Here is a 72,089-nt window from a genome sequence, read left to right on the forward strand (position 1 = left end):
GGGCCGGCGAGGATATGGCCGTGAGCATTTTTTTGCTCGATCTCCTGAAGATCGACGTGTCACCACTTCCTCTGTATGTGCAGTGCTATCAATGCTTGGCAAGCTTTATCACTGCAACGTGAGGTCACTTCCTTTATGGCCTTGATGTTTTTAAATGAAGTTTTCTACAACCCCATTTTTATCGGAATCCCATCCTCTCGACCTTTTGTGCAACATTTTGTGGGATCCAATATATTTATTCTGTACAATGTGCTGCATTTTTCAAAAGAAAGATGGAAATCTGGTCATGAAATCTCCACCATCACTGGGTTTAAATCAATTCAGATAATTGGTAAGCTTTTTTCTGTTATCTTAAAGGCATTAAGGAGTTATGGAGAGGGGTTTCAGGAGTCTTTTTGATATTGTGCATTTGCCCAATGAATATGCCTTCCCTGTTTTGCTTTTGGACTGGGATGGCAAATCTGTACCTTCAAATTTCATTGAGAAGGGGAACCTGTATTCAGTATATTTTGCTGATTCAGTTAAAAGTCCTTTCGGGACTCAATTGAAAGAACATTTGCCAACTTCTACCCCTCTTGTATCTGCATGGAGAGGTTTATATACCCCCCCAATTTCTAAACATTCAGGCAACCTGCAATAGAGATTAGTGCATTGCATCCTCACTTGTAATATATTATTGCACAAGTTTTCCAATGAGATCCTGGAATTGTGCCCATTTTGTGATAACAATGAAAAGCTGTCATGCATATATAGATGGCATAAGACTTGTCCCTCTTTTTCAGTTTTTGCATGATATTATTTCAAAGATGGGTCTTTCTTTTTCCTTGGTGAAATTTATTTATGGTTTCCTTATTTCCTGGAATTTCAAATCTGAGACTGGTTTGGCAAGGTTTTTGGTTGCTTAAGCAAAAATGGCAATTTATAAGGCAAGGAAAAAGAAGGTGGAATTTGCAGATGCTTGTTCTTGTGTTTCATAAACTTTGAGTTGATTTTTTTCTGTTGAAAGTCTGGGAGAATGCAGGATTTTGTTGACAAATGGTGTGTAAAAAATGTTTTTTGCTCTGTTGCAAATGAATCACATGAGTTTCCTTTCTGATTTCAAATGTATGAATCAACTTAAAATGTTTTTTTTTTTAACAATTGGTTGTTCATATGTTTTGGTAAAATATTTTTTTTCCACCTTTATAATAAAAGCATGAAGTCTCTGTCTGTGTGTGTGTGTGTGTGTGTGTGTGTGTGTGTGTGTGTGTGTGTGTCGCAGTCTGTCTCTGTCTGTGTGTGTGTGTCGCAGTCTGTCTGTGTGTGTGTGTGTGTCGCAGTCTGTCTGTCTGTCTGTGTGTGTGTGTGTGTCGCAGTCTGTCTGTCTGTCTGTCTGTGTGTGTGTGTGTCGCAGTCTGTCTGTCTGTCTGTGTGTGTGTGTGTCGCAGTCTGTCTGTCTGTGTGTGTGTGTGTGTCGCAGTCTGTCTGTCTGTGTGTGTGTGTTTGTCGCAGTCTGTCTGTCTGTGTGTGTGTGTGTGTGTGTCGCAGTCTGTCTGTCTGTGTGTGTGTGTGTGTGTGTCGCAGTCTGTCTGTCTGTCTGTCTGTGTGTGTGTGTGTGTGTGTCGCAGTCTGTCTGTCTGTCTGTCTGTGTGTGTGTGTGTGTGTGTGTGTGTGTGTGTCGCAGTCTGTCTGTGTGTGTGTGTGTGTGTGTGTGTGTGTGTCGCAGTCTGTCTGTGTGTGTGTGTGTGTGTGTGTGTCGCAGTCTGTCTGTCTGTGTGTGTCGCAGTCTGTCTGTGTGTGTGTGTCGCAGTCTGTCTGTCTGTCTGTGTGTGTCGCAGTCTGTCTGTGTGTGTGTCGCAGTCTGTCTGTGTGTGTGTGTGTGTGTGTGTGTCGCAGTCTGTCTGTCTGTCTGTGTGTGTCGCAGTCTGTCTGTCTGTGTGTGTGTGTGTCGCAGTCTGTCTGTCTGTGTGTGTGTGTGTCGCAGTCTGTCTGTCTGTGTGTGTGTGTGTGTGTCTCTGTCTGTCTGTGTGTGTGTGTGTGTGTGTCGCAGTCTGTGTGTGTGTGTGTGTGTCGCAGTCTGTCTGTGTGTGTGTGTGTGTGTCGCAGTCTGTCTGTGTGTGTGTGTGTGTGTGTCGCAGTCTGTCTGTGTGTGTGTGTGTGTGTCGCAGTCTGTCTGTCTGTGTGTGTGTGTGTGTGTCGCAGTCTGTCTGTCTGTGTGTGTGTGTGTGTCGCAGTCTGTGTGTGTGTGTGTGTGTGTGTCGCAGTCTGTGTGTGTGTGTGTGTGTCGCAGTCTGTCTGTGTGTGTGTGTCGCAGTCTGTCTGTGTGTGTGTGTGTCGCAGTCTGTGTGTGTGTGTGTCGCAGTCTGTCTGTGTGTGTGTGTGTCGCAGTCTGTCTGTCTGTGTGTGTGTGTGTGTCGCAGTCTGTCTGTCTGTGTGTGTGTGTGTGTGTGTGTCGCAGTCTGTCTGTCTGTGTGTGTGTGTGTGTCGCAGTCTGTCTGTCTGTGTGTGTGTGTGTCGCAGTCTGTCTGTCTGTGTGTGTGTGTGTGTCGCAGTCTGTCTGTCTGTGTGTGTGTGTGTGTCGCAGTCTGTCTGTCTGTGTGTGTGTGTGTCGCAGTCTGTCTGTCTGTGTGTGTGTGTGTCGCAGTCTGTCTGTCTGTGTGTGTGTGTCGCAGTCTGTCTGTCTGTGTGTGTGTGTGTGTCGCAGTCTGTCTGTCTGTGTGTGTGTGTGTCGCAGTCTGTCTGTCTGTGTGTGTGTGTGTGTCGCAGTCTGTCTGTCTGTGTGTGTGTGTGTCGCAGTCTGTCTGTCTGTGTGTGTGTGTCGCAGTCTGTCTGTCTGTGTGTGTGTGTGTCGCAGTCTGTCTGTCTGTGTGTGTGTGTGTGTCGCAGTCTGTCTGTCTGTGTGTGTGTGTGTGTCCCAGTCTGTCTGTGTGTGTGTGTGTGTGTGTGTGTGTGTGTGTGTGTCGCAGTCTGTCTGTCTGTCTGTGTGTGTGTGTGTGTCGCAGTCTGTCTGTCTGTCTGTGTGTGTGTGTGTCGCAGTCTGTCTGTGTGTGTGTGTGTGTGTCGCAGTCTGTCTGTCTGTGTGTGTGTGTGTGTGTGTCGCAGTCTGTCTGTCTGTGTGTGTGTGTGTGTCGCAGTCTGTCTGTCTGTGTGTGTGTGTGTGTGTGTGTGTGTGTGTGTGTGTGTGTCGCAGTCTGTCTGTCTGTGTGTGTGTGTGTGTGTCGCAGTCTGTCTGTGTGTGTGTGTGTGTGTGTGTGTGTCGCAGTCTGTCTGTGTGTGTGTGTGTCGCAGTCTGTCTGTGTGTGTGTGTGTGTCGCAGTCTGTCTGTGTGTGTGTGTGTCGCAGTCTGTCTGTGTGTGTGTGTGTGTGTGTGTGTCGCAGTCTGTCTGTCTGTGTGTGTGTGTGTCGCAGTCTGTCTGTGTGTGTGTGTGTCGCAGTCTGTCTGTGTGTGTGTGTGTCGCAGTCTGTCTGTGTGTGTGTGTGTGTCGCAGTCTGTCTGTGTGTGTGTGTGTGTGTGTCGCAGTCTGTCTGTGTGTGTGTGTGTGTGTCGCAGTCTGTCTGTCTGTGTGTGTGTGTGTGTGTCGCAGTCTGTCTGTCTGTGTGTGTGTGTGTGTCGCAGTCTGTCTGTCTGTGTGTGTGTGTGTGTCGCAGTCTGTGTGTGTGTGTGTGTGTGTGTCGCAGTCTGTCTGTGTGTGTGTGTGTGTGTCGCAGTCTGTCTGTGTGTGTGTGTGTGTCGCAGTCTGTCTGTGTGTGTGTGTGTGTGTGTGTGTGTGTCGCAGTCTGTCTGTGTGTGTGTGTGTGTCGCAGTCTGTCTGTGTGTGTGTGTGTGTCGCAGTCTGTCTGTGTGTGTGTGTGTGTCGCAGACTGTCTGTGTGTGTGTGTGTGTGTCGCAGCCTGTGTGTGTGTGTGTGTGTGTGTCGCAGTCTGTGTGTGTGTGTGTGTGTGTGTCGCAGTCTGTGTGTGTGTGTGTGTCGCAGTCTGTCTGTGTGTGTGTGTGTCGCAGTCTGTGTGTGTGTGTGTGTGTGTGTCGCAGTCTGTGTGTGTGTGTGTGTGTGTGTGTCGCAGTCTGTGTGTGTGTGTGTGTGTCGCAGTCTGTGTGTGTGTGTGTGTGTGTGTGTGTCGCAGTCTGTGTGTGTGTGTGTGTGTCGCAGTCTGTCTGTCTGTGTGTGTGTGTGTCGCAGTCTGTCTGTCTGTGTGTGTGTGTGTGTCGCAGTCTGTCTGTCTGTGTGTGTGTGTGTGTGTCCCAGTCTGTCTGTGTGTGTGTGTGTGTCGCAGTCTGTCTGTGTGTGTGTGTGTGTGTGTGTGTGTGTGTGTGTGTGTGTGTGTGTCGGAGTCTGTCTGTGTGTGTGTGTGTGTGTCGCAGTCTGTCTGTCTGTGTGTGTGTGTCGCAGTCTGTCTGTCTGTGTGTGTGTGTCGCAGTCTGTCTGTCTGTGTGTGTGTGTCGCAGTCTGTCTGTCTGTGTGTGTGTGTCGCAGTCTGTCTGTCTGTGTGTGTGTCGCAGTCTGTCTGTCTGTGTGTGTGTCGCAGTCTGTCTGTCTGTGTGTGTGTCGCAGTCTGTCTGTCTGTGTGTGTGTCGCAGTCTGTCTGTCTGTGTGTGTGTCGCAGTCTGTCTGTCTGTGTGTGTGTCGCAGTCTGTCTGTCTGTGTGTGTGTCGCAGTCTGTCTGTCTGTGTGTGTGTGTGTGTGTGTGTCGCTGTCTGTGTGTGTGTGTGTGTGTGTCGCAGTCTGTCTGTGTGTGTGTGTGTGTGTGTGTGTCGCAGTCTGTCTGTCTGTGTGTGTGTGTGTGTGTCGCAGTCTGTGTGTGTGTGTGTGTGTCGCAGTCTGTCTGTGTGTGTGTGTGTCGCAGTCTGTCTGTCTGTGTGTGTGTGTGTCGCAGTCTGTCTGTCTGTGTGTGTGTGTGTCGCAGTCTGTCTGTCTGTGTGTGTGTGTCGCAGTCTGTCTGTGTGTGTGTGTGTGTCGCAGTCTGTCTGTCTGTGTGTGTGTGTGTCGCAGTCTGTCTGTGTGTGTGTGTGTGTGTGTGTGTGTCGCAGTCTGTCTGTGTGTGTGTGTGTGTCGCAGTCTGTCTGTGTGTGTGTGTGTGTGTGTGTCGCAGTCTGTCTGTGTGTGTGTGTGTGTCGCAGTCTGTCTGTCTGTGTGTGTGTGTGTCGCAGTCTGTCTGTGTGTGTGTGTGTGTCGCAGTCTGTCTGTGTGTGTGTGTGTGTGTCGCAGTCTGTCTGTGTGTGTGTGTGTGTGTCGCAGTCTGTCTGTCTGTGTGTGTGTGTGTCGCAGTCTGTCTGTGTGTGTGTGTGTCGCAGTCTGTCTGTCTGTGTGTGTGTGTCGCAGTCTGTCTGTGTGTGTGTGTGTGTCGCAGTCTGTCTGTGTGTGTGTGTGTGTCGCAGTCTGTCTGTGTGTGTGTGTGTGTCGCAGTCTGTCTGTGTGTGTGTGTGTGTGTCGCAGTCTGTCTGTGTGTGTGTGTGTGTCGCAGTCTGTCTGTGTGTGTGTGTGTGTGTCGCAGTCTGTCTGTGTGTGTGTGTGTGTCGCAGTCTGTCTGTGTGTGTGTGTGTGTCGCAGTCTGTCTGTGTGTGTGTGTCGCAGTCTGTCTGTGTGTGTGTGTCGCAGTCTGTCTGTGTGTGTGTGTCGCAGTCTGTCTGTGTGTGTGTGTCGCAGTCTGTCTGTGTGTGTGTGTCGCAGTCTGTCTGTGTGTGTGTGTGTGTGTGTGTGTGTCGCAGTCTGTCTGTCTGTGTGTGTGTGTGTCGCAGTCTGTCTGTCTGTGTGTGTGTCTCTGTCTGTCTGTCTGTGTGTGTGTGTGTCTCTGTCTGTCTGTGTGTGTGTGTGTCGCAGTCTGTCTGTGTGTGTGTGTGTGTGTGTCGCAGTCTGTCTGTGTGTGTGTGTGTGTGTGTGTCGCAGTCTGTCTGTCTGTGTGTGTGTGTGTGTGTCGCAGTCTGTCTGTCTGTGTGTGTGTGTGTCGCAGTCTGTCTGTCTGTGTGTGTGTGTGTCGCAGTCTGTCTGTGTGTGTGTGTGTCGCAGTCTGTCTGTGTGTGTGTGTGTCGCAGTCTGTCTGTGTGTGTGTGTGTGTCGCAGTCTGTCTGTGTGTGTGTGTGTGTGTGTCGCAGTCTGTCTGTGTGTGTGTGTGTGTGTCGCAGTCTGTCTGTCTGTGTGTGTGTGTGTGTCGCAGTCTGTCTGTGTGTGTGTGTGTGTGTCGCAGTCTGTCTGTGTGTGTGTGTGTGTGTCGCAGTCTGTCTGTGTGTGTGTGTGTGTGTGTCGCAGTCTGTCTGTGTGTGTGTGTGTGTCGCAGTCTGTCTGTGTGTGTGTGTGTGTGTCGCAGTCTGTCTGTGTGTGTGTGTGTGTCGCAGTCTGTCTGTCTGTGTGTGTGTGTGTCGCAGTCTGTCTGTGTGTGTGTGTGTGTCGCAGTCTGTCTGTGTGTGTGTGTGTGTCGCAGTCTGTCTGTGTGTGTGTGTCGCAGTCTGTCTGTGTGTGTGTGTGTGTGTGTGTCGCAGTCTGTCTGTGTGTGTGTGTGTGTCGCAGTCTGTCTGTGTGTGTGTGTGTGTGTGTCGCAGTCTGTCTGTGTGTGTGTGTCGCAGTCTGTGTGTGTGTGTCGCAGTCTGTCTGTGTGTGTCGCAGTCTGTCTGTGTGTGTGTCGCAGTCTGTCTGTGTGTGTGTCGCAGTCTGTCTGTGTGTGTGTCGCAGTCTGTCTGTGTGTGTGTCGCAGTCTGTCTGTGTGTGTGTCGCAGTCTGTCTGTGTGTGTGTGTGTGTCGCAGTCTGTCTGTGTGTGTGTGTGTGTCGCAGTCTGTCTGTGTGTGTGTGTGTGTCGCAGTCTGTCTGTGTGTGTGTCGCAGTCTGTGTGTGTGTGTGTGTGTGTGTGTCGCAGTCTGTCTGTGTGTGTGTGTGTGTGTGTCGCAGTCTGTCTGTGTGTGTGTGTGTGTGTGTGTGTCGCAGTCTGTCTGTGTGTGTGTGTGTCGCAGTCTGTCTGTGTGTGTGTGTGTGTCGCAGTCTGTCTGTCTGTGTGTGTGTCGCAGTCTGTCTGTCTGTGTGTGTGTCGCAGTCTGTCTGTCTGTGTGTGTGTCGCAGTCTGTCTGTCTGTGTGTGTGTCGCAGTCTGTCTGTCTGTGTGTGTGTGTGTGTGTGTCTGTCTGTGTGTGTGTGTCTGTCTGTCTGTGTGTGTGTGTGTCGCAGTCTGTCTGTCTGTGTGTGTGTGTGTCGCAGTCTGTCTGTGTGTGTGTGTCGCAGTCTGTCTGTCTGTCTGTGTGTGTGTGTGTCGCAGTCTGTCTGTCTGTCTGTGTGTGTGTGTCGCAGTCTGTCTGTCTGTCTGTGTGTGTGTGTCGCAGTCTGTCTGTCTGTCTGTGTGTGTGTGTCGCAGTCTGTCTGTCTGTCTGTGTGTGTGTGTGTGTCGCAGTCTGTCTGTCTGTCTGTGTGTGTGTGTCGCAGTCTGTCTGTCTGTCTGTGTGTGTGTCGCAGTCTGTCTGTCTGTCTGTGTGTGTGTGTGTCGCAGTCTGTCTGTCTGTGTGTGTGTGTGTTGCAGTCTGTCTGTCTGTCTGTGTGTGTGTCGCAGTCTGTCTGTCTGTCGCAGTTTTCTGTTCTCAAAGTTTTGTGCCGAGGGTTCTCTTCAGGATAGTTACTGAGCCCGACAACTTCCAACTGTAGTTCATTTGTCGTAATATTCCCAGCGATGGTTTTTGATATCTCTTTGAGGTTCTTTCTTATCATTCCCAGAGCTCCAACGATAACTGGAACAACTTTGTCATTTTTCAGCTTCCAGGATCTTTTCACTTCATTCTTGAGGTCTTGGTATTTGGTCATTTTCTTGATTTCTGCATTGTTTCGTCCAATATGGCTGCCAAATCACGTGACCAATGTCATGATTTTTTTCTTTGGTCCATTTTATCCCCAGACGACCCTCAAAAATTTCCATACTGATTGCACATTATGACGTCATAACGAGGGCACCTATGACATCATGAAAAAAAAATCACTTATTCCCCTTGAGGAGTACTTGCCACATGCCAAGTTTCAAAATTTTCCTTGGTGCGGTTTGAGATAGAGGTCCAAATTTTTTTCCATTTTTCCAATATGGCTGCCACACCACATGACCTATGACGTCATAATTATCATTAAAACATTCGACATGAGCAGTCGCACCGATGGCGAAAATTTTATATAAATCCGACAAGCAGTTCTGGAGAAAAACACGAAAGTTCTGTGCAGACAAACAAACACAGACAAACGGTCCCAAATGCAATACCCTCTCGGAATCCTTCGGCGAGGGTAATACAACTACAACAGCCACTCAGTGGAGCGCAGACCTCCACCAGGCTGAACAGTTTCCATTTGTATGCCACTGATGGGTCGGGTCTGAATCCGAATCTTGACCAAAATCGAATCGGCTTGTTCTTGTCACCTGGTCCACCTCGTTTCGTCATTACTTGTCCACAACTTTTTGAGATGAATGTTTGAAAGTGAGAGAAAGTATATCCAAAAGATGCTTTCAGCTCGCTGCTGAGCGCTTGATTCAATGGCCAGGATCTGGATCGGGGGCAGCATCCATCATCGCGAGGTTTGAAACCTTCAATCCTGGAGCGAGTGTGCATGCATGTGCGGTGTACGTACACCTTATGCAAGAAGTTAAGTCGGAAGATCAGTGTTTGAGATAAATCGCAGATTGGATGGCAAGCAGGTCATTGCTCGGTTTTGAAAGTCTTGTTGAACTTTGTACATCTCGAAAGACGATGACTATTCGTGACCTTTGATACAACTTATCACAAAGAGAAGGTACGCAATGATATCGATTTGAAAACATGAGAATAAAGTGGTTGCAGTTATCCACCATAAAGGACAACAACGTGCTGGCATTTTGGGCTTTACCCTTTACCTTACAATGATATTAATTTGCTTTCGTGAGCTATGCACTGATGATGTGAACAAGAATAAATATTATGTCTGAGCTCCAGGAAACTTTGGACACTTACAGATAAAGGCACTGGTTGCAGATAAAAGCACAAGTCCATCTTTAAAGGTTCGAGTCTGAAGCAATGGTAATACTAAATTGGTAATTCCTTAATCATCTTGGAATTAAATAATCAAGGTTTATAAATATTTTGGGTGGAAATCTTAGCCTTGATGAGTTTCAACGAAGGAGGTAAAAAAGCCAATGTTCTCTGCGCTCAGAACTGGAACCGGAAAAGATGAGACTGGAGGAGAATGGGCATTACCAGGTTCAAACACACAAGAGGAGTTAGAAATCAAACAGAGGGTGGGGGAGAGTGGAGGATAGGTGATGGAGGAGGGGAGGATATACTTCAATTTAAATAAATTAATGCTTTTAAAGATCATAAAATAGCCTCATACATAACATCTAACATGCCCGAATACTGATAAACTTGAGGTTCTTGGAAATCACAAGAAGGCAATTTGTGTTCTCCAGTGTTCAAGTATGCGATTCAATTTAAATAAAATAAAGATTTCAAAAGTCTTGTGTGTGTGTGTGTTGTTAATTGGTATATATATATATATATATATATATATATATATATATATATATATATATATATATATATATATATATATATATAGGTTTCAGAATGTGGAAATCGAGTCCTTCCAGAGGGCAGGCTCAAAGTATCCACCTTCGTTTTGGTAAGGGGTCACGGTTCATGGACCAACCTGTGAAGTTTTCTGTTCTCAAAGTTTTGTGCCGAGGGTTCTCTTCAGGATAGTTACTGAGCCCGACAACTTCCAACTGTAGTTCATTTGTAGTAATATTCCCAGCGATGGTTTTTGATATCTCTTTGAGGTTCTTTCTCATCATTCCCAGAGCTCCAACGATCACTGGAACAACTTTGTCATTTTTCAGCTTCCAGGATCTTTTCACTTCATTCTTGAGGTCTTGGTATTTGGTCATTTTCTTGATTTCTGCATTGTTTAGTCCAAAATCACTGATATCAACACCTCAATTAGCAATGTCTTCTTCTCTTTTTTGTACCCAAGTGTGATATCTGGTCACAATGCTTTGTTTTCAATGTTCACGCTCGGGACCATGACGTTGTACGTGAGCGGTCCTTACATATTTTCAGTGATTGCTTTTGGTTCATGCTCCCACAAATTCTCTGGAACTGGGATAAAGTTTTTGCAGATGTTCCATTGGATTACTTTCCAAATTCTGTTGTGTCGTTGTGTGCACAGCTTTTCTGAGATGAGTTTTTTTTTATTGCTCTTATTATTATTATTTTTTGTGTTCGGTCATTTAGCGTCATGTGTCATTCTCTTTGCTAAACCCACCCTTACCCGTCATCTTTCTATATATTTTTCCTCACCCCCCCCCCCCCTTCACTCTCATTGTCTCTGTTGTCTGTCTGTCTCTCTCTCCTCTCTCACACCCCTTCCTCATACCTCTCCTTCCTGCAGTCTGCAGTGTAAAGCAACATTCGGTGATGTTGCTTTTCACTTCAAAAGTTTTTTTTTCACTTTCCTCACTCGTATTATCCAATGGCTGATCATACCTCTGAATCAATGGATATATTGCAATGCTTAAAACACCCAGAGAAACCATCGTTCATGGATTGATTTAATTTCCACACATGCCATAACCTTGACAATCTCTAAAACGAAGAAGAATGACAAAATTTAAGCTCCAGAATTAAACTTAGCAGCAGTTCCCACTCCTAAAAAAATGCGTTCATTTGTCCAATTCGGACATATTTGACATTTCGGGCGCTGGGAGGTGTATGTTTAATATATTGGTTGGTGATTGCAAGCGCTTGCCAACTGGACCATCCCCCAGGCAAATGCCTGGCCCACCCCCATCTCCCTGAGATGCTGATCAACCTGCTGCAACAATGAGGCACGTGGTCGGCCCATTGTCCTCCACTCAGAAGGCTCCCTCGCTGAGAGAATCTGGTGAGCAGGATCAGCATCAGGAAAATGAGTCAAATGTCCATGCAGCCGCAGCTGACGCTCACGGACTATGCAGGTAACAAATCTCATCCAAGTCTCTCTCAGCAACCGCTTATTGGGCACAAAGTCCGACTAGCGATAGCCAAGGATTCTCTGAAGAGACCTGGTACCAAAGGAATTAAGTCTCTGTCTCAGATCCCTGATCAGAGTCCAAGTCTCGCATCCATAGAGCAAGACTGGAAGCACGAAGGAACTGAAGACTTGGACTTTGCTCCTCCCATACAGGTACTGGCAGTGCCACACCCCATGAACCAGTGAATCCATGACTCCCCGGACCCAACGCAGATGCTTATTGACCTCTGGCTCACAGCCAGCAGAGACATGAATATCACTGCCAAGGGTGAATCTCTCCGTGACCTCAACATCCTCACCACAAACAGATACGGACAAGATAGCAGCATCTAAGATGTCATTGAAAGCCTGGATCTTAGTTTTGACCAGGGAAACTAATTCAAGCGGCTCCGACTCCTCATTCAGCATCTCAAGGGCCCCCAAAAGGATATCCAGTCTCCGCAAAATCAAGGTCAGAGATCTTGAGATTCCCAAACGATGCAATGCAGCTTGATCCAACATCCTCCCCAGAATCCAATTCATACAAGTGCTGGAAAGTGTGGAGCCCATTACACACTCCTGATGAACTCCAGTAACAAATGGAAATACGTTGGAGATGTTATCACCATATCTCACAGCACTCTCAGTACCAGAGTATCATTCAGACATCAGATTGATCAGTTTTGGTGGCACTACATGAAGACCAAGAATCCCCCAGAGGGCATCCCGATTCACTGAATCAAACGCATTACAGAGATAAACAAAGGCAGCAAGCAACCCCTGCTGAAACTGTCTGCGTTCATTGAGGACCCGAAGAGCAAGGGTACGGTCAATCGTTGACCTCTTTGGTGTAAAGCCTGACTGCTCTGAATGCTGGTGCTCAAACAGATGGGGGCGAACCCCATCAATATTTATCCGAGCAAAGACCTTGCGTGGTACTGAGAGTAGCGTCACCCCTTGTTAGTCAGGCCTAAGTCACATTTGCTCTACGACGAGGATACGGCGGCCGTATGTCCTCTGAATTGACAGAAACATGCGGCGGCCGCAGAGTTTCTGCGGTGGCCTCAGGGTGGCCCTACGCCATTTGGCTATATTTTACAGGTCGTAAAGTCGCCGTGGAATTATAACTTTTTTTATTTCTACGTTCGCCGTAGCAATTCGACAAGCTGAAACGAAAGAACTGGTTAAAAAAAAAAATTATTAACCCATTCGTTACCGTCCATCTGGCCGCTCGTTCGGTTCGGGCTCCCCTGTGGTCCCCTGCATTCGCCTTGCATCTGCCTTGAAAATTCTATGGCCGCCACAGGAACGCCCTAAGGTCACCGTGCGACATCAAATCAAATACCGTACGGCAACCCCACGTTTTCGGTCTCCACAATTTCTAAATATGCTGTGCAGCTCTCCGAAAAATAACATTTGTGACTGCTACATTGTGTGACCATGGAAATACTGTGGCTGCCATGTAATTGCTAGTGGCCGTAGATTTTGGAGACCCCATGGCCGCCTTGGCAAATGTGACTTTGGCCTTATTGCAGTCCTGACGATCACCCTTCCCATTTCAGAGAGGGACAACAATGCCCCTCTTCCAGTCAGTTTGGATGATGCCTGTATTTCAAAGAGAGCGCAGAACTGCATGCAATGACATGAAGACAGTATTTCCACCAACCTTGATAAGTTCAGCATGGATGCCACAGATCCCTGGAGCTTAACCCCATTTCAACCAGATCACTGCAGCATGTGTTTCCACAAATGAAGGTGGATCACAGTTGATTGGAAAGTCAGCAATCGGGATTTGAACACCGCTGACGACCAACTAGACAGCTGGTGGATGAGCCTGGTACAGCCACTCCAAGTAACCAGCCCAGCAGGTCTTCACTTCAGACTCTTCTGTCAAGACCCCAGCACCCTTGGCTCTAACTGCAGTACACCAAGGGATGGGCTTGGAGGAAGGCAATGCGTGAATTCCCCTGTAAGCAGGACGAGAAACTTTACCACAGCTGTTGCTCTACCCCCTCACAGATTCCTCACACATAGAACTCCTTGTCCACCCTTCACGCACATATAGATTTATGCCTCAGTTCCCTGAACATCTCAGCTCTGTCATTCAGTCTGACCCTGCGACACTGGCCAATGATATCCAGTGTCCCTGAAGAGACCAAATTCTTCTTCACCCTTCGGTGAGTTCCAATATATCAACCGGCATCATCAAGGATGGTGGTCTTGAAGGCACTCCACAACTCTTCGGGATTCACCAAAGCACCCAGAGCCCCTCAAGTCCCCACTCAGCCTATTTGCAAACTCCTCAGCTACTCTCTCATCCTTGAGCTTGCCAACATCCAGCCGAGGCTTGGATGGTACCATTCTCCGAGATTTAAGCTGAACTTCAAAGTTGCTTCAAAAGTCTGTGCTCGGTATTGAGGAACTGAGCACTCCGGTAGACCCTGCAGTTCTGAATCATCCTCCAGCGACCATCAATGAGCACATGGTAGTAGGGAAAGAATACTGGTTCTGGCTCACTTTTCCCCATGTAAATGAATGGGGGATTTTCAGCCATGAAATTTTTCTTTTTTTTCCCCTGAAAAAATAAATCCCCTTTTTAGCCCAAGGTATATTTATTTGTCTCCCCTTTTAACCTGGAGCCTGGTGTTGGCTTAGTGGTTAGGGTGGCGGCTTGGGATCCCAGGGTCCTGAGTTCAAATCCCGTTGGCTGCTGAATTAACACCAGGGGGTTGACTCAGCCTGCCATCCTTCCGAGGTCAGCGAAATGAGTGCCAGTGTACTGGTCCCGGTGTATGCCCTGGTTAGAATAGGTGTACCATATCCCTGTGTGTCGTAAGAGGCGACCAGGGTTGGTGTCAGTAAGGGCATCCGGCCATAAAACATTGCCTCAAGAAAAAGCCAAACCCCTGCACAGCAGGGAAAAATGGCTGTAAAAACGGTCATTTTTTTATTTCCCCTTTTAACCGAGGGGCTCTCTATTCAAATAGCCCATACAACAAGATAAAGATTTGTTAAAGGTGATTCTAAAGAAATATCTGAAACGCCTAAGCCCCGGGGCACTCTCTATTCAAATAACCCATACAACAAGATAAAGATTTGTTAAAGGTGATTCGAAAGAAATATCTGAAACGTCTAAGCCTCAGGGCACTCTTTATCAAATAACCAATGCATATTGTTTAGCTCACTCATTGAACCTATAAACATTTGTTCATTCTCAAATTCCTTCAATAGTTTAATTTTCTTTGCACAATAATCCCCATCTAAAATATTGAAAAACAAAACATTTGAATCTTTATATTTTTTAAGATACCCCTTTTGTGCCATTACGAAATGATAAACTTCTCTTAATGATCTCATCTGACCACCTCCTGAGTTGCATATCATTTTGATATTGTAGTAAATTATTTTTCCATTGTTCAATTGATAACCATCAAATTTTTCAGTCCATTCAAACATATTTATTATTTTCTTTACATCCTCTAACTTATTGGTTTTTAAATTGATTCGCATATTTGTTTTATTTACCTTTGTTTTAGATATTTTTTCAATAAGACTTATTTGATATTTTTCACATTCATTATGTTTTCCATTTATATACCAAGACTGAGATTTTCTCCACTCTTTAGTTTGACTAATACTTGGTTCGACCATTTATATATTGTGAAAAACGCGGCGGTAGCCCTTAAAAACCCTAACCTATCTTCCCATCGTTAAAACTTGTGTCCATATGGAACACAATCTATTCTATTCACTCTATCATACAATACCCATATGGAACACAATCTATTCCATTATCTAAAATAAATCTCTTATCATCAAAGGCTCCTAATGCCTTTTTATTTACTTCTTCACGATATATCTTATGTTTATAACTTCTTATTGTATTCATTTTCCTATATTCTTCTTTCTTATTCATCAAACAATTATAATAATTTCTAAAAGTTATTGATTTCTTTATTACATATTTCTTTATTCCCTTTAACCTTTTATCAATCTGATCACCATACTTATAAGCATATGCCTTTGCTCTCAATCCAATAAACTCACTCATTACTTTTCCACCCAACTCATCCTTAAACTTGCCAATAACCTTTTCATTCTTTTTGAAAATAACTCACTCTTCTTACTAAAATTACTTGTATCATATACTCCAATGTTTTTCTTCATATCCTTATAAACATCGTCAGTTTTTATATCTAGAATAAAACTATCAGTGTCCATATACAACAATGAAGCATTTTCACCATACTCTTTCTTTAAATCATTATACAAATAATCATACATCAATATCTTTGATAAATCAAGAACTGCTGTTCCAATATAAATTGGTTTATCCATGACAATACTTTCCTTTTTCATATGAATAGCAGAAAAGTTCTCTGAAAAAACCTCTTCTCTCTCAAAACTTGGTTTATTTATCAATCTAGAAGCTTCTTTCCAAGATGTTGCAAATCTAATGTTTTGCCTGTTTCTAACATTCTCCATTGTCTTTCCAAAGACAGCATTATTCATCAATTTATAGAATTCCCCTTCAAATTTTACTTTTGTATTTGTTCTCATATCTGTATTGAATTTAATATACTTTTTCATCCAAGGACTTTGTTTAAATTTTAAAACTCTATGAATTTTAGCTACTCTCAACCCAGCAGATAAATATTGTCTCAAGTTCCTTTGATGCAAAACATATCCTACTTTATCATAGAATGTTGTTAATAACTTTTCTGTTGATTTGCCTTTAATATTAAAACTTTTATGATAATCACTGAACCATTCTTTCTTTGGGGTTTCTTTCTCACATGCAAAAGGAAGGTCTTTATGCTTATTATGAAGATCACTCGGGTACTTCAAATCAACTTCAAAATAATAACCTTCTTCTTTGTCATTCAATTTCTCTTGAGAAGAAATAACAATATTCATCAAAGCCTTTTCATAATCCTTTTCTTCCACCCACTCTAATTTACCATAAGGCAGAGATTGAGACATTGCCCATCCATACAAATTATTAGCATCAAAGTACATCAAATAATTACTATCTTTTTCACTCTCATAATTTGGAAGATATTTATTATTTGCTTTAGCATATCTTTTTGAACATACTTGTGATATTCGACCTCTCTTAGACTTCTCAATCATCAAAAGCATATCTACATCACTGACTAAATCTATATCTTGTTTTGTCATTTTCAACATTGCACTCCAAGCTAAACCAGGAGCTGTGAAATAGTGGGCAGGATCTAATCCATAACAATTTTTATTATGACAGAGTGATCTAAAAGCTTCAAACACATCAGCAAACAATAAAACATCTGTTTTTAGATACAAATCATGATATTCTCCAAGGTTCTTTATCTTAAATATTTTCCAAATTTCTTGTGCGTGTTTATATTCCTTATCACTTATCTCTTCTTCATAAAGGTTATTATAGAAACTTTCTTTTGAAGGAAGTTGTGTTTCTTTAAATCTCATAAATGAATCCATATAACCATAAGGATAAATTCCCTTACTTGTAAGAATTTTCTCTTTACTTTGAATTTCATTCCTTGTTTCAATTTCCTCTCTAGTTAGAATTCCCTCTTTAATCAGAATTTCATCTATAATCAGAATTTCCTCTTTAGTTAGAATTTCATTCTTTGTTAGAATTTTCTGTATAATTAGAATTTCATCTTCAGTAAGAATTTCTTCATTCATTTCCTCATTAATTAGAATTTCCTCTTTACTTTGAATTCTCTCTTTAATCTGAATTTCCTCTTTAGTTAGAATTTCCTCTTTTGGAAAGAATGAATTAAGATTTGGAAAAGAGCCCGTGGAGCTTAGATTTGATGCGAGGTTGGCTAGTGGCGTTCCCATAAACTTGTAAGAATCAAGAAACCTTATACGAGTTATAGGTTTTGTGAATATCATTTTTGTAAATGAAATATACTTTTGACTTGTGTTTGTTATGGCAGAAATATTCCTTGGTGTTTTTGAAAGTTCATTTATAAATAGGTGTGTATCATAGTTGGCGCTGTTGTGAAGAAAGACTGGAATAAAAGAAGGTAATTTATAATTAAGATTACAACAGGAATGAGCGGGACCTCTATATTTACCAGTAAGATGACAATGATCCCTAACTTTAGACTCCTCAATTTCCTCCTCACAAATATGACAGATATTGTTCTTTCTAAATTCTAATTTTTCTTCTTTGGTTAATTTCATCGGTTCATTTGTTTCTTTCATTAATTTAGTTAGTCTTATACAATCCTTTTCTAATCGTTTTACAAACTCTTGTGAAGCATTTTTTCCACTATACTGTTCAAGTTTATTATACTTTTCTCCAACAGATGATTTGATATAATAACAGAAACCACAAGGAATATGTTTTTGATATTTATTTGTATATGGTTCTTTTGGATTAGGAGAAGCAGTATTTATCTTTTTAAGGATACATTCAAAATCAGCGTATATCACAAATGGGTGCATGATAGATTTATTATAATCTTCAAAAGAAATCTTTTCACCAGGTTTAGGCATTGTAATTACAGCTGATTTATGATTACTACAATATTTTGAATGTTGTTCTAATCGTTCTTTTGTATGAAATGAATTAAGACATCGCTTACAAGGATATATTTTGTTTGCTGTTCTGAATACCTGAGAAGAGATTAATCTTGATAAATTATTGATGTATGTGTAATGTGAATTCTTTCCAACACTAAAATATAAAAGATCAATGTGTGTTTCTTCATTTTTTATAGTTGTTTGAAATTTTTAATATTTGAACTTTGTTTGTATCCGTTAATCCATATACATTAATAGAAAGATTATTCTTTTTCTCAAATTTAGGAATATCTGTTAGTGGCATTGGGAAATTAAAATCTTTAATGTCCAAGGTATTCTCATATTTCATATATTGTTTTACTCTTTCTGAATTACATTTTGGTGGATGTAAGTGAGCAAGAACAGACCAGAGAAAACATTTATTATCATTATTCTTAATATTAACAACTGCCTTCTTTCGTTTTATTTCTTTTGGTAATTCAATAAGAATAACCTTTAAGAGGGTTTGATTTTAGAATGTGTATATCTAAAAAGATGATTTTTTTAATATTGAATCCACTTCCTACCACTGTATTATCAACATCCTCCTCTTGTCTTGATAGTTCTTCATAAACCCCACTATTCAAAAAATCTTGAAATGATGTTATAAAATGAAGATCTGTCCTCATATAAGGAGTTTGTTCTTCATCTTGTCTTTTCATATTCATTTTCACTCCCATATAAAACTTTAAAGTTTTCATTTCTTTTAATGTCTTTTAATAAATTTTTCAACATCAGGTTTCACTATTTCAATTGATTCAACTATTGATGATGGACCCGGGTTCTCCAAATTGAAAAATCCTGATTTTTATATGCCCTTTAAATGCCCCATCAGTGTTTTCAATATAATAGTCTCCCTTTACTTTTAAACTCATTTTTCTTGTGTTTTTGTGATTGAAGATGCCTATTATAACTACTCTTCAAAACATCCTTTGAGCAGGTATCACAATGTTTTCTTTCCAACTCAAGAGGATGTTTTGTGAAATAGATTAAATGTGTGTTTGTTGGTTCGGAGGTGTTTTCTATAATGTTTATATTCGTGATTACAAACATCGCAGTATGTTGTATTCACCATATTTATATAATAAAACTTTGCTTAAACTAAAATTTTCTTGATGAAAATTTCGTTTATTTTACAGGTGAATCTGTGCTTAAACTAAAATTTTCTTGATGAAAATTTCGTTTATTTTACAGGTGAATCTGTGCTAAAACTAAAATTTTCTTGGTGAAAATTTCGTTTATTTTACAGGTGAATCTGTGCTTAAACTAAAATTTTCTTGATGAAAATTTCGTTTATTTTACAGGTGAATCTGTGCTTAAACTAAAATTTTCTTGATGAAAATTTCGTTTATTTTACAGGTGAATCTGTGCTTAAAACCATTTTATCCTCCAACTTTTTCACTTAATAAATACAATGTTTCAAGACACAAAAGACAAGTTTCAATCAATCTCTTCATTTGTTAAAGATGCTGAGAAATATGTCAAGGATGTAAAATTGAACAAAGATAAATATAACAACTATTGGATAAAAACAATTATGGTGGATATGATGAGTTCTTCAATTTACTTCAGTGGAAGGGCTTTTAGTATACCTGGAAGAACATCAATTAAGGTATCTCTAACAAAAGTTTCTCCTCTCCTTCTGGCAATATATTCAAAACTAGAAAAAGCAATGAAACAAGAAAAGGTATCAAAAAATAAAAACCTTATGGATGAAGCTTTAGAAAGAAAAGATAAGACCATCTGTAATATGCAAGGAGAAATTTGTATTTTTTCAACAACCCTAAAGATATAAATCCTGATGAAATAAAGGATGTTAATATATCAGGTGAAATGACATTTCGTTCAATTGCAGTTAAGGATCATTTTAAAATTACCTTTAATATAAAAAATGTAGCAGTTGAATCTGTTAATGAAAAAATGTATATCGATATCGATGGTAATGTTTTTTCTACTAATTAAATGAGTCAATATTCAACTGAAGATTTTGAAGATTATGAGAGTGATTATGATACCGAGAGGTTGCATTCAACTGATAGATATGGCACCGAGAGTTGGTGTTCAAATGATAGTTATGAAAGTATAGATGATTCTGAAAGTATCGAAGATGATATCGAAGATGAATTTCAGTTTAAGTAAAGTTTTACTTTATAAATATGAATAGTTTACTCGATTTTGAGCCTCTTGAATTCCATGATTCTCCATATGACAAATTTGAGAATTGCCCTGCGTGTGAAAGACGGGGATTAAACACAGAGTCAAAAGCCTATAAACAATGTATATTCTGTGATTATCTTCTAATTAATGATAATCAAAAATATAAAAAGGAAAATAATTCTTTTCGATTTACACAAAAATGAATTACTTTACAAGATTGATTAGAGAAATGAATGTAAAGTATGAGGGTGATAACACACCTTTCCTTACAAGGGAAGAAACTGAACGTATTAGAGAAATGTTCAAAGGATTGTTGTTATATATTATTCATGGATGTGATTTTCAGGGAAATATCAACACAAGATATTGCATAAATAAAATAATGGATTATCTTGAAATTAAACCTGAACTTAGGATAAAATATAGAATTTCAAAAAAAGCCAATAATAAATTAAATAACCTGTTTTCCAAATATATAAATGAATGATTTTTTACCCATTTGGGAAAATAAGATAAAATTTGACAACCATAAAAATCTCCCAAATTCATTAAGATGCCTCATAGTTGGTTCAAGTGGATGTGGAAAAACCTGCTTACTTTTAAAGATGCTCCTCACTCCCAACTTTTTAGATTATGATAATTTAATAATTTTCACAAAGTCGAGTTTTCAACCAGAGTATCAACTACTCTCACAAGGTTTTAATGCTGGTCTTCAAAAAGAAGATATAATCGGTTTATTTAAACTTCAAAAAAACCGAAATGATTTTAACATTGAAGATATAATACAACTATTTTGTGATACACAGAGATGTAAAAGAAATCAAAACCGAAAACTTGTATTCTGAGTGATAATACGGATGATATACCGTCTCCCAAGATTTGGATAAATCCAAAAAGAACCTCGTTATCTTTGATGATTGTGTTAATGAGAGAAACCAAACGGTAATGGACAGCTACTACACAAGAGGGAGACATTCTTCTTGTAATTGTATTTATCTTAGTCAATCGTACTTTCAGCTTCCTCGTCGTTCCATCAGAAACAATGCTAATACTTTTATTTTATTCAAGTTAAATTCAATAGATATAAACAATTTTTGGAGAGACAATTGTTCTACATTATGTAGTAAAAAGGAATTTGGGGATTACATGAAACACACGACTGAAAAATATAAATATATTGTTGTGAAACAAGATGAGATATTAAATGATATTTTTCAATAAATAAATGGATGAGAAAAATGAAAGAGCAAGAAGATTTAGGGAACATCAAGAGTTGGTTTCAAAAGTTGTAAAACAGCAGGAAGACATAAGAAGAAACGCAGACAGAAACTAACGGGCGAAGAAGCATTTGAAAGAAAACAAGAGAAATTTTTTAAACCACTTTTAAAAACTTCCCAAGGAAAAATGAAAGATGTTTCCACAGTTCCCACAGTAGAATATACTCCTAAAAAACTTCAAATGTTAAAAGATTTCAGTCAAATGACGGAGGAAGAATTAGAGCATTTAGGAGAATTAGAATATGATGATGAAGGTTTATTTCAACAACTGGAAGAGATTAATCGACCCCCTGATTATATTGTGAATGCTCTTCAAAACAATGAATATTCAGTGGATTCAAAAACCAAAGCAGGACTCATTCCAACAGAACAATCAGCAATATTTCATCTTGTTCAAGAAAAGGTATTGATATTTAATGATGAATTAAGGTTCTTGGGTTCTGCTCAACCCCCTGTTAAACTAACTCCGAGATTAATGTTTCTTCTCACAAAAGATGGAAGACAAGGTTCAACTGTGAGGGATGAATCAAAGTATATTGATAAACCATTGGATATGGAAAATAATGATGATAGAGTATATATTGATCTGCTGAACACTCTAAATTATAAGGTTATTCTTTCTGGTAAAAGTAGGAAGAATGAGAAGGAGAAAAACATTATTCAGGCTTTAAGTATCCTTGGTTCAGGTGTTAGTTTTCTTCCAAATGACCCATCGCAATTAGTTAATAGACTGTTATTGTTGTTAGGCAGTAAGAAGGCTGGAAATAACAATTGTTTTAATGAAGCATCAGCCATTTTAGACCAGTTGATGAACATGAAAATAATTAATAAATATCAATATAAAGACATTTTATCTCATATTAAATAAGATGAGAAGCACAATCCTTAGTTTCAATTTCACAACAAGCGACCACACATCTTCATTCCCATACCCACTACAACTTGACACAACAAAAGAATATGAGGCATCTTTATTGTCCATGGAAACTTATAATACCTTATTTAATATAACCGAGAAAAATGACAAGTTTAGTTATAATCCAGGAAGTGGATACAAAACGATAACAGTCTCAACCCGGAGCATATGAGATTTCTCAAATATCTTCCGAAATTGCTCGTCTTATGAAAGAACAGGGTGATGAACCAAAAAATATTGTTATAAACATTCAAAAACATACTTCAAAATCAACGATTAAAGTTAAAAATAACTACAAGGTTGATTTCACAATTGATAATTCATTTAGAGAGTTATTGGGTTTCTCCTCAAAAAAGATTGAAACTAATGGGACGTTTTACAGTGATAATGTCATTCAAATATCCTCAGGAATAAATTCGGTGTTAATTCACTGTGATTTGATTGATGGTGCTTATAATGATGGGAAAAAAACAAATACAATATTTTCATTCAGCGCATACTCAACCCCAATTGGTTATAAATTCAATATGGAACCCAAAAATTTGGTTTATCTACCTGTGTCAGGAAAAACCATACACAGAGTAAATTTTAGGATAACCGACCAAGATAATCGTGTGATTTCTTTTAATGGAGAAGTTATATCCATCAGAATTCACCTACGTGAAGTTTTCCAATAAATAAATACGATGGTTATTGTGAGGAAACACGAGTTGGGAAAATATAAAATAATTACAGGGGATGGGATGTTCCTTTCCCCATACTACAAGGGTGAAGGTATGTATCTTGGTAGAGGATACTATAAACCTAAGAGACAAAGGGGTGTTGGACATCAATTTAGAGGAGATGGGATAATTGATACTCTCATGGGTATTGGTTCAACTATTCTTAAACATAAAGATCTAATTGGTTCAACTGCTTCTGCTGTGGGAAATGTAGCAGGTGCCGTAAAGAGTATAAAAGATGCTCAGAAGGAATCTCATAAATTACAAGCAATAAAAGAAATTAAGAAAGGCAAAACTCAGTTGTCCCCCCAAGAACGACAGAAAATAATTCAAATACTTGGATCAGGGTTTCAAAAAGTTTTAACATCTTTTTTTCCTAAATAAATACAAGTATGGAAGCAATTGATAGTATCTATGATTTGGATGATACTATTATCATCTCAAACTCCACTAAAAAGAAGATTACTTCAAGGTAAATGCAATAACTGGAACAGACTGGAATACGAATGGTACAAAAGTTTTTGAAATAAATAATCAACAAACCTATTTGAATCTCTCGAAAGTTTCTTGTTGTGTAAATTTAAATTCACTAAAGCTGGGAATAATACAAACGCTACACTTGTAAATGATTTCTTCTGGAAAATGTTTGATAGTGTGCGTTTGTATATTGGGACACAAGAAGTTGAAGCGGTTGATTATGTCTCTGCTGTATCTGAAATGATAAAATTTACACTCTATACATTCAGTGATAGAATGGGAAAGGGGGTCTGTCGAAGGTTTTATTCCTGATATGTCAACGGGAACAAACACAGACCCTGGGTATACTCAAAGGAAAGGAATGTATAATGATGATACAAAAGCAGAAAATAGTTTTACTGTGGCAGTTCCTCTTAAAGGTATATTTGGATTTTGTGATCATGATAAAGTTCTGTATGGCCTTAAAATTAGATTTCAACTACAAAGGAATGATAATGAAAATCGATTGCTTTTTGGTGTTGGTAGTGCTTTTGGTGATCAGAATAAATTTGTAATTGAGGAAATGAGTTGGTATATCAGTGAATATACTCCTAATCTTAAAACAGAAGAGATGTTGAATCGAAGACTTAACTCAAAGAAACCACTCAGTGTATCATACCTCAAAAGAAGATGTCAACACGTTAAACTCAATCAAACAACTTACACGTGGAATTTGGGTGTTCTGGAAGGAAAGCCACGATATCTGTGGATCATTTTTAAAAAGCCAGATGGTGATACTGCGACTGATAAGAATAATGCATTGAGTGATAATGCTAAGGTGAAACAACTTCGCGTTTTCCCTAGATGGAACATTTTACCCACGAGATAGATTGGAAATTAATTGGGAAAAAAATGATTTTGCTGAAGCATACAAGTCTTACCAAAAGGTGTGTGAAAGTAATGGAAATAAAGAACCTATTTTGGATATGACAGCATTTAAAAGTTTGTATACAATCTATGCGTTTGACCTGAGCGCTCAAAAGGAAACTATAAAGTCTAATCGAGTGGATACTTCCCTATACATTGAAAGAGGAGAGAGTGAAGAAGTTGATACATATTGTTTGCTTTTGGAAGAAACAGAATTGCAGATTAATACAGATAATGGTGTGATGATTAGTCTCACGTAATTTTTTGTTAAATAAATAAGTGGCAAAGTACCAACTGGGGTATATGTTAATCAAATCAATCTTCATAAACTATCATCTTGTGTTCAAAATCAAAAGCCTTGTACGATTAACGTTAATACAATTCAGAGAAAAGGAGCAGTAAGAATTGATGTTTTTCTCACAAGAGAACAGGTTAAAATCTTGAATGACACTGGCTCACTTAAAATTAAAATGACAAAACCAATGTTGAAAAAATATTCAATAAGAGAGACGAGTGGAGGATTTCTCCCATTTCTAATTCCTTTATTTGCTGGTTTTAGTGCGGTTGGAGCATTGACGGGTGGTATTTCAACAGCGGTGAAAACTACCAACGAAAGGAAGGCTCAACTCCAGGCTCAAAAAGAATTGGAAAGACATAACAAAGAGTTGGAGAAACAAATTAGTGGAAGTGGTGTAATTGTAGATTTTGCTGAAAAACTTGAAGGTCTGCCTGATAAAGCGAGATTGTTAGTTGGAGATATGCTTTCTTCTATAGCACAAGCAGGTGTAAAATTAACGAAAAGAGGTAATGGATTATATCTTTCTAATAAATAAATGAGCATTGATGAGTGGTTGAAAGAATTTGGAAAGAATACAACATCAAATTTACAACTTGTCAAATATTGTAAGAAATTAAAAATTCATAATGTGGTTATTTGTATGAGAGATGAATTAACAAATGTGCCGAAACATACAAAGAATATTATTATGAACTTAGAAGATAATAATGGGAACGGTTCTCATTGGGTTTGTATTTTTAATAGTCAAGACAAATATTATTTTGATAGTTTTGGTCTTCCGCCACCTGTTGAAGTCATAAAATTCTTACAGAATGGTGTTTATCAAACATTTCAAGTCCAAGAATTAAATTCCAAGTGTTGTGGTCAATTATGCCTATATGTGTTATTTCAACTCAACAAAAATAAAAAAAATTATGATATTATTTTTAATCTAATATAAATGAGTTATGTTGGTAAAGATGGTTCTATCTTTGGTGTATCTCAAGAACTGGATATTGATTTATCAAATTATTACACAAAGGCACAGGCTGAACGACATAAATATAATATAACCAAAAATATTAACATGAAAAATGCTTATAAATTAAAAAATTATCCAACCCCAACTGAAGCGAATGACTTGGTGAGATTAAGTGATTTATCACAATATATATATATATATATATATATATATATATATATATATATATATATATATATATATATATATATATATATATATATATATATATATATATATATATATATATATATACTTAAATAAAACGGCTGTGTATTCCAAAGATACAGAAGTGTTGATATTATCTCCAGGTCATACAGAATTCACAGTTCGAATTAAAATAAATTTTTATAAAGAAGGGCGTATCGTTTGTATGAGAATAGAACAATGGGGGTATGATATGAATGATTTAGGGTATAATTGGTCATTTAAAATTAACCTCGAAGACCTGGAACAATTAAATCAGTCTCGTAAGGAAGAATATTATCCACTTGGTATCGAGAATGAGTTTTGTGGGGCTACGATTAGTGAACAACAAATAAAAGAATTTAATAAGGGTAAATATAATAATGGTTTTGCCCTTGTTTATCTCATGAAAACAGAAAAAACAGGATTATATATAATAAGTAAGGAAATACAAAATGATTTAACTATGGGAAGATGGGGAGGTGTTTCGTGCCATAATATTATTAACACATATATTTCTAATACATAAATGACAGCAAAAAGGCTTCAAGAAAATTATCATTTCTTTCTTCAAGAATAGCTTCAAGAAAAGCGCATTCGCCATTATAATAAATATGTTCTACAACATAAGAATGAGGTATTTTCAATAAAAGATTGGCATTATGCTGATGTTGATAAACCGACAACTTTAGATTTAATTAGAATGTTAAATAATGAAAAAATTATAAAGTTAAGAAAAGGTAAGGCTCTTTTAGAAATTCAAAAGAAATTTTATTGGTTTCCTGTTGTAAAAAATTATTTTGGATACAGGAATAACAAGAAGTCCTGATGAATATATGTATAATATTCTATGGGGTGTAAGCGATTCAAGGATAGTAAGGGATGGGGAAGGAAATGAAGATGAGAGGGTAGAGGAGGAAAAGAAGAAGAGAGAGAAGGAGGAGAGGGGAGAAGAAAGAGAAGGGGGAAAGAGAGAAGAGAGAGAGGGATGAAAGGGAGAAGAGAGAGAGGGAGGAAAGAGAGAAGAGAGAGAGGGAGGAGAGGGAGGAAAGAGAGTGGATGAATAAATATCAAAATATGGAAACCAGTGAGATTCAAAAAAGAATAGGGGTATTACAGAAAATAACTCAACCCACCGAGGAGGAAAACAAAGAATTGATGTCTATTTACAATACTTTCGACAAGACTATTGACATCGAGAAGACATGTATTTTAATTCAAGTTTTTCATTTTTTTTTTCTTAAATAAATGGGGGAGAGAGTGAAGGCATTTCTAAGGATTCTTTATGTTTTAAAAATTAAGATTCAAATGTGCATGTTGGAAACTAAAAAGGTTTTTGCACTCTGCAGGAATTTTCTCATAAATAAATGAGTTATTGTCTCAAATGTAAAAAGAAAACTAATACTAAAAATATTTCATATATTAAAAGTAAAAATAACAGGGTTATACAAAAAGGTATATGTTCGGTGTGTGGTTCAAAAAAAAATCAATTTATCTCCCAACACAAACTAGGAGATATACAAAAGTTTTTATCAGGAAGTAAATTTACAACTACTGGAATACCAGGGGAATTACATCTTCCAGGGTATTCTTTCTGTGGTCCAGGCACAAACTTGGATAAAAGATTAGATGAGGCAGACAATCCTAAATCCTGGAGTAAGCCTATCAATAGAGTTGATGAAGTGTGCATGAGACACGATATTGATTATGGGAATACCACAACGTTGGAAGAAAAGCATGAAGCCGATAGAGAAATGTTGTATAATTTGTCTCTGATACAAAATCCAACCTTGAGAGAAAAAGTTGATCGGTTCATTGTGAAGAAGATGATCAGTGCTAAATTGAAACTTGGACTTGGAAATTCAAAAAACTTGTAAGCTCTAATGATGTCATTAAGATTGAAGAGCAATTAGCTGATGAATTACATAAACCAATATTCACAAAGTTTCAGAGAAGGAAAGTTTATTCCAAGGAAGTAGATTATATCTGGTCTGCTGATTTGATTGAACTCAATAATGATAAGGGTCACAAGTATGCTTTAACCGTTATTGATTTGAGGAGTAGATATGTGTGGGTTGTCCCTTTAAAAAACAAAACAGGTAATACTCTTATGTTAGCTTTTCAACAGATATTTAATAAAAGTAAGAGAAAACCTAAAAAATTGTGGACTGATGAGGGTAGAGAGTTTTATAACAAGACATTTATGAATTTTCTAAAAAATAACAGTATTACATTATACAGTACCTTTAATGAAGGGAAGGCAGTTGTTGTTGAACGTTTTAATCGTACCTTAAAAGAGAGACTATATAAAAAATTCACACAACTCGGTTCACAACAATGGTCATCTTTTATTCAGGATATTGTGGATAAGTATAATGACACGATTCACACGGCAACAAATATGAAACCATCAGAAACATTTACAAAATTAAAATATGAAAAAGAGATTAATGTCAGAAAACCTAAGTTCAAAGTTGGTGATATCGTAAGAATATATAGGTGGAAATCTCATTTTGAAAAAGGTTATACGAAAAGATGGACCAACGAGCTTTATAAAATTGTTGATGTAATAGATACGGTTCCTTGGACTTATAAGATATATGATTTGGAAGGGGAAGAGATTTTAGGTTCATTTTATTCACAAGAATTACAAAAGACAAAGATAAATTGAAATTTTTTGACTCCGCCCCTTTTTGGCTCCACCCACACAAGCCCCCGCCCACACAAGCCCCGCCCACACAAACCCCACACAAACCCCACCACACACCCCCCCTAGCTCCAATAAATTGAAATTTTTTTGACTCCGCCCCTTTTTGACTCCGCCCACACACGCCCCTCCCACCGAAGCCCCCGCCCACACAAACCCCACACAAACCCCACACAAGCTCCACAAGCTCCACACAAGCTCCACACAAAACTCCACACAAGCTCCACACACACAAACCACACACAAGCTCCACCCATATTCATCATATTCACATAATTAGTGATTAGTTAATTAGTTCCCCACACACACAACATGTTTATTTAATTAAAAAATTATCCACCCATCCACACAAGCTCCACTCATCCACCCATCCCCCCATCTCTCCACCCATCCATTTATCCACACAAACCTCATCCACATAAGCCTCATCCACATTCACCCCTCCCACACAAGCTCCACCCACATAAACCCCTGCCCATATAAACCCTGCCCACATAAACCCTCCCACATAAGCACTGCCTACACAAGCTCCACACAAAACTCCACACACATAAACCCCCTCCCACACAAGCTCCACCCACATAAACCCCCGCCCACAAGCCCCACCCACACACACACCCGCCCACACAAGCCCCCACCGAAGCCCCGCCCACACAAGCCCCGCCCACACAAGCCCCACCCCCTCATCCCCCCTGTGCGCCCCCACCTTTGACCCACCACCTCCCCTCATCCCACCCCCCACCCTTCCCCACACACACACATGGGGAGGGGAGGGATGGGATGAGGGGGTGATGGGTCATTGGGGGAGCGCACCTACCCCCCCAACCCCCCCCCCCTTTACATCTCTTTTATTCTTTTCTTGTAATTCAGAATCAAAGTAATTGTAAACAAAACAAATATAATTTATTAATATTGAAAATATTAAATATTCATTTGCGAAAATGTATAATCTTTCCCAGCAATCTTCTTCAGATGTCTTGTGATTTCGAAACTCAGACACCATATTCTGTTTTGAAACAAAAAGTGGATAATAATTAGGTTCTATAAAGATAATTACATGGTAATATGAATAAGCCTCGTTGACCACTGAATTAACACACCAGGAGCCTGTCATCCTTTCAAGGTCAATAAAATGAATTCCAGTGTACTGACAAAACCACGTCCAAACTAATGATGCAACCAACATAAAGGCGACATTCTAAAGAGAGAGTGATATTAATAATAATTCAGAAATATTTACCTCCAGAAAATCATGTGTTGTACGAGTGATATTAATAATAATTCAGAAATATTTACCTCCAGAAAATCATGTGTTGTACAAGATTGCTTCAACAGCTGATGTTGTGCGATAGTGCTGAAAAAAAAAATAATAAGTCAAGGGTATAGATGAAGAGACAGACAGGGAAAGCAACACACACACACACACACACACACACACACACACACACACACGCACACACACACACATACACACACACATAGACACACACACACGTGCCTCACCATTGGTTTAATTCATTCGAGATCAGAGACCAGTCATTATAAATCATTGGCCTCTTCAATAAGAGCAGAGAGAGGTAGGTAGAAAGACAGACAGAGAGAGAGGCACACACACGTGTCTCACCATTGGTTTAATTCCTTCGAGATGAGAGGACGTGATAAGACTTCATGCCACTCATTGTAAATGTCTTTCAATTCTCTTCTAAAATCATTGATCTCTTCAATAAGAGTATTAATTTCATGAACCACGTCGTGATATGTAAACTCAATTTCTTCCAATGCCCTGTCAGGGAAAAAATATATATATATATCAGAATTATCATGATTTAATTAATAATCATTTGCTTCATCGTTCAAAGAGAAAAGCATACACAAACTTACCAACTCTGTAGTGGGCTGTTGGCTTCATCGGAAGAAAGATCGTCCATGCCTCAGTTGTAAAAATGAAAATCCCCGTCTGGCAGAAACTTTGTCTGGCGAACCGCTTATAAAGCAACGATGAGGAGATTGCTTAATCATTGGGTGTGGGCACAGGAAATGACAAGCTTCTCTTAATGATCTCATCTGGCCACCGCCCGAGTTGCAAATCATTTTTGGACATAAACCACGCCATAAAAGTTTTGATTCAAATGTTTTCAGTTCGTGTTCTGAGATAAAATATAAACACGAGACCTTGTCTCACAGAATAGTTCCTATTTTTTCACAGCATGACAGTCCAAAACCACTTCCTCATTCACACAGCACGGCCGTGTCAAAAAAAACACTTCCTCATTTTCACGGCATGAACTGAAAACATTTGAAACAAAACTTTTTTTATGGCATGGTTTATGTACAAAAATGATTTGCAACTCGGGCGGTGGCCAGATGAGATCATTAAGAGAAGTTTATCATTTCGTAATGGCACAAAAGGGGTATCTTAAAAAATATAAAGATTCAAATGTTTTGTTTTTCAATATTTTAGATGGGGATTATTGTGCAAATAAAATTAAACTATTGAAGGAATTTGAGAATGAACAAATGTTTATAGGTTCAATGAGTGAGCTAAACAATATGCATTGGTTATTTGATAGAGTGCCCCGAGGCTTAGACGTTTCAGATATTTCTTTCGAATCACCTTTAACAAATCTTTATCTTGTTGTATGGGTTATTTGAATAGAGAGTGCCCCGGGGCTTAGGCGTTTCAGATATTTCTTTAGAATCACCTTTAACAAATCTTTATCTTGTTGTATGGGCTATTTGAATAGAGAGCCCCTCGGTTAAAAGGGGAAATAAAAAAATGACCGTTTTTACAGCCATTTTTCCCTGCTGTGCAGGGGTTTGGCTTTTTCTTGAGGCAATGTTTTATGGCCGGATGCCCTTCCTGACACCAACCCTGGTCGCCTCTTACGACACAGGGATATGGTACACCTATTCTAACCGGGGCATACACCGGGACCAGTACACTGGCACTCATTTCGCCGACCTCGGAAGGATGGCAGGCTGAGTCAACCCCCTGGTGTTAATTCAGCAGCCAACGGGATTTGAACTCAGGACCCTGGGATCCCAAGCCGCCACCCTAACCACTAAGCCAACACCAGGCTCCAGGTTAAAAGGGGAGACAAATAAATATACCTTGGGCTAAAAAGGGGATTTATTTTTTTAGGGGAAAAAAAAGAAAAATTTCATGGCTGAAAATCCCCCATTCATTTACATGGGGAAAAGTGAGCCAGAACCAGTATTCTTTCCCTACTCATGGTCAATCTCATTTGCCACATCGCCAGCGTTTGAATACCAAGTCCAGCGATGAGCCTGTTGTCCCTGAAACCATGAACCAGCCACCCTAAGTCCATGACTTCTTGCAAAGTCCATGAACTTAGTGCTATTCTGGTTCACAGGTCCAGACCCATGGGGACCAGCATATGTCTCATAGCCATCCCTATCAGTCCCACTTGATACATTGAAATCTCCCAAGACTCGGAGTATCTCGCCTGGGGCAATGATCAACTACAGACTCGAGCGTGGCATAGAATGCATCCTTCACGGCGAGATCACTCGCCTCAATCGGACCATATACAGAGACAAGGGAAATGACACCCAAGGAGTGACGAATCCTCAGTCTCATAATGCACTTGTTGACCGGTGTTACCTAAATGATCATTGGAGTCAGCTTCTTGGACACAGCAACTCCTTGGGCATGGTAACCATCAGAGCAACCAGACCAATAGTAGGTGGAGCCACCCATCATGTTCTCACCGCAATCTGGTGTCCGAACCTCTGTTGTAATACCGATGTCCAAAGGCTTGAGCTCAGATGATAAGAGACAGGTGATCATCCTCGCTTCAGGTGAGGACATTCCAGGTACCCACACGAAGGTAAACCCAAGGAGATAACCGTCTGGTGGACGACCTATCAGTGGCAAACAAATTGTAAACTATTCAGCCTGGCGGAGGTATGTTCTCGATGGTGTGCCATTCCATTCCGCCAAGTTGTCACTCTGAGTGATTTTTCATTTGTTACTTACAAAATCTAAAGATTTCCTAAGTATATTGATGACTTCCGTCATCTGTTTGTGTGTGTTTGTTTGTGTATGTGTGTGTCTGGTTGTAGGCACGATAACTCGAGAACGGAAGAAGCTACCAATGTCAAATTACACCACGTGATTCAGGAGGGTGATGGCTTGTGCTGATTAGATTTTGGTCAAAATCGGTCAAAGGTCAAGGTCACGGTGAGGTCAAACATAATTCCGTAAATTCATGTGGAGAAATGGAGTAGTTTTGCTTCGCTCGACATTACGAGTTCATTTTAACTTCGATTTTAATTTTGTCTTCGGTTTTTGCGATCGCTTAGGACGCTTAAAACTCAGTTGTCAAAATTCTGGTAAAAATCAGATGTTTTGGAGACGTTTTAAGATTGTATAAAAAAATATTTCACTCGCTGCGTTACGGGTCGTCACGTGGTGCAGCGCGCTCGAGCAGAGGCGGCGTTGAGTCACGTAAAGGTTTTGCGTGTGCGCGCTGAAGGTGTTTAAAACTCATTTTTTATCCCAATAAAGGTTATCGTCGCATGCCTGACTCTCTGAGCCATGGGATTATGTAAAGATTGTTGGTGGATGGCGGAATATTACGGTTTTGTGACTTTGATAAAATAATATTGAATAATTGCGTGGCGAAATGGAGATTTTTGATTCGCTCAACTTTACGAGTTCGTTTTAGCTTCGATTTTAATTTTGTCTTCGGTTTTTGCGATGGCTTCGGACACTTAAAACTCGGTTGTCGAAATTCTGGTTAAAAAAAAAAAAAAAAAAAAATCGGATGTTTTGGAGACGTTTTAAGATTGTATAAAAAAAATTTCACTCGCCGAGTCACGGGTCGTCACGTGGTGCAGCGTGCTCGAGCAGAGGCGGCGTCGAGTCACGTAAAGGTTTTGCGTGTGCGCGCTGACGGTGTTTAAAACTCATTTTTTTTATCCCAATAAAGGTTATCGTCGCATGCCTGACTCGCTAAGCCATCGGATTATGTCAAGATTGTTGGTGGATGGCCGAATATTACGGTTTTGTGACTTTGATAAAATAATATTAAATAATTGCGTGGAGAAATGGAGATTTTTGCTTCGGTCGACATTACGATTTTTGATGGTTTGGTACAGAATCATCGTAGAAACTTCTGGTTTGCGTCGCTACCTTCTCTGGAGACAGCTTTTATTAGACAAGGTCAGAGGTCAAGTTGACGATTTCGTAAGTACCAGTCTATGACTGCTTGTTTGTTTGTCCACACAGAACTTTGGTGTTTTTCTCCGCAACTGCTTCTCCGACCGAGACAAATTTTCACCGAAGGAATGACTACTCATGTGGAATGTTTTATTGATCATTACATCACAGGTCACATGGTGTGGCAGCCATATCAGAAAAATGAAAAAAAAAAACTTTGGACTACTATCTTTGAAACCACATCAAGGAAAAAAATTGAAGTACGGCAAGTACTTGGCACATGGCAAGTCCTCCTCATGGGGAATGTGTGAATTTTTTTATGATGTCATAGGTGCTTTCGTTATGACGTCATATTGCGTTTGTAGAATGCTACGTCTGATCAGTATAAAAAAATTTGAGGGTCATCAGGATAAAATGGTCCACAGAAAAGATTTTATTGACATCAGTCACATTATTCTGCAACCATGTTGTGTTTTTGTTTTTTTAAAGCCTTCAAAAATCTTCTTCTCTGAAGTGGCTGAACAGATCAAGATAAAACTTTACAAGGATGACCACCTATCCTTGAGGAACAAAAGTTTCACACATATGATGTCATTGGTCACATGGTTTGGCAGCCATGTTGGATTTATCCTATAAACCAATAAAAATCTTATTCTCCAGAATGGCTGGACTGATTGAGAGGAAACTTCACACAATTCTTCCCCAAGCCTTGGGTGTTCAAGTTTTTAAGGAGTAAGTGATTGGTCACATGGTTTGGCCACCATATTGGATTGAGGAGAATATTAAATAATGTTTTCTCTGGAACTGCTTTGTCAATTGACGTAAAACTTCAAAATTATGATCTAGTTATGATGGGGAATACATGTTTTAAATTTCAACTTGATCGGACACACGGTCTGGCAGCCAGAACTATCAGCCAGATCAGACACAATATATCTTGCAAATGAAAGGTACAAGACAATACAATATACAAAACTTGCCAGTTGACCCATCTTGCCGATGCCTTATCCATGCCCCCATTAACTTCACTCGTGGACACACCTGGAGGGCAGGAGTACCCTTCTCAGCCCACCTTATGTGGGCAATGTGCTGTGGCACAGTCTGAGACATGCACTCTATAATTTTTCTCATTTTTGAAAGAACTTTTATTAATCACATTTTATGTTCTACATCCAAAAACAAAGGAACATTATTTGTAATACTGGCTATCACCAAGGGTGGCACTATTTCCGCCACAAGTCAATTTTGGAGTTTTGGTGACATCCGCATTTGCTCCATTATGGTAAGATTTTTCAAATTACTTATCTTCAATGTTATGCTAATTGCATTCCTACCTTCAATCTCACATCTGCATTCTTCACCTATCCCATTTAATATTGTTCTCATCATCAACCCACTGATGACCTTGTTAACACTTTTTATTCTAATGGATTTCATCCCCCGATTGACCAGCCAACTCACATTACCCCTCAAAGTACTACCTTCGCATGCAGCTTGAAGCTGCTGGTTGCATCATTTTCTGGAAGTGCAGCTGTGCCGCTGATGCGGTGCACCTGCTACCAGTAAGCTGGTACTCATTTTGAAAACCTCAGAAAGATGACAGGCTGAGTCAACCCACCTGGTGTTATGTCAACGGCACAACAGGGGCTCAAACTCAAGACCCTAAGATCCTAAGCCAGCCACCTTAACCGTTAAGCCAACACCAAGCTTTGAACAAAAGTAAAATGTGATGTAAAATACAGCACAACATTAGGACTATGTATGTACTCCATGTATATGCATCATTCCAATTCACCATGTGTATGGGTAATATATATATGACCCTTTAAGAAGTGGAAAAATAAGTTCACCTACCCACATACTGCTTTCTCAGGTTTTACAATCACTGTTGAGTACTTGCAGAAAGGATCACGAACTAAATGTTTGTGACGTCGCCGACATCCCTGATTGCAATAACATTTGCATTTCAAGCCAACTTTAAAAAACAAGAACACTATTCCTCAGTGTTGACTGGATAATGCCCAACAGTTTGAGCCTAATCTCAGGAAAACAATGGTGCGTCCTTGGCCTTTGCCCATGTAACATGTCACGCAAATAGTTCCCACTTACTTTTGCCATGAGGCTAAAGTCTGATCAACCGCAGTTACAAAACTGGATAATAAACATCGAATTGAAATCCAATAAACAGCACCCTTCAATCCCCCAGTGATACTTAAGAGTGTAAAATATTACAACTGAAATAATAATAAATAAACACACCATCAGTTGTCAAAAACCATGTGAGATGATATGATGCCTTATCTGTGCTGACTCAGTTACTCAGGCTACATAAATACAAGTCGGCACAACTTCTTTGCCTCCGCACCCACCTCCATCACTGCAATCTCCTCTCTTGCCGCAGCAACTCTCCTGCAACTATGACTTCTGCACTTGTCGGAAAATGGGAGCTGGAGAGCCAGAATAACTTTGAAGCATTCATGAGAAAGATGGGTATGATTGTTACTACTTCGACGGAGAGATATTTTTTATTCATTTTCATCCAATTCATTATTACTTCTGCCACTGAGGGTGAACGGAGGTTATGTTTTCATCCCCGTATGTTTGTCTGTGAGTAGGATATCTCAAAAATTTATGGACGGATTTGAATGAAACTTGTTGGAGTGTGTGATAAGGACCGAGTGATAAGATTTTGGTGAAGATCTGGATCCCAGAATTTTTATTTTTCGAGCTGATTCTTCACCATTGAGAGATGTGGTCAAAAACGATATATCGCACGATATTTCAAAAAATTGTGGACGAGCTAGGTAGATGACAATAACAAATTGATTTGATTTTGGTTCAGGTTCGGACCCAGATCCAGCCTATCAGTGGGATACAAAATGTAAACTGGTTATCCTGGCGGAGGTATGCACTCTGCCGAGTGCCGTTCTAGTTCTGCTTGTTTTTCATCGCCCGAAGTAAAATGCTAGCACCTTCCAGAGACAGAGACATTACAGAGACGTGATTATCATTTAATGCAAGCTATTCTTGTGAATTAACATTTAAATACTTCAGATTTGAGTCCTCACAATGTGGTTATAAATTCCTTTAAGCAATTTTGAGCTTTCTTTGGTGATCGAGTCTGATTTCAATACGGTTAAAAAACTTTATTTTTCGTGAACTAGAGTTCTATGTGGTATCAAAATGATGTCAAGTATTCCACCTTGTTTGGAATTTATGCGTTTTCCCAACATGTTTTGAAATTACTGAGTATTCCATCTTATTGTGAAATGATGTGTTCACCTCATCTCAAGCAATGGGGATACAGCTGACACTTCCTTATTTTGGATGCTGCACGAGACTGCGGGGTAGTACCACTGGCTGAGGGTGCGGCTGTGCCGCTGATACAATGCCCGATGTTGATTAAAACAGGAATTTATAGTTCATAATTGATTAAAACAGGAATCTGGCATTTGTTAAGCGTGGGCCTACTGGTCCCAGATCACAGACAGGTTTTATCTCTCGATCGGTATGAGGCCCATGAAAGAGCAGAGTTGAACTGACTTTGGGGTAGTGGGGCAATAATCGGGCACAATCGGCAAAGGGATGAAGAACAAGAAAAAAAAAAAAAAAAAAAAGAGAGGTGGTGAGGAAACAATTAAACAAGCAAGTAAGCAAATTGGCTTGGGGGTTTAATGGGGGCAACAAAAATAATGTCTCAGGATGGAGGATGACATGAGGTGGCAGTGCACTGCCTACTTGAAACCCTGGAGGGAAGAGTGGGAAAGAATGGTCTCTCGAAGATAGTTTCATAGACATGAGAGCGGAAGAACAAAGTTGTTGAGGTGTACAGTCAGCTTGTATGTTGGAAGTTTAAAAAGGATTGGGTTACCAGAAGAATGCATGCAACCTGGATTTGCTGGGGAGGGTCAGAGGATTTAGAGAGTAGAGGGAGCAATATCTGTGAAGAACTGTTAAAAAACAGAGACCACTGACTTGTCTTCAATGTGAAAACAATGTCATGGTGGAGTGTAATCGTTTTGAGAGCTTTATATGCCACAGCATCCAGTAGAGATGGATGTCATGCTGGTGCACCATGCCATTGGAGAGAGCACTACTGCATTGAGCTATGAACAAACTCCTCGTCGACCGAGTCATCTGATTTTCCAAGAATGCCCAGTCTGAAATCTGGCTTCGGAGGCCAGCCTGATAAAGTCATGGCTGAGATGTTGAGGCTTAGAAGTTCAAGAGACTGAACCTTTTCTCAGTGGCGAAGAATGGAAATCGACAGGTGGGTTCGTTTTATGATCCTTCCAGAGTGACAAGATGAGATGGTGAGATTTTCCAGGATTGAAGGACATGTTCCATTAATCAGCATCCAATCAATTTTGTATTTCCATCTGAATACCTGTAGGAACCCCAGGTTCATAATTCCATATTTCATCTGTGTTTATCCATTGTCTACTGATGTCCTTTTAATTAATATTGAAGCACAATGATATCTATTAATGCCTTTGCCATGCAAGTGATGTACTGTAGGCACAAGCTTTCCCCGAACCGAAGATAAATAAATGGAAACAGCCTTTCACATAAATTAAAAAACGATATTTTTCATTTTCACCATTTAGTTGAGATAATTTTGATCATTGTTTTCAACTTTAGCAAAAATATAATTAGGTTAATTTTTTTCATCCCAGTTTTACTTTTGTTCTGTACTGGATTTTTCTGGCCTGGGGAACCAACTTCCTCAATCTGTTCAATCTCATTCATCCCTTCATGACTTCAAGATGGCTGTCAGATCAACCCCCATCCATACCAAATGATCTTTTCTCCTCTCATTAACTCTCCCCAAGCCCAACCCTACTTTTCAAGGTTATTGTGTCTCACCTCTCCCTTCACCCACATTCCCGTTTCCATGGTTATCTATGGTTTTCCCTCACTGTCCTTTCAGTCCCTTGTTGCTGTGTTTGAGCTTTTATCGAGATTGTTCACCCCCTTTGTTTCCTCTTCCCCTTACTCTCATTCTTCCCCTCACCCATTCTTTTTCCAAGTGTCTCTCTGTTGTTATCCTTCTATCCTTTTTGTGGTTCCCTCTTTCCAGTTTTATTTCTGTGTTGTAGTTCTTCCATGAGTCTCGACTTTGAAAACAAAACCAAATTTGGTGGCCTATTTATTGTTACAACCTTAGCATTTTCCTCATAAATCTGCAATTCCGAATTCAAATCCAATTTACTGTGTTGAGTTGCCCATTGTCGACTAACATCATTCTCCTTATCCCATTTCCCATGAAGTTGGAGTCGGTGCTTTAAAGAGCCAGTATGCTTGGATAGGATATGGGGATGGCCAGACGGAGGGCCCTGGAGTACCGATGGAAAGTGGACGCAGCGACGCGCTACTCCGGCACATGCTCCCATACTATACCTAACCTATGCTATGCTTGGTCCAAGCATGACGTTCGACTGAAACTAGCAGCAATTTGGAATTTGTCCAGGGTGCCAATACAAACTCACATACTTTTTGTCGAAAAGTACTGTGGGATCTTTAACGTCCACCAGCTAATGCTGGCAGAGGAACACTCGGTTCAACATCTATCTGAGGGACGGTACACTTTATGATGTAATGCGTTGCCTGTGATAGTTTTAATAGTCGGGGCAAGAAGTGAACCCAGACTAGATGGCTTGAAGTTAACTCCACTACCTCTGCACGCCATCCTGCCGGACAATTGTAAGACTATACCAATGTCTTTAATTATCTTTAGTGTATTTGTGATTCATGTGAAACCTTCTCAAGGAGCCTTCAAGCAATGTAAAAAACAAACAAAATTGCCCGACGTTTTAGGAACAACTCGCTGTACCTTGACTGGACAAAACATCTTTTTTCTATCCAACTGTTATACAGGTGTAGAAGAGGAGAAGATTGCTAAGGCAAAGACCGAAAAACAAAGTGTTGAAATCACAAGCTCAGGGGATACCTTCACCATCACCGTCCACAACCCTGCCAAGACATTTTCCAACACCATCACTGTGGGCCAAGAGAACGAAATTGAGCTGGCTAATGGACAGAAGGCTAAAGTGAGGCGTTGCAAGTTTAACAGTCTGTGTGTTCTTGTTTTCACTGTCGATGCTGCATTAAATATTTTTTGGAAGATGTTTGCTTTTCCTTTTGTCTTTCTCAAGTTGGATGAAAAGTTGATTCTTGGAATTAAGGGAATGGGTTGGCCTGTTTGGTGTTCCCATCTCAACCCCATGGCTTATCAGCGAGCTTGGGGATGGAAGGATTCATTGTAGATTTGTTTGGGGTTTGTTTGTTTGGATTCCCATCTGAATACCTGGAGGGAGCCCAGGTTCATAATTCAATATTCCATCTGTGCTTTATCCATTGTGTAGTGATACAACAGGCATCTTAAAGGCCATTTTCCCCTGCTAAAGCGGGAGTTAGCCTTGTGGGCCCCATGACAACCTTCTCCACTTCACCATATTTTCTGCATCTCCCCTTCTTCATCCCCTTGCCCACATTTCTTCTTCCACCACCTTAAGCCAAGTTTTTCTCGGTCTTCCCCGTCCTCTACTTCCAACACTCCTCTCACCCAGTCACTTTCATCCTTCCTCAACACATGACCCAACCATCTCAACCTGTTTCTCTTCACAACATCCATCACAGGCTCTATTCCCATCGTCTTCCGCAAGTCATCAGTTGTCTTTCTCTCTCTCAACTATACTCCGCACATCCACCGAACCATTCTCATTTCCACCCTTTTTTGCTGCTCTAAGTTAATTACCCATTTCTCGCTCCCATAAAGCATTGTACTCCTCACACATACATGAAGCATACACCTATCCCTTCAAATTCAACGACACTCCTCTCCTCGTCAGCACACCACTGAGTTCCCGAAACTTCTTCCATGCACATCTCACTCTTAGCAACCATTGCCGAGTCTGATCCACCTTCTCCATTCAGCATGTCTCCTCGGTAGCAAAATGTTTTCACACCTTCCAGCTTCACGCCATCTCCAAGATCCAACTCAACAATTCTTTCATCTGCAGCTCCTTCTATGCACACCTTACACTTGAATGTAGCTGCCACACTGGTTAATGACCCCCTCACACCACTACATTTTCGATGAACCCACTCAGCGCACATTGTACACTGAATGGAGTTCTCTCTGACACCCTTCCTGCACACAGCACACGGCCACTTCCCAGTCCTTTCTACCTCACCACATGTTTTACCACTTACAATCACCTTCGTCTTTCTGATATTCACCTTCAAACCTTTTGTCTCCATACATTCCTTCCACTCATTCATCTTCTCCTTCAGTCCATCCCTACTCCCCACAATCAACACCAAATCATCTGCATACAACTCCCCCCATGGTAAACCCTCCTTTGCACTCTGAGCCAGCATCTCCATCACAACTACAAATAGTAGTGGACTTAGTACCGACCCCTGGTGCACTCCCACCTTCACCTCAAACTCACCACTGTTCCCGTCCTTCGTCCATACAGGTGTGCACGCCCTCTCGTACATGGCCATCACTACTCTGATCAACCATTCCTCCACTCCTAACTTCCTCAATGTCCATGTCATAACTTCACATGCAACCCTATTAAATGCTTTCCCCAGATCAACAAACCCAAAAAACAACTTCTTCCTCTTCTCCATGTACTTCTTCTGCAACTGCCTTACAATAAAAATCGCATCTGTCGTTCCTCTTCCTGGCATAGCTCTAAACTACATTTCGTCAATCTTTACCTTCTCCAACACCCTTTCCAATACCTTTATTGCTCTATAGGAGCCACAGTCCAGAGGGTCACCTTTACCCTTGTACAGAGGGACGAGGGTACTCAGTTCCCAATCCACTGTAATGCGTCCCTCTTTCACCACCAGATTACAGATCTGTCATTCTCTTCACACCCCAACTTCCCGCTGTCTTCAACATATCTCCCACAACTCCCATCAGCCCTCCCTGCTCTTCATTGCCCTTATGGCTTCGACTTCCTTCTCAGTTATCTTCTCTGCCGGTCTGAAAATTGGGTTGCTCTCGATGTCGCTATCCCATTCCATCTCTACATTCAGCCTTTCCATATATCTCTTCCATCTGGGTCGACAATGATTTGTCCCACTTTGTCCTTCAAGCAACTCACCTCCATCACATCACACCTTTCTCTCGCTGTCTGTTTTGCAATCCCAAATACTGCTCTCTGACCCTCTTCCAAATCCAAACGTCATCCGAGCATTTTCCAATGTGCCTCCATCCCCTTCACTACCTCTTTCTTTGCAGCCTCCTTACAACTTTCATACACTGCCTCTTCTGCCAACATACCCTTCACATTCTGCCACTCCTCAAACTTCTTCCTCTTCTTGTTAATCCTCTTTCCAACTTCGTCACACCACCATGTTTCAATTTTTATCAGCAGTCCTTTTGTCCATTCACATATCTCACCAACAACTCTAAACAGACTATCTTTCATTGACATCCAATCACTTTCAAACTCAACCTCTCTCTTAATGCCTCCTCCACTGTCACCTCTTTCAACCTCCATACCTTCATCCTTGGTTGGTACTTCACCCGCTGAGTTCTCCTCGCACCTTTCATCCTTATGTTGCAGACAACCAAGTGGTGCTGTCAAACAGCCTCCTCCCTGGGATCGCCTTTGTCCCGGAGGTTTCCCCCATCTCGCCTATGCACCACCAGGTAGTCAACAATTGTCATCGACCCACCTGACGTGTGTATGTAATAAGCTTATTATCCGTTTTCTGGAATTGAGTATTACAAATCAACAAATCAGCTCCATCAGCAAACTCCAAGATCCTTTCAGCCTCTCCATTCCTCACACCATATCCGTAACCCGCATGGACTCCCACAAAAAACTGTCTGTACTTCCCACATGTCCATTCAAGTCTCCTCCTACCACAACTTCCTCATCTTTCACATTCTCCATCACACACCAGAACTTGTCCTTCTCTTCATCGCTCTGACCAACACCCAAGATGACGACATTCTCAGAGCTTACCAATCACCATTCTCACCATCATCATCCTTTCACTCACTCGAGTCACACTCACCACACTGTCTACAAACTCCTCAAAAAAACAGGACACCAACACCATACTCACCTTCTGGGCACCCTTACCACAGAAACTTGTACTTCTGTCCCTGCCTACCCTTCACCATTCTCACACTACTTCCCTTCCATCATGTCTCCTGCACACAACATATGTCCACTCTTCTTCCAACCAATGTTTCAACCACTTCTCCTGATCTCCCTGTCATTGTCCCTACATTCCACGTCCCAAACCTCAGAAAGTGATCTCCACGTGGAGCATCAGACATTTGGTCGCCATGAATGGAGTAATTTCTCCCTTGCTTCGATCAGGTTCTCCACCTTGATTTTTGATGAGGGGGTGAGGACCCCCACGGGGTACTTCGGGCTGTACCCTGCCCATATATAATTGTCCTCATCATGGTTCCCTTTTTGAGACAATAGTTTATGGCTGGATGCCCCTTCTTGATGCCAACCCTTTTCGTCACCTCTTACGACATGCAGGGATATGGTGTACCTATTCTAAACCAGGGCTAACACCAGCATCACAATCATTCATCAGCATCGCAATGTCCTTTTAAATAATACTGACGCACAATGATGTCTATTAATGTCTTTGTCATGCAAGTGATGTATGTACAAGCTTTAAGCCAAATATCAATAAAGGGTGTGACAGCCGCCCTTCACAGAAATGAAATAAATATACATTTTTTCACTACGGTATTTAGTTGAGTTAGTTTTGATATTTTTTTTCGACTTCAGCAAAATTATAATTAGGTTACTTTTTTTTTTAAATCCAAGCTTTGCCTTTCTTTTGTCCTGGTATATGTGCAGTGCAGACTATTTAATTGCTGGTTGCCTTATAAGCTACTTTGGGGATATTGAATGGTAAGATAATGTATATACCTCATGTGCTCTCGAAACATTTTCTTCATCAATCTCCCCATCCCTCTGCACTTTGCAGGGTATGATCACTGCAGAAGGTGGCAAACTGATCACCAAAATGGCAAAGATGTCACGCACATCTGAGGTGGTTGGTGGAAAGCTCATAGATGTAAGCCATTGCACTCTTCCTACATCTTACTAATTTGGAGACGAGAAATGTAGAGTTGCTTGGTGACTCCATCACACATGTATTTGAGAGAAGGTAAATAGGTGGGCTCGTGGATCTTTCTCAGGACAAACAAGCGTATCCACATGCCATGCAGGAGATAACATATGAAATTAGATAGAGATGAGGGATATACATATTAAAGTTCTAAGGAGTTTGGTGGCATAATGGTTTGAGCATCTGCTCTGAGTCTAGGAGGTTGGCAGTTCGAACTCTGGCCGAGTCATACCAAAGATTTAAAAAATGGTACATGCTGCTTCCTTACTTGACCTTCAGCATTTAAAAGGATAAGAGCATAGACAATCCCCATAATTTGGCATCCATGGGAGGAACAAATTCCTCCTCAGCAAATGCCCCACCGAGTGCAGCGAGAAAGGCGGTGCCATTGTTGTGGCATCGTTGGTACCCATAGTGCACCGAGAATTGATGGTGGTTCCCCCAAGCTCAGAGGCTGAATTTGTCTCGTCCAACAGTCGTGTGTGTGTGTGTGTGTCAGACAGACAAACAGACAGAGACAGACAGACAATGAGCCTTTTTGATGCTGTAAAAATAACAAAACATTTTTATTTAGCCTGGGATTTTGGCTCGTCTGTGCCATTGGTGAACATCAAAATAATGGGTTTGTTCATTCATTAATAATTTCCCATTGTTACCTGTAACTTGAATCCATGTAATAACATCCACATCCCTTTTATCACCTAATATTCTAATATATAAAGCTTTAGAACCACTGACTCACAAACCAATATTTGTATAAACGTTTAGTACCTTCAAAGTGGGGTAGAAAGCAGAAATTTTGCACACTGCTGCAACTGGTCGCCACCATCACTGCAGAAATTACAAAACCATCGGAAAGCGTCCATAAGCGAAAACATCCGTGAATAAAAGTCGGCCGGTACAGACTCGCTTTGCTCATAGCAGGCCACATGATCCAGGACAATGCTGCTTGCACTCCATATAGTTGCTTGGCAATGCCAACACATGCCTCTTCCACCTCTTATTTTACAACCTTTGCAATATTTACATAACATTACTATCACTGTAAACTTTTAAATAAAGAGCTCATTCTAATCACTAAATTTAGCTGCTTGTAAAATGCAACCAGAATCCACTTCATCAAGTATATAAAGCTTATATTTATTATGTCCGCACGGAGGATACACCTGAGTAGTTGCTTGCAGTGTGCAAGCATGCCCCACCAATTAACTTTGTATCTCATTTATAACTGATACACAGGGGATTTTGCCAAGACACCATGCAAATCTTTAACAGCCACAAGCTGAACGCAAACAGGACATCTAGTTTTTCTAGCTGAAGGATGACATGCATGACAGTTCTCATCGGATTAGATGACACATGAGGGAACCCAAATACATAACCAGCTCGCTCAGAGAAAAATCATGCTTTGGCCAACACCTGAATTATCCTGCCATGCCACTACTACTGTATGTTAACTCCGTGAATTGTGAGAGTAAAGTGCAAAGATGACATCGGTAATACAGACTTTTGAACCCCGACCGACAGTGGCCCGTTACGGCACGCTAAAATATTTTGGGCACGCGAGATAAGGATTGTTAGCTAAACTGGCTCACAAACCTTCAAAAAGAAGTCAAGAATACTTGGAAAAGTACCTGAGACCCTCTGCACAATGAAAGATTTGGAGAACTTTCTCAACTTTGCTGACAGGGCTGAGATCTTGCAGCTTCTTAAACGACAGCCTCTCGACAATTTGGACTGGTTCGAGGCCTGAAGAACCTTATACAAGCCCTCGATGGTCACTGTGAGAGAGTGGACTTTGATCCTTGCGGGAGTTCCTCATGTGAACATGACAGGCTTGGTTATTTATTTAATGGGCGTCTGCAATTGGAAAGACGATGCCGTATGTCATTACCAACAAAGTAATGCCGACCAACTCTTTGACAAAGGACATCTTCATGACATGAAAATACACAATGCTTGTGCCAGCTATATTTCCATGGAAGCCAGATGTACCAGGCAGATTTCCCCAACAGGAAATAGTGGAAACTCGACACCTCACATCCGCAGGTATTTCTATATATTCCCGTGATTTCGATTTGCAGCCAGGAACAAGACAATTGCGGTCAACCATTTTGAAGTTTCCACTTTTTCATTTAAATGCTGAAAATTATGTTTAGAAAGACGATTTGACTTGCACATTACATGCTATCGACGGCAGGTTAAAAGTGTCCCAGCTGGTGGAAGCGAGTCACGAGGAACATGCGTGAAAGGCCTCGTTTGTGTTCATATGTCATTTCGAAAGTCAATTTTTAAAGTCCCGTATTGAACAAAGTCCATTTAAATGGACTGCACTGTATTCCACTCTTGAACAAGCCATGTATGATGACCCTTTGTTCGATTGTGATTAGCAGAACCAAAGACAAAATGAAATATTTCAGGTATTTTGTACAATACAACGAAACAGAAGGCACATACAGAGCAATGCGGGCTGTTATAAAGGCACATTTATGAGCAATTTTCTTGCTTTATCATTGCAGATATCTGAATGTGAAGGTGTCACCTACAAGAGGATCTTCAAGAAGATGTGATGTGAAATACGTCAAATGGACGGCCGTCATGCATTCCCGTACAGGGTACAAGCAGACATGCGTGAACAATAAAACTTTTGAACAATTGGACTCGCAACTTTTGTCATACCACAGCTAGCTTATGGCTGGTAGTCTAAGTGAAGGTGGAGTTGTTCAGTCTCTGGTATGCAGAAATGTTTCGCAACATTTGCAACACATGATAAAGGCCAAGTGAAATGTTCAACTCACCATGTACCAGATCACACATTATGTACATAGTGTTGCATCATTTCATTTATAACACCAAGAATGACCTTTGTAGACCGTGCCAAGAGTTCAAGTGTTCATTCGGAGTGCACGTGCTGTTAGTGCCGTTTCCTCTGCATGTTTAGGGCAGGATGAGCACACCATAGTAGTTTCACTTGTATGTGTAATCTGAGCATGGTCGTTGACTTGACCACTTTACCTCATACGTGGGTTGTGGTCATTATCCCAAGCACGTAAAGTAAAAAGCAGAGTTAAGCAATTTGTTCACTCTGTCTACAAACAGTCTATGACCGAGGGACTACTTTATTTCAAATGAATGTTTTATTTTGAACATGAGTCGGAATATGAATTGGAACACGAACCTGCAGTTTAGCAGTACTTTGGCTCTGGATTCGGCAAATTGTACGGTATCTCATCCCAATCACGCATGTGAAGAGAGATGTGAGATAATTGTTTCTGTCTGTCTGTGTGGTCGTCAAACAAAATTGAAAATTATTCCAAACAGGAAACTTTGTTGGCCAAATTTACGAAAGGCGTTTAAGAGTTAGACACGTGTAGAATCGCTAATCGTGCAATGATCAACCGTTCAAAGTTAGTCACCTTTCGCTGAAGAGTATTTATCTAATGTGCGATCAAAACCTCGTCACAAGCATTTAAATAGCAAAGAAACTTTACACGTTTGCAAGGGCATGTTTAAGAGTACAATTAAGGCCTTGAAGCAAGCATTGCACGGCTTATAATTGGTAGTTTACATGGGACGTTTGCTTGAATTAGCTCAAGAGGGAGAAGAGGATAGGAATAGGGCAGTTCACGTGCATTGAGAATCTTCGAGATCGACACAATCATCTGGTGAAGTATGACAACATCAAATTTATTTGGAGTTATGGACTCTCAAAGGAATAATTTTGTTGGTTGCTGAATCTAGTGCAAGAAGACCTGGATAAACTTACGATGAGGATCAATGCTCTGAATCCCCTCCAACAATTGTCTGTGGCATTACGATTCTATGCAAGTGCATCATTTCAATAGGGTGTTGGATATACTGTGGTGTTTCACAGGCAAATCGGCTGTTTAGACACGCACAACTAATCGGCTGTTTATCTCACTTCGTAAATTGCTATTTAGATGGGCGATTAGCTGTGCACTTACAACGATGTCTTTGTCAGCGTTTAAGGGTTAGGCATGCGTTAGCAAGATTCTCACTGAACACCTTTTGTAAATTTAGTCCACTGTTTTTAAGAACGTCAGGACACAAACACAAGCAAACATCAGGACACAAATAACTCATGTAACATGTTAGATAGGGTGGTGTAAAAGATGGTGCATCATTCACATGCTCAACTGAGCACACGTGATCTTTGTTGACCATCGAGTGCTGAATTATGAATTTTTCTTGCTTGATGGGTAGGAAGTAATGAAGGGAATGAGTGAGAATTGGGCGATGAGCTCTGGCATTTTGGGTCATTCTGGATTTGGGCCCTTAAACTGTGGTAGTTTAGACCTTTGGTATGATTATGATTAAGGCCTTTTTCAATACCAATAGCGGATGCCACATGAGTTGCCAATCCATTAAATGTTATTGAAGTCTTTTGTCAATAACATTCGATCATAGTGACGTTTGGACTCATTTATAAAACCCATTCACTTCATGCCGAGCAGACACTTTGGGAAGAATTATGAATCCACCAGGATTTCCCTTCGGCATGGATAGTCATCATCCAATCATCATACCACCAATCCATCATCATCATCCAATCAATCATCACCATCATCACGGTGGGGAACTAAATCCAAGACGAGATAACTGATCAAGTCAAACGAACTATCTCTACCAACCGAGCGATCTTGCCATATATCAGTGATTGACGATTATGAATCAACGGAGTTCATTTTAATAGTTTTGCTTTTGAGCAAACATTTACAGCTGTGGCCAAAAATATTGGCACCCGTGCACTTTTTTTTCTCCAAAAATAAGTTGAAATTGACAAAAGTATTTGGTTTCCACAATTCTTTATTTCACTGTTGATATTACAAAACCTTTGTTTTTGATGGAGAACTTAATATATCAGATATATATATATATATATATATATATATATATATATATATATATATATATATATATATATATATATATACATCAGAAAATAAAAAGAAATGGCATTGACAAAATTATTGACGCCCGAGACTTAATATTTGGTAGCACAGCCTTTCGACAAAATAACTGCAGTGAAGCGCTTCCTCGAGCCATGAATGAGCTTCCTACATCTCTCCATTGGCAGTTTGGCCAAACACTCTTCTTGTGTAAACTGCTCCAGTTCTCCCAGATTTGAAGGGTGCCTTCTCCCAACTGCTGTTTGCAGATCTCCCCTCAAGTGTTCAATGGAATTTAGATCTGGACTCATTGCTGGCCACTTCAGAGCAGTCCAGCGTTTTGTCTTGGAACCATTCCTGGGTGCTTTTTGAAGTGTGTTTGGGGTCATTGTTCTGCTGCAAGACTTTGTAATCTTGGTAATCTCCTGGTAAAAATGCCTTTGTAATCTTCTGATTTCATGATTCCGTGCACACATTCAAGGCACCCAGTGCCAGAAGCAGCACAGCAACCCCAAAACATCACTGAACCTCCACCATGTTTGACTGTAGGGAAGGTGTTCTTTTCTTTGAAGCCTTCATTTTGTTTTCTGCAAACATGGAAATGAAGTGCTTTACCAAAAAGCTCTAATTTGGTCTCATCTGACCACAGGCCATTCTCCCAGAAGGATTTTGGCTTGTTCACATGTGTTTTGGAAAACTCCAGTCAGGCTTTCTTATGTCTGTCTCTCTCAGCAGTGGGGTCCTCCTGGCTCTCCTACCATAGAACTCCCTTTCATTGAGTTGGCGACAGATGGTGCGAGTTGAAACTGTCGTGCCTTGTATCTGAAGGTCAACTTGAATCTGTTTGGCAGTTGATCGAGATGCTTTCTCTACAATTCGAACAATCCTTCGCTGCAATGTTCGATCAAGTTTTTCTCTTGCTGCCATGTCTTGGGATGTGAGCTACAGTGTCAGGGGCCTTAAACTTCCTGATGGCATTGCATACCATGGACACAAGAACATCAAGGTCTCTGGAGATTGACTTGTAACCTTCAGATTGTCCATACTTTGGTACAATCTTGTGTCTGACCTCCTCAGACAATTTTCTGGTTTTCTTTCTTTTCTCCATGCTCATTGTACACACAGTGACAAAACAGCAGAATGACTCCTTTTCTGTATTCAAACTGGTTGAATGAGTGATTTTTATTTTGCAGGCACCTGCAATTCACCATAGGTGAGTTCAATTCCAAAGTAAAGGAGAATCACCTGCTTGAAATTTAATTCTACTTCGAAAAAGGTGCCATTAATATAGTCCAGGCTATTTTAGGATTTTTGTTTGGAATAAGCTAAGATTTAATAATTCTTTTCAGCTTTTTTTGTTTTATTCCACTGCAAACCAAAGAAATACATATATGGATACCAAAACATTTTTAAAATTTTAACAATTCTCCTGAAGAAATGATGCATTATTTGAAACAAGTTTGAATTGTGAACATACCCCGTGGGAGTTCATTCGTACAACTCTCAGGTGAGCGACAGCACGGACGACAGATAGTTTTGAAATTTGGTAAGATTTTCATCGCATCAGAAAAATAAACCAGAACACCTCACAAGAGTGAGGCGAGTTTCATATCATTTGCGACTTAATTTTGTGTTGTGCATCGCTCAGCACATTTAAATCGTTTTGTTTTTACTAACAATTTAAAGAAAATGGCCCAAAAGGGCCGTTTCTTGGCCCAAAGGGCCGGAATCGCACTTTTGGCTCAGTTAATGCCTGGGGAATGGTCTCCAGAATATACCTGTCAAGTTTGGTTCAGTTCCGTCCACTAATAACCAAGAAATAACAATTTTAATAAAATGGGCCGAGAGAGCCGTTTGTCGGCCCAAAGGGCCATAATCTCACTTTTGGCTCAGTTAATGTCTGAAGAGTGACCTCGAAAATATACCTGTCAAGTTTGGTCGGTTTCTTTCACGAATAACCGAGAAATAACAATTTTAAGATAATGGACCGAAAGGGCCGTTTCTCGGCCCAACGGGCCAGAATTGCACTTTGGGCTCAGTTAATGCCTGGGGAATGGTCTCTAGAATATACCTGTCAAGGTTGGTTCGGTTCCGTTCACTAATAACCGAGAAATAATTTTAAGAAAATGGGCCAAAATGGGCCGTTCCTTGGCCCGAAGGGCCAGCATCGCACTTTGGGCTCAGTTAATGCCTGCGCACATGTGTCTAGTATATTCCTGTCGATTTTCATGGAATTCTCTTCACGAATAATGGAGAAATAGACAAATGAACTGTACACAAAAAAAAGAGACAACGCGAGCGGCACTTAGACCCCGTGGGGTGGAAGACCCCGTGGATATGGGGTGGAAGACCCCGTGGGGTAAAAAGTGCAAGGCTGCCAATATTTTTGGCCACGAGAGCAAGTGTGAAAATATCAAGACGGGCTTGTTTGATATTACCAATCTGTGGACAGAGCTCGTTTTACAAGGTGGAAATAAAGAAGGGTAATATTTGATGATGCCGAGATTTCCTTTAATAATATGATTGTGAATATATTTCAAATTTCCTTAGATTGCCTGTGACAAATGGGTTTTTTTTTTTTCGGTATTGAAAATAATGGGGGCAATTTAACAGAGAAGCACATCTTATTCTTACGTTGAAACGGTCACCGACTGAACAGAGTCGAGAGAGAATTTCAGAGAAGATTCAAAGCATGCCATGTACATTGTACCTGCTTACAAAACAATAATGGTATGAGTGTGAAAGATGAAAGGTAATGATAATTAAAAAAACACGAATAAGGACTGCTCAGGATGGCATGTTGGAGTTCGTGTCCCAAGACTATTGAACCTGCACAGTAACGCATGGAGAGAAATCCAGGCAAATCAACAAGACGACTCTCAGCTGAAACGGGAATGAGTATTACATCAGGATGAGGAACACCGAAGAAAGATGTTGGGATTTTCCTGACAAATTCAGATTTTCCAGGAACTTTCCAGGTGTTGGCTCAATGGTTAGGGTGGTGGGCTTGGGATCCTAGGATCCTGAGTTCAAATCCCACTCAGCAGTTGAATTAATAACAGGTGGGGTTGACTCTGCCTGTTATCCTTTCGAGGTTGGCGAAATGAGTTCCAGCTTGCTGGTATCCTGTATCGGAGTGGCGACCCATCCAGGATGATGCCCAATAGCCAAGGAGACTGCTACAGCAGCACCAATGCTCTGCACAGAGTATTGTCACAATGGATGGATTGTGTAACCACCTTTCTGAAGCACTGGAAAATGAAGATCTAAGAATCGATGACAATTTTCTCTGCTGAGAGTCATATTTACATTAATGAGATGATCAATAAAGAGCATTGTAGATTTTGAGGATCAGAAAAGACACAAGAACATGAAGAAGCCTCACTTCCTTCTCCGAAAATCACCGTCTGGTGTGGATTGAGATCTTCACAATTCTACGAACCCTATTTTTGAAGACCGAAAATACCGAAACGGCAGTAAATGTGACATCAGATCGTTATCTTCACATGCTGAAGGCTTACCGATGGAACAGGGTGAGATATAATGAGAATCTGTGGTTTAAACAAAATGGAACCACATCCCACACCTCGAACGAATGTCTCGCTTGGCTGATGGAAAACTTTACTAATCACCTTATCAGTCACAGAACTGAACCCCCCCCACCCCCACCCTCACCTTCCCTCCCAGATGCCATCACCACTGGTCAATAATTACCCTGCACTCACGAAGCGAAAAGCGGGGTTAAGCGATCGGTAGTACAAGTACGTCGTACGTGTCTGCATTTTGTTAAGTCCTAGGTCACATTTGCCACGACGGCCGTGGGGTCTCCAAAATCTACGGCCACTAACAATTATACGGCGACGGACGGTAACGAATGGGTTAGTTTTTTAATTTTTTTTTTACCATTTTTTTTTTTTCGGCTTGTCGAATTGCTACGGCGAACGTAGAAATGAAAAAAGTTATAACTCCGCGTTATAATTCCATGGCGACCTTACGGCCTGTAAAATATAGCCAAATGGCGTAGGGCCACCCTGAGGCCACCGCAGAAACTCTGTCAATCAAAGCACGTTTCTGTCAATTCAGAGGGCGTACGGCTGCCGTATCCTCGCCGTAAAGCAAATGTGACTTAGGCGTAAGAGCGTATATCAAAAACCGTTCAGCGGAGGAAATTGAAACATTACTACATGACCATGTCCTATAGCGGTCACTGTTTTGAGGTCAAGATCGGCCAAAGGTCAACATTGGCCAATTTTCTAAAATCCTCAATTTTCATTCAATTAACAAGAAATTTGAAGAGGATTTGCATATCAAGTCACGGAATTCAACCATCAACTATTTTTGAGGTCAACATCGGACATATTTCTAAAATTGTCAATTTTCATCTGATTAATTTTTAATTTGAAGAGGATTTGCACATTTGGTCATTGAATTCAACCACCAATTATTTTTGAGGTCAACATAGGCAAAATTTATGAAATCCTCAATTTTCATCCAACCAACGTCCGCACCTTCCAATGACAACATTCTTGCCCGTCCTGGACCATTTTCTATCAAGCTTTCCAACATTTTCTATCAAGCTCCTAATGTCTCTGTTCCCCACTGTTTTGTCCTTCCCACTTCATCCCCTCCTGTCTCATGCCCCCCTTGCTGCGCATTGTGTTTTCGCTCTCATACGATCCTCGACAATATACAAAAAAAAAGAAAAAAAAAAAAAAGCAATGCCAACTGTTGTCCTGGGAAACTTCAATGATTATCTATTATGAATTATCAACAGCCAGCTCGAGTACATTTCCTCCAAAAGATTCTCACAACTTGTGAAAGTGTCCACCACAGACTCGGGTTCTTTACTGGATCACATTTACGATAATAGCATTTTGATCGGAACTTTTGTGGATATAGTAGATACGCACTACTCAGATCATGTTGCAACCTATGTTTCTCTACCTGTATAGTCTGCATCACAGTCAAGACAATCCAATGAAGGAGAAGTTTGTCACAGCCAAAATAAAGTTTGATTAAAAACGACAATCATGTGTCACATGGTCTGGCAGCCATGTTGGAACGAAGAGAAAATCTTCGTAGGAGAACCCGCCTAACCGATCAATGCAAAATTTAAGCAATTGATTAACTAACCATGGGAAATATCGTTTGATAAAGATGATGTCATTGGTTATGTGGTCTGGCAGCCAGGTTGGATCGAAAAAAAAAAAAAAAACCTTAAAAAAAACTGAAAGAGTACCAAGTCCTTCTCAAGACTGCATGGGGAACGAATTCTGTGAATACCATCTCGATTTTATAGGAACAAGCCAAAGGGAAAGTGTTTCAGTTGAAACTAAACACAATTGCTGATTTGAAAGATGTCGTTTTTCAGATCTGTTTTGGAGTTACATTTTAAGAAAGTGATTGGTAGGTAACCTGTTTCTACATAAAAGAAAATGTATTGAACAGAGGGAAGGACATATTGAGAACTTGGATTGAATGTTGAAACTTGAGGATTGCACAAATATTCATATTATAAAAATATATTTCATGTCTGTCACTGCATAATATTGTCAAGGTATGATTTTTTTTTTAAATTCACCTTTTAAATTTTTTTTTTTAAATGGCCCACCCTGTATAATCTGAGATTTTGGGTTGAAATGTCTCATACTATGTGGATTTGTCCTTTTTCTGCTCATGTCTTTGTAATTAGTGCAAGGTACTCCTCATATACGTCATGCTTGTGATACATGTCCAAACTCCACGTTGGTATTTGGATCATCGTAAAAACAAGACGATATGTATTAAAAATATATATCCACTAGGGGGAAGCATTTCACAGCATAAAGCACAATAAGTGGAGTTGCATGTAGCAGTACAATATAAACAAACTCACCCGTACACCCATATAACACACTTCACTCCAGTATCAGTTCTGCCAGCACAGTTTCAAGGTAAGGAATAAAGTGGATGGTTTGCCATTGCCTGTTCAGAAACAGAAAGTGAATCCACACTTACAAGAGCAATGCAAAATAGTCTAACCCACTGAGCGGTTCACTGACCCATATAAATCCACACAGAGTCTAAATTTTGTTTCCATTGCAGCACTCTCTATTTACAGAGCGTTGGTGCTGCCGAAGCAGTTTTTTGGCAAGGGTTATCCTGGGTGGTTTGCCATTGCCTTCCCAGCGTTGTTTGCCCATGCTCTATCCTTACAAATGCTGAGCGTCATGCAAGGAAGCAACACATACCATTTACCAAAATAGTCTTTGGTACAACTGCATTACATGTTCTGTACTACACGACTGCACTGCATGGTATGACTACATGGTTTGTTGACCGTACTTCATTGTATGACTAGACTATGTCGTACATAGATTGCACTGCATGGTAAACACGACTACTACATGTTTGTTTGCAGCACTACGTGGTAACCATTTCAGCCAGAACGCTCATGAATGAGTGGTCTCCGAAGTTTTATTAATGATCAAATCAGGGATCGGTCTAAACTATTATTCTGATTATAGACAGGAAAGGTGCTGCATCATGGAACCCTTTGGAGTGCACGTTAGTCCACTGACAAATCTGCTTGCACTCATTGTGTTTATTATCCACCGTTCACACACACATTCAATTAGTCTGATTGTGATTTGGTCATTTATAACATCTAGACTTGCACCATTGTCAGGTTAGGTCAGATCAGATCAGATTAGATCTGTGGCTTGCTACAAGTACCATGTAAACCTGTACTAACCTGTTTCATAGTCGGGTTGTCGGCGACTAAACAGTCTCCCCCACCAGGTTTCCGAGTGAGTAGGGTGGATGGATATGGCCATCCAGCAGGATTAAAAACAAAACCTGTCAAAGGGTGGAGGAACTTCTTGTGAGCCAACGGCCATCCATATTGAGTGCCCAACTGTGTCTGCGGACATCCTCCTGCAGTTGGGTTACTTTTTCTATGAGGTTGGTGGCAGGATTTGCTGGTCACCGCAAAGCACTTCATTCCACAAAACCCACAAACGCAAAGAAAACTAAAAATCCACTCTGTGGGAGTACCTTGCTCCAGGTATTTTGTGGGGCAGCTCACCAGATGACAGGATCTGGGCAAAGCCTTTCAGAAAGGACCCCCATTCCTTGATGTCCCGGGACCCCCGTTCGTTGATGAGGGGAAGAAAGGCACGGGGTAAACTTCCTGGGTCAGATTGCAGTGGTGTGTGGCGGGGTGGTGCTGAGGTGTCATCCACCAGATAGCAGTCTCCTTGGGTTAACCTGAGGTAGTCCCTTTGGGTGGGTGCCTGGAATATCCTATCCCAAAGAGAGGATGATCACCTGTCTCTTATCATCTGAACTCCATCGATTGAACATCAGAATTGCAGCACTCTGAGGTTCGGAGACCGGAGAGTGGTGAGATCATTGCGGGTGGCTACACCTACCACTGGTCTGGTCACTCTGATGGTTACCATGCCAAAGGAGTTGCTGCAGCTGTGTCCAATAAGCTGACTCCAATGATAATTGAGGTAACACTGGTCAATGAACATACTATGAGACTGAGGATTCGTCACTCCTTGGGTGTCCTTTCCCTGGTCTCTGTCTGTATATGCTCCAACTGAGGCGAGTGATCTCACAATGAAGGACGCATTCTATGCCGTGCTCGAGGCTGGTTGATCAGTGCCACAAGTGAGATATTCTTCTCATCTGGGCGATTTTCAATGCATCAACTGGCACTGATAGGAATGGTTATAAGACATGTGTTGGTCCCAATGGGTCTGGAACTGTGAATCAGAATAACACTAAGTTCCTTGACTTTGCAAGAAGTCATGGACTTAGGGTGGCTGGTTCATGGTTTCAAAGCCCACAGGCTCATCGTTGGATTTGGTATTCCAACACTGGTGATGTGGCAAAAGAGATTGACCATGTGCTCGTTGATGGTCAATGGAGGATGATCCAGAACTGCAGGGTCTACCGCAGTGCTCAGCTCCTCAATACCAACCACAGGCTTGTTGTCGCAACTCTGTAGTTGCAGCTTAAATCCAGGAGAATGGTACCATCCCAGCATAGGTCTGATGTCGACAAGCTCAAGGATGAGGGTAGCTGAGGAGTTTGCGAACAGGCTGAGTGGGAAATTGTGGGGGTCTGGGTGTTTTGGGGAATCCTAAAGAGTTGTGGAGTACCTTCAAGACCACCATCCTTGATGTTGCCGGTGGATGTCTTGGAACTCACCGCAGGGCGAAGAACAATTTTGTCTCTCAAGGGACACTGGATACCATTGCCCAGAGTCGCAGGGCCAGGCTTAATGGCAGAGCTAAGCTGTTCAGGGAGCTGAGGCATAAAACTGTACATGTGTTGAGGGTGGATAAGGAGGCGTATGTGTGAGGGATCTGTGAAGAGGTAGAGCATCACCTGTGGTCAAGCGATTCTCGTCCTGCTTACAGTGGAATTCGTGCATTGCGTTCTTCCAAGCCTGTCCCTGGGTGTATTGCAGTTAGAGCAGAGGGTGGTGGGCTCTTGATAAAGGAGTCCAAAGTGAAGGCCCACTGGGCCAGCTGCACCAAGCTGACCCCCCAGCTATGAGTAGGATGTCAGGAGTGTTACTATCCTATTGCTGACCCTCCAATCAACTGTGAACCATCTTCGTTTGTGGAAACGCATGCTGTGGTGAAGCAGTTGAAATGGAGGTAAAGCTCCTGGGATCTGTGGCATCCATGCTGAACTTCTCAAGGCTGGTGGAAATGCTATCTTCATGTCTTTGCATGCAGTTCTGTGCTCTCTTTGAAATACAGGTATCATCCCAACTGACTGGAAGAGGGGCATTGTTGTCCCTCTCTGGAAAGGGAAGAGTGATCGCAAGGACTACAACAGCTACCAAGGGGAGACACTGCTCTCATGCCAGGCAAAGTCTTTGCTCAGATAATTATTGATAGGGTTTGCCACCATCTGCTTGAGCACCAGCATTCAGAGCAGTCAGGCTTTACACCAAAGAGGTCAACGATTGACAGTATCCTTCCTCTTCCTGTCCTCACTGAATGCAGACAGTTTCGGCAGGGGTTGCTTGTTGCCTTTGTTGATCCCTTTAATGCGTTTGATTCAGTGAATTGGGATGCCCACTGGAGGATTCTTGGTCTATGTGGGGTGCCACCAAAACTGATCAATCTGAACTATACTCTGGTACTGAGATTTCTGTGAGATGTGGTGGTTCCATCTCTGACATATTTCCAGTTGCTGCTGGAGTTCCTCATGGATGTGTACTGGCCCCCACACTTTTCAGCACTTGTATGGACTGGATTCTCGGGAGGATGTCGGAGAGATCAAGCTGCGGTGCATCACTTGGGAGTGTCAAGATCTCTGACCTTGATTTTGCAGATGATAGTCGCCTTTTTGGTGACTGGATATCCTCTTGCCTGATGTTGGCTTAAATGCTCGGGTGGTGGGCTGGGGATCCTAGGGTCTTGAGTTCAAATCCTGCTTGGCTATTGAATTAATACCAGATGGGATTGACGAAGCCTTTCATCCTTCTGAGTTCAGAAAAATGAGTACCAGCTTGTTAGTATTCTGTGTTGGAGTGGTGACCCATCCAGGATTGTGCCCAATAGCCCAGGAGACTGCTTAGGCAGTACCAACACTGTCAAGAATATGGTCCCAACAGATGGATGGATGTCCTTTTGGGGGCCCTTGAGATGCTGCATTGCTTTTCTCCAAGCTCGTTCCTCGGTGTGCTGCAGTTGGAGCAGGGGGTGATGGGCTCTTGATGGAGGAGTCCGAAGTGAAGGCCGACTGGGCCAGTTACTTTGAGTGGCTGCGACTTTGAGGAGTCAAAGCCACTGGGATTACGCGTTTCTTGGGTCAAAACCAAGATCCAGGCTTTCAATGACATCTTTGATGCTGCTATCTTGTCTACTTGTTTGTGGTGAGGATGTTGAGGTCACGCGGAGATTCACTTCCCTTGACAGTGATATTCATGTCTCCGCTGGCTGTGAGCCAGAGATCAGACATCTGGATCAGGCCTGGGGAGTCATGGATTCACTGGATCATGATGCATGAAAATCGAGTGTTTGGGTGAATTAAAACACCAGTTTTGCAAGACAATTAACAGCCTGATTTAATTATATCCTTTATCAGGTGGATCCTTGGCCACGTCGCTCTTATTTGAATCTTAAGGTGCATCCTGGGTTACCTCGCTGGGGTATTCGCCATGCTTTTGGTCTGCTCAACTATACCTTGACTTGGAACAGGCCACAACAATTTCTTAACGATGAAGTTTTTTTTTTTAAACTTTCCTCACTCATTATCGAATATCTGTTCATCATACCGATGAATTGCTGGATACATTGTGATGCTTAAAATGGCCAGAGATTGCAGCGTTTGTAGCTTTATTTCATTTTCACACATGCCATAACCTCGAGAATCTCTTAAACTAAGCCAAATTACAAAATTTAAGCTCCAGAATTGAACTTATCAGCACTTCCGACTGCTAAAAAAAAAAAAGTGTTAATTTGTCCAATATGGACATATTTGATATTTTGGGGATCTCCAGGAGGTGTGCGTTTAATATGATGGTTCGGTGTTTGCTATCCGCTAGCCAAGCCAGCTGTTCCTTGTCAACCAATAAATTGGAGTGCTTGTTTGAGTGCTTAGTCCACTTGCCAAGCGCCCTACAGTTGAAAGTGATGCGGTTCGTGTCCTGCTCAGGATGAACAGTTGGCAGTTGCTCCAAGGTAGAGGCACATGCAATTCTAAATTGGTTATGTTATTTGACTCGGTGTGCTTTACAAAGGTTATATGGTTTCTCCTTATGAGTTTCAAAGCAAAATACATTTGATAAAGGCCCGGTCACACCTTGACGTTTTAGCCAGCGATGGCAACGTATTAAAATGTATGTAAAACGCTGGCTGACGTTGAACTTTTGATGTTTTTTTTTAAGATTCGGACGTATTCATAACATATTAGTAATGGACACAGAACGTTTCGTTGTGTTATAGATAACTTATACCAACGAATGCTGAACCTGTTGTCGGCCTACACAACCGATGCCCAACGATAGTCCAACTCAGGCATAGCGCGTTGCACGCATCGCCGATGATGTTGTGACGTAGCCTATTAAAAGGCTGACGCACAACGATTCGAATCATAACTGCCGTAGAAATGGAAGTGTCAACATCGCGGTCACACCTTGGCGATCTTGCCAGCGTATGCCGACCTAAGAAAAATGTGTCTAAAACGTTGGGGCACGTCAAATACGGTATGAGTAAGTTTGGTATACATGAGTACAACGCTAAAGTACGCTATCATACATCGTAGTAAGTAGAGTACGTCAAGAAATTTTAAACATGTTCAAAATTTTACGACGTACTCGGCGTATGACACGTTCGCATGCGATGGGGATAAGTTTTACACATGATATGTGGACGCTTACACACGTCCACAAAGGCTACTTGTAAGCTACTCATAAGTCGAAACACGTCGCGGTAATGTCTTTTTTACGCGAAACTTATTTCTAACTTATGTCTGACGTGCTTTGAACCAATTCTTTACGTAGTCCCAACACACATCGACGTATGTAGACCTATTCCAATGACGTCTTCCGGTCGACAAAAAAAAAATGAACGTGTTTCTAGGTTACAACTGCCATATAAAGACGTGTTCCCAGCGGTTTTGGGAATTGGTATATAAAAATGGTGTTCATAAAAGGGGAACCCAACAGTGTTTGAGTCCTTTTTGAGTCGATGTCCATGTCAGCAGTAACAGTATCAGTATTAGTAGTAGTTTGTTCATGTTGGCAGTAGTAGGTGAGTGTGAGGGGGAGAGTGTGGGTTATGATGGATCCTCCTTGCGTCCGCGTGTCCACGTGTAGGTTCATAGGCTGCCACTCAACGATTTAAATGGCTGCATCTCCACTATTGAAAGTAGATGCTTGCGCTCAACAATTGGATTTTTTTTTTTTTTTTACACTCAACGACTTTTAAACGGTACCACTCAACTATTTTCATTGTTTACAATGAACGATTTAAATTGCTGTCACTCGCCTTTATTTTTTGACACTGGGGTTTGGAAATTTGAAGCGTTTCTTCTGAACGTGTTAAAACACTCAAACTCGACTATTTTAAATAGACGCTGCCGATGGACAATTGGAATCATAGCCAAGCTAGACATCGAAGTGTGAACATCCTCGTCATGCCGAAGAAAAGTTTGAAGAATGCTGCAAATAAGTGTCCTGGCCGTGGCCGTGGACGCTGACACAAGGACGATCCATTATACCGACGTCTTTCAGCCTATGAGTAACTTAAAAGTAACGTCTGTCGATGTGCGGCAACGATCGCGTAACGTGCCAACAACACGTTAATCATAGGTTAGAAATAAGTTTCGGGTACGCTAAACATTACCTCGGCGTGTCTCAACTTATGATTAACTTACAAGTAGCATGTGTTGACGTCTGTCAACGGTCTCAGACCGTGCATACAACTTGTGGCCAGCGTAGCGGAACGTGTGAGTCATACGCCGGCATACGTCGTGAAATTTCAAGCATGAAAAAAATTTGAGGACAACCGAAAGTACAACGTTTAAAGCCAACGTACAACGACGTATGGCAGTGTTTTTAAGCGTGCTCTCAATGTTATCAAAACTTACCCATAACGTATTCAACGTGTGCCAGCGTTTTAGAAAAAAATTCAAAAATCGGCATACGTTGGCTAAAACGTCAAGGTGTGACCGGGCCTTAACACTGGATTTCCAAGCCGTTTGCCATATCAACATGTTTTATAAATTACAGAACCAAAGTTTTTCCATGTGTCACATGACCATTGGCAGCACCTCTCTTTGAACCGTCTATAATGCAACGTTGTTTTATAAAATTTGTTCATCAAAATTCCCCCAAAACAAGGGTGAAACCCTTGTATTACCCCCTCGACCCCAGGTCTGCAACAAAAAAGATATATATATATATACATATCAAAACAACAACAAACAAAATATTATATATATATATATATATATATATATATATATATATATATATATATATATATATATATATATATATATATATATATATATATATATATATATATATATATATATATATATATATATCTTGGTGTTGGCGCAATGGTTAGGGCAGCGGCTTGGGATACAAAAGGTCCTGAGTTCAAGCCCCGTTCGGCCACTGAATTAATACACCAGGGGGTTGACTCAGCCTGTCATCCTTCCGAGGTCGGCAAAGTGAGTACCAGTGTACTGGGCCGGTGTATACCCCGGTTAAAATAGGTGTACCATATCCCTGTGTCGTCAGAGGCGACCAGGGTTGCGTCAGGAAGGGCATCCGGCGTAAAGCATGTGCCAAATCACGATGCGGATCATACGGATGATCCGCTGTGGCAACCCCTAACGGGAGCAGCCGAAGGAAGAAGAAGAGAAGATATAGTGTGATGAGCTGATTGCATCACCTGCCTTCTGGTTGAATGGTTTGCATTAGCAGGAAGAGAATCAACCCACCCCTCTCTTCCTTTGTTCCATCCTCGCTCTACTCCCTCCCAAGACAGTGCAGAACCCTCCTCCTGTCATGTGTATATATATATATATATATATATATATATATATATATATATATATATATATATATATATATATATATATATATATATATATATATATATATATACATATACATATACATATATACATATATACATATATATATATATACATATATACATATATACATATATATATATATATATATATATATATATATATATATACACACACCTGGATGGTGGTTATGTCTGGCTGGTGGTTATCTTCATATGTGTCTGGACAGTGGTTATGTCCAGATGGTGTTTGACTCCAGACGTTTCCGGACGGTATTTATCTGCGGATGTGGCCGGATGGGGGTTTTTTTGTCTCCGGATGTGTCCGGGCTGTATGTCTGGACGGCTTGGCTCCGGATGCGTCCTGGCGGTGTTGGTTTCTGGACGGTGTTTGTCTCTGGACGTGTCCAGGCAGTGTTTATAGTATAACCAATAGAAAATGGATTTCAGACATTACTTTGTTTCCATCTTCACTGTTATTCTATGCAGAATCATTTTGAAAAGACAGTATGAATCGTAATTAATGCTCCACCGCACGTTTACATTTCCCTCCTCTCACCTCCGGCTGCCTTCCTTTTCACCATCCCTACTCGCTCTCCCTCACCCCTATCTCTCTCGTTCACGCTCCACCTTTTCACTCTCCCCCATATTTCTCCCCTCTCTTACTATTCCCGTCAAAGCGACGGGTGGTATTTGCTACTAATTTGAGGTGAAACCCTCCTTTTCATCCTCTTTCAGGGTTGCATCTGAATGAGGAGCAAAACCCCATGAGACGTTACTGTTCTGACGTATCATACCAAATTTAGCCAATTTCGGTCATGTAGTACGTCAGGAAAATACGTTTTAACGAATATTAGGGATTTGGGGAGGGATGCCGTAGCCCCCTTTCCAGGAGAGATACTGCCTGGTGAGCACAACTTAAGGTTAGGACATGGTCACGATGCCACATAGCGAGTTTGGTCTGGATCTGTCTGGCGGTTTCTGAGAAGATTTTTGAATAAAATGCAAATATTTTGGGTAAACCCTCCTTTACCCCCCTTTTAGGAGGTGCATCAAAATGGGGAGCACAAACCCACGAGACCTTGCTTTATTGATAAATCATACCAAATTTGGTAGTTTGTGAGAAGTCATTATAGTAAAATGTTAATGGACGTATGGACATTCATAATACATAGCGCGGGGCACCGGGATTGACCACATGAGCATATTTCAAAGAAATAACCGAAATATATCGCGAATACGTTTCTCACACTGAAAAAAAAAACGTAATGAAAACATAATCTTGGAATTATTTAACAGAATAGCTTGTTCTCACCCAGTTATTTGTTCCAAATCAAGATTGCAATGCAGTAAAGCACATTTTTCTTCAAATAGTTTGTATTTTAATATTGTACTGAGCAAAACATCACATTTTACACTCAGAACAGAACCTTGTTTATGCAAAAACAGTCCGATTCTCCTCATCGAACCGTTTTTAACATAATATCTTTTTTTGACCCAGGTTTTGCTCTAAATAATTATTCCAATGCAGGATTGTGTGTTTTTCATCAAATAGTGTGTATTTTAACTTGTACTAAGTAAAACAACATATTTTACACTGGGAACCTTGTTCATGCAAAAGTCTAATTTGCCTAAAAGAAGCACTTATAACATTATACCTTGCTCTGACCCGTTTTTGTTCTAAATCACTAATCAAATGCAGGGACATGTATTTTACATGAAATAGTAGTGTGTCTTTTAGCTTGGAGTAAGCAAAACAACACATTTTGCCCAAGAAAACTTATTCATGCAAAACAATCTGATTCTCTGAATCAAAGTGTTTTTAACATAATGTTGTTCTGACCCAGTTTCTTATTCTAAATCACTCTTGTAATGCAGAAATGCTTGTTTTTCATCAAATAGTGTATATTTTAACTTGTACTAAACAAAACAGAATATAAAATTGGAACCTTATTCATGCAAAAAGTCTGATTTGCGAAATAGAAGGGTTTTTAACATAATAGATTGTTCTGACTCCATTTTTTTTTTCAAATCACTATTCTCATACAGAAATGTATGTGTTCATCAAATTGTGGCTTGCGCTAAGCAAAACATATTTTACACTCGGAACCTGATTCATGCAAAAACTTCTTCTTTTTTTTCGTTACAGAAGTGTTTTTAACAAAATGGGTTGCTCTGATCCTGTTTTGTATTCCGAATCACTGTTCAAATGCAGAAACGTGTGTTTTACATGAAGTAGTGTGTATTTTGGCTTGAAATGAGCAAAACAACACATTTTACACAAGAAACCTTATTCATGCAAAAATTCTTATTTGTGAAATGCAAGCGTTAACAGATTAGCTTGTTCTGACACCGTTTTTTGTTCAAAATCACTATTCTCATGCAAAAACATATCTTTTCCATCAAATAGTGTACATTTTAGCTTGTGGTAAGTCAAAAAAACACATTTTACACAAGAAACATATTCATGCAAAGATGGTGTAATTAGCTTATTCTGAAACAGTTTTTTGTTCCAAATCACTATTCTATTGCAGAAACATGTGTTTTACATTCAAATAGTTTGTATTTTAGCTTGTAGTAAGGAAAAGAACATTTTCCACAATAAACTTTATTCAAGCAAAAATGGTCTTATTTGCCAAATTACAAGCCTTTTAACAGAGAATATTGTTCTGAAACCATTTTTTTGTTCCAAATCACTATTCTAATTCAAATTGTGCGTTTTAAATCAAATTTTAGCGTGCAGTAAACAAAACAATACATTTTATACAATAATCCTTTTTCATGCAAAAATGAAAAAGGTATTGCATTATTTGCCTAATGCAAGAGTTAACAGATTAGTTTGTTCTGATGGGGTTTTTTGTTGCAAATCACTATTATAATGCAGAAACCTGTGTTTTGCATCAAATTGTGCATATTTTAGCTTGTAGTAAATTAAAACAACACATTTTACAAAATAAACCCTATTCATTCAAAAATGGTCTGATTTGCTAAATACAATCGTTTTAAACAGATTAGCTTGTTCTGACACCATTTTAGTTCCATATCACTCGTCTAGTGCAGAAAAACTTTTCTTCATAAAATTTTGGATTGTCGTAAGCAAAATAACACATTTGAGACAAGAAACCTTATTCATGCAAAATGGTCTTATTTGCCGAATGAAAGCGTTTAACACATTTGCTTGTTTTGACAATTTTTTGTTGCAAATCACTATTCTAATGCAGAAACTTATGCGTTTTCCATCAAATTGTGTGTATTTTAACTTGTAGTAAGTCAAAATACTGCAACACATTTTGCACAAAAAACCTTATTCATGCAAAAATGGTCAGGTTTGGTGAATGCAAGTTTTTGTTCAAAACATATTATCTTGTTCTGACATTGCATTTTTGTCCAAATCACTATTCCAATGCAGATGTGTTTTTCTTCACATTTTTAGCTTGCAGTGAGCAAAACAACACATTTTGCACAAGAAACCCGATTCAGGCAAAAATGGTCTGTTTTCCAAAAAAGAAGCGTTTTTCCACAGATAAGCTAGCTTGTTCTGGCACAGTTTTTTGTTGCAAATCACTATTCCAATGAAGGAACACATTTTGTTGAATCAAATTTTCACTTGTAGTAAGCAGAAAACACATTTAACATGAGAAATCTTATTCATACAAAAATGATCTTATTTGTCCAATACAAGAGTATTTAACAGATTAGCTTATTCTGACACCGTTTTTTGTTCCAAATCGCTATTCTATTGCTGAAACATGCGTTTTACATTCAAATAGTTTGTATTTTAGCTTGGAGTCAGGAAAACACATTTTTCACATTAAAACTTATTCATGCAAAAATGGTCTTATTTGCCAAATTACAAGCATTTTAACAGAGAAGATTGTTCTGTTCCAAATCACTATTCCAATTCAAATCGTGTGTTTTAAATCAAATTTTAACTTGCAGTAGGCTTGTAGCATGGGAACGTGTACAATTCACCGGCGTTGGCATTAAAAGGCTAATATATTTTGTACCATAAATTTTTGAGACATACAAAGTTGATAATTGGACAGGAAATTTTTAGACGATCATCTTGATATATACATTAAGCAGGATCGGACCAATATTTGCTGAGATACATTAAATTAAAATGTGGAAAATAGGGTAAAAATTGGTAAATTCTAGTGACAGATCATCAAGCACACGTCACATAGGTGATTATTGTAACATTTTAAACAATTGATTGTCGCCCAAATTTTTTTTTGATTATTGTGAATCATGCCTGGAACAAATATATGGCAATTAAAAAGAATTGTGATATTGTGGTACAATATTTTACAAAAATTTCCAAAATACAATTTCAGGCAAAATTAATTTTCAAACCTAACTTTCCTTTAGAATGGTGCGATACAAATATTACTTTAACCTTAATGGTTAAATTATTTATTGTTGTGTAATGGTTGAAGGCTATGCTAATTGTCAGTAACTGCAAAATCGTTGAGGTTCGAGGTATACGTGTGTGCCGAGCATCCAAAGTGTGCCTATTTAGATGTTAGAAAGTACGGTAAATTCAAAGATGCTTGGCTTTATTATGTAAAATAGGCATCAGCTTGTTATTTTTTAGCATTAAAACATACATTTTATGATGATTGAATTGTTTTAGCAATATTATTCATTTTGGATGTCCCGTTTTTTTATTTATGACCCAATTTCCACCGTTCGAGAGTACGTCACGTTTGAGATCATGGAGATGGAATATCGGCCAAATCGGATGGAACATCATCGCCAAACTGCTGCATTTAATCATAATTAAGGAAAAGTTAAGGAATAATTACATATATTACACTATCTGATGTTAAATGTGATCACACCTGCATCCGTGCAATAATGTATAGGTGTATGTCACATCGGATGTACGTCACAGCGTATCACACACCCGACAAAGCCTGGAACTTCCAAATCCATGGGAAATTAACCAATAGACGCATATGTAAAATAAATGATTCACTGATACATAATGACAGATAAGCTCTTAATGCAATACACTCCTTTGTTGGCTTAGTTTCAGGGTGCCGTAAATCACGTTTTATGGCATAATTTATGTCCACAATATTTAAAACGGACTATAAATAAGCGACAACCGATTCTATTATTATTGATGCATCCATTTCAACTATTCTTTTATCTGTTGCAGATAAGTACCACGAGAAGCATGGGGGAAAAAAAAAAAAATCAACAACCATGACAGCCGCAGAAAGGAAGAGGCGTTCCCGAAAAAAGCAGAGGAGGAGAACACCGCTGAACAGAATGCACTTCGCTTAACCAGTGAACGAAAACGATCAGAAACATAAAGAGAAAAACTTTCTGAAAAGAGCAAGAAAATTCCACTGTCACCAGCTGAAATAAAACGATTATCCCGTGAACGCGAGCGAACCAATGAAAGTCCGAAGATACAACAATACAAACTCCTCGAAGAGCGACACCGTATTGCACAGTACCGATCAAGAATTGAAACCACAAACTGCACAAGCCAAATAAAAAAAAAACAAAAAAAAGTCGCAGGCCGCAACATATGTTGCCACAAACAAGAGATGACAAGCTGGACGAAGAGAGGAGACGTGTTGCTCAATACAGAGTAAAACTGGAGGGGGAGCACTCGGTAGAGTGCAAAACCTCCACCGCCAATACTGCTGGGTCACTCAAGTGAACCTGATATCGTATTCATTCAATTTGATATCAACAGTGCTCACAGTTATATTTGGCAACTTTCCCTTTTACATACTCAATTCATTCGTCATAACTAGATTCCTTGAGACAAATTGATTTTACGTGGGTATATCCACCTGAAGTTCCAAAAGCAGCCGCAATTATAATTTTGGCATGTTTTTTGTTGTAAATCACTTATGACATGTAGAAATGTATAAAAGAAAAAAGAAAAAAAAATAGAAATTTTGTTGAAAAAAAAAAAAGTTGCAAACTTTTTTTTTCTCAATTTTTTTTTGGGGGGTGGGAGATTGGAAATCACTTAAAACATGTAGAAATGCAAAAAGAAAAAAAAATTCAAATCTTTTTTTCAAAATGGCCACCATACGGCCATATTGGATTTTGGACCAAGTCCAAAATCTATTGGCATGATCCTTGGACCATACCTAATCCCCCCACCAAGTTTCGTCGAAATCGGTCAAGGAGTTTTTCCGTAATACTGTTCACAAACAAACAAACAGAAAGGGGTGAAAACAGTAACCTCCGATGGCGGAGGTTAACAAGCAAGTAGCAAGGAAATCATGGAAAAATCCAAACTCCAAAGACAAGAATGGCGAAGGAAGTGGCAATCAAGTATCAGCCGGCAAAAGAAACAAGCTTTGAGAGAGAAGTCGCAAAAAGATGGAAATCCTGCGGGGAAAAAAAAAAATCGACAAACAATGACCTTCTCAGAGGACTACACTTAATTCGCTATATCTCAGCAATGAAATGGAATTAGGCCTCAATATTTATACCACAAGAATCACAAGAACCTGCCCTTTAAAATGGTATACTACACATCTATACACAACAAAGTTCAATTTTTTCAAAATTTGTTCGCAAATTGTACACGTTCCCATGCTACGAGCCAGTAAGTAAAACAATACATTTTACGCAAGAAACCTGATTCAGGCAAAAATGGTGTTATTTGCCCAATACAATGTTTTTTTTTTGTTTTTTTTTTTCAACAGATTAGCTTGTGACAGCGTTTTGCATTCCAAATCAACATTGCAATGCAGGAACACTTTTAATATTTGGAGATGCGTTATACTTCGTCCTCTACTCAATATCTTGAATGCATCCACATTATAATGTTCAGCAGTTTGCATTCTCAATCAAATGCTGTCCAATCCAAACAAACATTCAAACCGTTTGAATCTGGTGAAGTCTGTGACCGCTTCTTGAATGAATTGAATTGAATTCTCTTCCTCCTGCCCTCAAGTTCACGACAGAATTGGAATGTACCAATTGCTTACCCTTTCTGGATGTCCTCGTAGAGAGACCTGCATCATCGTTTACTACGTCCATCTATAGAAAGTCCACTTTCACCGGCCAGTATACTCGATGGGACTATTTTAGTTCAACGACAAACAAGATTGGCTTGATCAATGTATTAGTGAGTCGAGCTAAAAGGATATGTTCCAATTCCAAGCTTCATACAGAGATGGACAATATTGCCGGCATCCTCAGTGAGAATAGATATCTTGAGTATATCAAGAGGTTTATGCACAAATTCCTCACTGCTAAAGATGAACGGAAGATGGGTCCTGAAAGGAGCCCAATCTACATCAAGATTCCTTGGAAAGGGAAAATGTCAAAGATATGAGGAACAAATCAAAAGATGCGTCTCGAACACGTATCTGGCTGTTTGTACAAGAGTGATTTTCACCTCTCGACATTTGATTCCTGCATTTAAGAAGGACTAGCATAATCCGCGCTCTGCACGGCATGTTGGGGTGGGTGTGTTTGAGAAATGAACTGATGCAGAGTATCAGTAGTAATTTTACTTTAATGCAGTAAGTGCAATATGATTTCACCGTTTCAGAACGATTTTAGTTGTACCATGCACCTCATATGGTCTTTGAGATAATGCAAGCCGAATATCACGTTACTCGAGCGCAGAACAAAGTCGAAGATAGCGCGACACGAAACCACAAACTCGGAAATAATATACAAGATGTTCTGCCTGCCTCAAAACTTAGCAAGATTATTTATGAGTTTTAGTGCCGATGTGATGCTCGGTATGTCGGCAGAACTACCCAGACTCTGACTGACCAAATCAAACAGCATGTCCCTTTGCGCATCAGGAAAAACACAATTGGTACAAGAATTTTGGCAGTACATGTTTGTAGGAAGGTCCCAGCATCAATCCCAACATTGTGTGCATCTGCTATTGGACAGCATTTGATTGAGAATGCAAACTGTGCTCAACATTATAATGTTGATCCATTCAAGATATTGAGTAGAGGACGAAGTATAACGCATCTCCAAATACAAGAAGCGACATTTATCTATTCCACTTTTCTTTAAATCAAATTTTCACTTGCAGTAAACAAAACACATTTGACACAAGAAACCTTATTCATGCAAAAATTGTCTGATTTGCCAAATAAAAGTTTTTTTTTTTTTTTTTTTTAACAGATCAGCTTGTTCTGACCGTTTTTTGTTCCAATTTACTATTCTAATGCAGAAATGTGTGTTTTAAACAAATTTTAGCTTGTAAACAAAACACATTTTACACAAGAAACATTATTCGTGCAGAAATGGTCTTATTTGCCTTATCAAAGCGTTTTTAACAGATCAGCTTGTTCTGGCATCGATTTTATTAGCATGGTGAATTTTGTAAAATGGATAACGTACTCAAACGAAGCAATGCACCTTGAAAGCATGTTTAATTTTATACACCTTTACAATTCCCCATAGACCAGGCCAGAAACTTGCACAGGCATAGAGTAGAAATAAATTAAGTACCCATTCAGAAATGTGGACATCAAACTATTCTTAAATTTCTCTGGATGACAATTGCATCGGCTCTACAAGTTCTTCTTCTTTCCAACGTCATTTACCTTGGCCACAGCTGTGCAGTTGAGGCAGTTTTTCCTTGGCAAGGGTTCATAATCCTGGATGGTTCACCACTCCAACGCAGGATACTCGAATGGCTCATTCTTCCCAATAAAACTGGTACTCGTTTTGCCACCCTCGAAAAGATAACAAGCCGAGTCAACCCACCTAGTATTACGTTAACGGCACAACAGGGACGCAAACTCAGGACCCTCAGATCTTATACTAACCATCCATTGGGATCATACTCTGTGCAGAACAATGATGCTGCCTCAGCAGTTTCCTTGGTTATTGGACACAATCCTGGACAGGTCACCACTCCACAGTATACTAGCATGCTGGCACTCATTTTGCCAACTTCAGAAGAATGACAGGCAGAATCAACCCAACCTGGTATTAATTCAACAGCCAAGTGGGATTTTGAACTCAAGGATCCTCGGATCCCAAGCCCACCACCCAAACCATTAAGCCAACACCAGTCTTCAGATAATTGTGAACCATATAAGAAATAATGAAATGAATGTTGGTCACTTCATATTTAGTTCACCTGGACTTCAGTCTGGTGAGCTTATGCAATCGAACAGTGTCCGTGAGTGAGTGAGTGAGTGAGTCCGTAAACACTTCGGTAATTATCGCTTGAACCAAATACACAATTTTGATAAAACTTGACCACAATCTTATCTGATGCCTTATGTTGTTTCATATCTCAAAGCTTCATACCTCAAAATCTGCACTCATTAAAGGGATCTACAGGGGCTTTTCTGACCCCCAAAATAGATATTTGTATTTGCCCTCTTCTGCAAAACTGCACACATAATTTCAATGAAACTTGACCACAATCTTCATCACCTGTGACGTTCCAAAGTATTTTTCATGGCATTAAAAAAGGGGTTTGAGTGACTGTTGCTCCTGATCCAGGTGAGCTTCATTCAGGACATGCGGTTCTATTTTAATATCAGGGAAATGAAAGCTTTATACAGTCTGGATAAGGATGTTCCTAATTTTAAACTTTCCACCCTGTATATGATCAATATACGGTATTTCTTCCAGCAAACAGCTCATTTGTTGCACACTTCTCATCACATGGTGCACTACACTCCAATCATACATATCCCATAAAAAATGAAACAATGAAAATTTAATTACAAGTCTGAAAACCAGTATATTCTGAAAACGGCAAAACTATGAAATACAAGTGTACATACATGTTTGCATGCACACAAACACTATGAAAAACAAGGACCCACTCATGTCTCTCACCTGTGAATGGAGGGAATAACCAATTGGAGTTAAATGGTTATTCCCTCTATTCACAGGTGAGAGATGTTGGTGGGTCTTTCATTACTTATATATTTATGGTTTCGACGTTTGCACATGGTATATGCTTTGGAGCCTCATTGGTATGCATTGCTGTCTGCGCTGTCACTGATTATTCACCAATAAGCAACTATAACCAGTCTGGCAGCTGAAGGGGTGTGGAGCATTGGGATTGTCATGTGTGTACTTTGTGTGAATGTCTTTATAGCTGTGGAGGAACTCTGGGAAGGGTTCGAATTGGCAAAAGGGCCAACACC

General features: G+C 40.2%; 1 protein-coding gene across 3 annotated transcripts; it reads left to right on the plus strand.

Annotated features, from left to right (window-relative positions):
• Positions 1-35,657: 35,657 nt before the first annotated feature.
• LOC147015237 (gastrotropin-like) lies at positions 35,658-46,150 on the plus strand. 3 transcript variants are annotated; one of them, XR_015050248.1, is made up of 5 exons: positions 35,658-35,849; positions 39,237-39,409; positions 41,948-42,033; positions 43,347-43,436; positions 46,010-46,150. XR_015050248.1 is itself a non-coding variant. In XM_085849809.1 (4 exons), exons 1-4 carry the CDS (start codon positions 35,777-35,779, stop codon positions 46,058-46,060), a joined length of 387 nt encoding a protein of 128 aa, XP_085705935.1. In that variant the 5' UTR covers positions 35,658-35,776; the 3' UTR covers positions 46,061-46,150. The 3 variants fall into 3 exon arrangements, 2 of the variants coding, with proteins under 2 accessions (XP_085705935.1, XP_085705936.1); XM_085849809.1 differs by lacking the exon at positions 41,948-42,033; XM_085849810.1 differs by lacking the exon at positions 46,010-46,150 and having other exon boundaries at positions 41,948-42,068; positions 43,347-43,420.
• The last annotated feature ends 25,939 nt before the right edge of the window (positions 46,151-72,089 follow it).

The sequence above is a fragment of the Eptatretus burgeri genome, chromosome 12 (genome assembly GCF_056783735.1).
Source record: "Eptatretus burgeri isolate ZD-2024b chromosome 12, Ebu_testis_v1, whole genome shotgun sequence".
Lineage (NCBI taxonomy): Eukaryota > Metazoa > Chordata > Myxini > Myxiniformes > Myxinidae > Eptatretus > Eptatretus burgeri.

Bases quoted from the DNA above. Each gene is read 5' to 3' on its own strand.
- LOC147015237 (XM_085849809.1), top strand. From the start codon at position 35,777: ATGACTTCTGCACTTGTCGGAAAATGGGAGCTGGAGAGCCAGAATAAC. The intron at 39,410-43,346 runs GTGAGGCGTTGC...TGCACTTTGCAG, and splicing joins CTAATGGACAGAAGGCTAAA to GGTATGATCACTGCAGAAGG. The intron at 43,437-46,009 runs GTAAGCCATTGC...TTATCATTGCAG, and splicing joins TTGGTGGAAAGCTCATAGAT to ATATCTGAATGTGAAGGTGT.